The 62,244-nt window shown below is 43.5% G+C and overlaps 1 protein-coding gene across 2 annotated transcripts; it reads left to right on the plus strand.

The window, feature by feature from the left end:
- Window positions 1–21,616: 21,616 nt before the first annotated feature.
- sdc4 (syndecan 4) lies at window positions 21,617–36,473 on the plus strand. Of its 2 annotated transcripts, none has more exons than XM_085457813.1 (5): window positions 21,617–21,947; window positions 32,882–33,074; window positions 33,166–33,203; window positions 33,296–33,488; window positions 33,814–36,473. In XM_085457813.1, the coding sequence occupies exons 1-5, from the start codon at window positions 21,891–21,893 to the stop codon at window positions 33,963–33,965; spliced, it is 633 nt and encodes a 210-aa protein (XP_085313939.1). In that variant the 5' UTR covers window positions 21,617–21,890; the 3' UTR covers window positions 33,966–36,473. The 2 variants fall into 2 exon arrangements, with proteins under 2 accessions (XP_085313939.1, XP_085313940.1); XM_085457814.1 differs by having other exon boundaries at window positions 21,619–21,947; window positions 32,885–33,074.
- Window positions 36,474–62,244: the final 25,771 nt, after the last annotated feature.

Genomic DNA, 62,244 nt, shown 5'->3' on the forward strand with positions numbered 1-62,244 from the left:
TCATAAACAGGAAACAGCAGGAAAAGGTTAAACTTATCTGCATGTTATGAATGAAGCAGATCAAAGTACTGCTGAGGCTTCACTTTAAGTCCATTTACTGACAGCGGCTTACATTCGGTGTTGTAAAGATCACTCAAAAGCTGCAGTACCCAAACACATTTTGAGGTACTCTGAGTACTTCCATATGATGCTACTTGATGCTGCGTTTTGCTACATGTGAGGGAGAACGCCTTTGAAATGAAGTCTTTACTTTTTTCTGTTTTCTTCCTGTTCTTCTTTCAGGGTACTTCCTGTTTTATTTTGAAGGTTACGTCCTTGGTTTTCCTTATTTTTACTTCCTGCCTTTGTTGTTTTCCTGCCCTTATTACCATCAGGATGAGTTCACCTGTGCCCTTCAGTCCCAGGTGTGTACTTGGCCTCAGACTTGCTCTGGTTGGCTGCTGAGTCTTTGTAGTTTTTTTCCTCTTATTGTACTGCATGATAGGCTTTGTGTATTTGTTTGTTAAAACTAGGGATTGCAGCACTGGGCAGCAGAAGCACTGCCCAGTACACCCCAGTTAGATGGAGGTAGAGAGGGCCAGAGATGGGCAGTAATCCGATTACTTTTTTCAAGTAACGAGTAAAGTAAGGGATTACTATTGCAAAAACGGTAATTAGATTACCGTTACTTTCCCGTAGGAACTCTGCGTTACTGCGTTACTAAAACCGTGATTTTTTGCGAGAATGTCTCATGACAGTGACGTAAGCAAGTGCGACGTTGGTGACAGCAGCTGTGTGCAGATCAACAATGGATAATATATCGAGTGCAGAGAGAGTATGAGCGTGCAGCGTTTAAAGCGTGGAAGTACTGACCTTACTTTGAGTTTGATTCCATAAAAAGTGACAAAAACATTAGTGTCCGCTGTGCGTGGGAAGAAAACTTCTTTTTACAGCGAAAAAACCCCTAAACTTCCATCAAGCACCGAGTAGCTACGACGTAATGGGAAACTCACAGAGAAACTCGTGGATTCTTCCACTGACCGCGGCACACCTGCACCAGGGTAAACCTCCGCCTGCCCCACTCCTGCTTTACAGGTGAAAATAGAGCAACAGCACCGCTGAGTCTTTGACTTTATTTATTTTCTGCTGTGTTTTACTTGCATCTATTTGAAAGACTGAGTGTAAACACACAAAATATTTTATTTTATGTGCTGGAATGTGCAGAAAATAGCTTTAAATGTTAAACTAATTTCTTCCAGTCAGAGAATGTTGCAGATAATTTAATGTTTGCTTGATGCATAAAGTTAAAAGATTAAAACTAATAAAACAAGTTTTAAAAAGAGACTTTTCCATCTGATTACATTTTGTATGATGATTATGTAGAAAAAGTAGAATTGGGCTGAAAGATCTATCGCTTTATCACCTCTTCAGGTTGTAAATCGTGTTTTTAAAAAGTAACTAAGTAATTAATTACTTTTGAAAATAAGTAATCAGTAAAGTAACGGGATTACTTTTTGGGGGAAGTAATCAGTAATTAGTTACTGATTACTTTTTTCAAGTAACTTGACCAACACTGGAGAGGGCAAGGACCTTAAAAGTTCTCAGGACACGCATCAGCCCTCACCTGGTCTCGACGTTCACAGGGACGGCTGAGGAAACGTGGACCTCCTACAGATGTACAGCTGAGAGCGTCTCTCATCCAGTCTGAGCGTAGCCTGAAAGCTGGTGTGTTCAGGAAGCATCCACTGAAAAACTGCATGGTTCACCCCAGCAGCAGCCTTCCTGTCACTACAGGACATTTACACCACCCGGGTCATCGGCAGGGCCCACAGCATCACCATTGGCAGCACACACTGCTAGCTCAGCCTGCTCAAAGGAGGCTAACACATAGCACATCAGACTGAGCAGGACAGCTAGCACTGCCCTCCTCCCCCTCCATCACTCCTGTGCATCAGTACTTCAGCATTAGTATAATGTTCTGCTGCTCTGCCTCATCTGTGCAGGTCTGCTTACAGTATTTGTAAGAGGCAGAAGTACTCCAGCTTTAAGACACTTTTATTTTGTATGTTAGTTTTTTTTACTTTGCATGTGACAATAAACTGCATCTTCATTTCATTTAACAAAATCAACCAAAACGACGACACGGAGAACTCGAGCACTTTAAAAGCCTTCCTGGCTCCCTGACACACGCTCTGCTCCCACTCCAGAGGTTTCTGGGACTTAAACCCGAACAGGCCACTCTGCTTTCATGTGTGCTGCTCGTCTGCTTTCACGTCGGCAGCTCTTCCAGTGGCCCCTTCAGGGCTCGTCCAGGTTTCTGCGAGGAGCAAATTGAGAACATCCTCTCTGTGGCGAGCGAGCAAGTAGTTTACAGGTTGCAGGTGGGCCAAACAATGTGATACGGATCACTGCGAGAGTCTGTTTATTCCTTTCTTCATCGCTCACAGGAAAAGGGAGGCGGAGGCCCGGCTGAGTCAGTGAAGTCCTCGGATAAAGAAGAAGAAAGAGAGAGCGGTAACATGGAAAGTGTGACAGGTCTGGATATGGTGGGTGAACGGTAAAGCTTTCGTGGTGACCCTCGCAGAGAGCACTGAGCTTTCCTGTGGGAAACAAAAGTCAGAGGTAAAAACAAAACGTACAATCAGACGACCACATTTACGTCAGCCTGCGTTGTTGTTCGGGGGGAACATCTTAGTTATTCAGCGGACATTATGACTGACTTGTTTCCTGGAAAATGTCTGAGGTGGCTGTTGTGTGTCAAAAGGAGTTTGTTTGGTCGTTGCCATCGTCGAGCCGTTCAGCCGTCACATTCAGAAAGGCGCTCTGCAAATTTTACTCGGTCATTTAAAAAGCTATGACGGGCTGAGAGGTCGACTCACGGCAAAGAGACAACGTAGTCCAAGACATCGTCTACAGCAAAGCCGACCACATCTGAGATCGTTTTATCTGTCAAAAAAAGAAGAAGAAGCTGCAACGCAGACTTTTTACAGCAGCACTGACTTTCAACGTGCTTTAGACTGAAAGGTGAAGAACCTGCACCAACAAGAATGGAAAAACAACTCCAACAATAACACGATTTATGACCTGTGAGCATGATTTGGCGATGGCGGGGTGGAAGAAACCTCCAACCGAATCAAGTGCCGGAGCTTTCGAACAGTAGAAGTCACGTCAGCGGTGGTCAGAACGTGGGCTGGTCACATGATTAAGAGCAAGTGGTCGATTGAAATGTGCGACAGAGAGACAGAAGCCGGTTTCTTCATAGTTGGCTGCCAATAAATGCACTGATCAATATTAGTGTTTATATCATAGTAAAGTATGTGCAGTTAAATCTTTGTGTATGTGTGAGTGAAATATTCAAAGATCATTATTAACAGTGACACTTACCTACTACTTTGTCTTAATTGTGATTTCAGTAATCCCACCATAACTCACACTGAAAGTCATCTTTGTTTTAAGACTTTCGGAGGCCTGAAGGAGACACACAGGTGAGTGTCAGTGATGTCACCTGAATGGCAGATTGACTCAGAGCAGCATAACTAAGGGAGGATTCAGGGTCACCTGGTCCAGCCCTAACTATATGCTTTAGCAAAAAGGAAAGTTTGAAGCCTAATCTTGAAAGTAGAGATAGTGTCTGTCTCCTGAATCCAAACTGGAAGCTGGTTCCACAGAAGAGGGGCCTGAAAACTGAAGGCTCTGCCTCCCATTCTACTTTTAAATACTCTAGGAACAACAAGTAGGCCTGCAGAGCGAGAGCCAAGTGCTCTAATAGGGTGATATGGTACTACAAGGTCATTAAGATAAGATGGGGCCTGATTATTTAAGACCTTCGTAGTTTAAACATGAAATATTCAAACAAATGAATGGTCCACTGTACAGATTCAGTAATTTCCTGCATGTTGAATTAGAACATGAACAGGTTTCAAGTTGGATTACTGTGTATGTTCATTATTATAATACACACCTGTGCAGGTAATGCACTAGGAGATGATTAATGGGGGTTCTTTTACCCAAAATAAATTATGGAATTTAATCAGCTGCTGATGTTACAGTGTGACTTCAGTTACTATGGATTTGTATTAATAAAACACACTAATTCTGTAATACAGGATCAGTTTGATAACATACATGATAACATTGTGTTTAGTGTAACTCCCCATTTATCCTTATTTATGCTGCCAAATTTAAGATTTTCTGTTATGAGTCTCATTTCATGTCCTCGCTGTCGCTCTGCTGCTGCCATCAGCTGAGCTGTGACATCACGCAAAATATTATTAATGAGTCTTTGATTCTTTATTTTTAACCAAACGCCACAAATATGGCTGTTCCCTTATTGCTGTGCCATGTTCACCACAGTGGACGTTATGTTAAATTTAACTCGCATTGCAAAAAGTCACGTAGTAAACATCTGAAGCTTTTCTGTTTGCATCAAATGATTTATAATCACTTACTGGTTATTGGTTAATATCGTGTGTATTTGGCATCAGTTAATATATGCTTATGAGCTAATTTATTGGTGGATGATCCACTAACATCTGTAATACACAGCTCAATCTGATTAATGTTTGCTGGAAACACTTTAGACGTCTTACCTTAAAATGTTTGTGATGTATCTGAAATGTCTCAGTGCAGAGAAACACCTGTGCTGGCAAATGCAGGTAGATCCATACTGTGAGAATATGGACAGTGACACACTTTTTGTAGTTTTTCCTCTTTGCACAAACACAGTGAACATTAAATCGATCAGACTGAAGTGCAGACTTTCATCTTTAAGTCAAAGGGTTAAAAACATCCCATTAATTTTAGGTGCAGTCCCCCAAAAGATTAGTAATGGAACACGTGACAAAAAGAGCCACTTGATAAAATGGGGTGGGGCTAAACAAAAAAACAAAAAAAAAGATTAAAACTAGCAATGCACACCTAAAAACACGTCAACATACCCACAGGTAAAATGCTGCCCTCTGCTGGTGAAAGCTGCTAAGTGAAATTACAAAAAAGCAGCTTCACTGAGTTTTCTTTGCCCAAAGCACACAGCAAGGTTTCAGCTCACACCTGTGTCCATCTCACCTGTGTCCATGTCACCTGTGTCCATCTCACCTGTGTCCATGTCACCTGTGTCCATCTCACCTGTGTCCATCTCACCTGTCTCCATCTCACTTGTGACCATCTCACCTGTGTCCATGTCACCTGTGTTCATCTCACCTGTCTCCATCTCACCCGTGTCCATCTCACCCGTGTCCATCTCACCTGTGTCCACTGTGTCCATCTCACCTGTGTTCATCTCACCTGTGTTCATCTCACCTGTGTCCATCTCACTTGTCTCCATCTCACCTGTGTTCATCTCACCTGTCTCCATCTCACCCGTGTCCATCTCACCCGTGTGCATCTCACCCGTGTTCATCTCACCCGTGTGCATCTCACCTGTGTGCATCTCACTTGTGTCCATCTCACCTGTGTGCATCTCACTTGTGTTCATCTCACCTGTGTCCATCTCACCTGTGTCCACTGTGTCCATCTCACCTGTGTGCATCTCACCTGTGTGCATCTCACCTGTGTCCATCTCACCTGTGTCCACTGTGTCCATCTCACCTGTATCCATCTCACCTGTGTGCATCTCACCTGTGTTCATCTCACCTGTGTCCATCTCACTTGTCTCCATCTCACCTGTGTTCATCTCACCTGTCTCCATCTCACCCGTGTCCATCTCACCCGTGTGCATCTCACCCGTGTTCATCTCACCCGTGTGCATCTCACCTGTGTGCATCTCACTTGTGTCCATCTCACCTGTGTGCATCTCACTTGTGTTCATCTCACCTGTGTCCATCTCACCTGTGTCCACTGTGTCCATCTCACCTGTGTGCATCTCACCTGTGTGCATCTCACCTGTGTGCATCTCACCTGTGTCCACTGTGTCCATCTCACCTGTGTGCATCTCACCTGTGTGCATCTCACTTGTGTCCATCTCACCTGTGTCCATCTCACCTGTGTCCACTGTGTCCATCTCACCTGTGTCCATCTCACCTGTGTTCATCTCACCTGTGTGCATCTCACCTGTGTCCACTGTGTCCATCTCACCTGTTTCCATCTCACCTGTGTCCACTGTGTCCATCTCACCTGTGTCCATCTCACCTGTGTCCACTGTGTTCATCTCACCTGTGTCCATCTCACCTGTATCCATCTCACCTGTGTGCATCTCACCTGTGTCCACTGTGTCCATCTCACCTGTGTCCATCTCACCTGTGTCCATCTCACCTGTGTTCATCTCACCTGTGTCCATCTCACCTGTGTTCATCTCACCTGTGTGCATCTCACTTGTGTGCATCTCACCTGTGTCCACTGTGTCCATCTCACCTGTGTGCATCTCACCTGTGTCCATCTCACCTGTGTCCATCTCACCTGTGTCCATCTCACCTGTGTTCATCTCACCTGTGTCCATCTCACCTGTGTCCATCTCACCTGTGTTCATCTCATCTGTGTCCATCTCACCTGTGTCCATGTGTTCATCTCACGTTACTGAGCTCTGATTAGGGCCTATCCTTGTGTGTGATGCACAGACACGGGTACCTGCATACATACAGCCTAAGTCTAGCTAGCATTAGATGATAACAGAACCAATGGGTGATGCTTCAGTCACTGCAACCAGTTTCTCTGGGCCGAAACACCTGACCTCACTATGGACACATCAGCTCGTTCATCCAGTCGCTGCCAGATGTTGATGCTCACTCCATCTGTCCCCTAAAGCTAGCCCTCTCCTGTCAGAAGCCACCTCTGTTGATCCTCCAGTTTCACTCCGTGTCTTCCTGTTTGCATCTGAGTCCACTTAAACAGTGGAGCAAAGCAAAAATCGACCCAAAGAACACAAAGAGAAACAAAAGGGACCAGAAAGGCGTCTCTGTGACTCAGTCTAAGAAAGGTCAGAGTGGTATCACAGTAGTGTCCAAAGGTCCACTGTATTGTTAATAATTCTCCTCCCTCATCTGCTGCAGTTTGTTTTCAGAGACCGTCCTGGTATTCGTTAAAAGCAGTAATAAACCTTTAAGATTCTGTGTGGTGAGAGGGTCGATCCTCACAGAAAGAGCTCCTTCTCTGAGGCAGAGGCCTTTTTGCTTTTCCACCTGAACCACAGGTGCTTTTCTACAGCGCCGTCATTCACCTTCACTCAGGAAATGTTTGCTCACACCTCTCCTCTTCCCTGAAACCTGCCTGCTCCGGGAAAAAGAAATCCCACTCTACATCCCGATAAACTGTATGTAAACACGTCTCTGGTGACGACGGTGGCAATCGCAGTCCCCTTTTCCTTTAAACGCAGCCACGGTAACATAATGATGCTGCATCACAGCGTGCAGGTGTTTCTGTGTTTCCACAGACGGTGACTGTCTTCTAACCCCACGAGGACTAAACATATTTCTTCCAAGAGTCATATTACAGGAATGAACTGACTGAACAGCAGAACTCAAGACCAATGCACATTTGAATTCTCAGGCTAAGAAACAGGTAAGTCTCGTCTCTGGGAGTCACCAGGAACCTGCCAGAGAGGAGAGAGCAGTAACGTCTTGATGCAGCAGAGAATTATGGCCCAGATTGTTTACAAACTTGACTTGAATTCGTACTTGAGTTATCCTTGTGATTTATGGGCGGGGCAGCACCACGGGGGGGGGGGGAGACAGCACAGGTTTCAGCCGGAAACAGAGGAAGCAAAAGCAGCATCCCTGCCCAGAGCGCCATAATCAGGACAAAAATCATTTTAACAGAAACAAATCAAAGACTGTTTATACTTTTTACTTTTCTGCAGAATCCAACACTCAGGCTCAGGTTAGCACAGTTTGGGTTTTAACCCTGTAAAGTCTGAGTCATGATATAACTGACAGATTTTTTTATTGAGTCTTCTGAAAATTTTTAAAAGACGTTGAACATCATTTTGCACATAAAATCTTTCATGTTTTATTGTTTTTGCTACATTTGGCTTTTTTTTGAGCGATTTATTGTCACAGTTTGTTTCTGACTCGAGCAAAAACAAATAAGCGGGTTTAAAAATCAAACTGATGATGCAGAGGTCAAAAACTGTGTATGTGTCAGATACGATGCACTGTGGGCTGTGTGTAAGTCATCTGTTGTGTTAGTGATAGTTAATGATAATTTCTGTGAATCAGCAGGTAACGTCCATTAAAATAAAACAAAAGAAGAAGAATTTGTTTTAGTGGTGGAGACCCAGAGTCCATCAGAGACACGAGGTTAGATTTCCAGCCCAAACTCCGTGTGTGACCCTCTCTCCTCCTCTGCTGTCTGTAGAAACATAAAACATTTATGGATGGATTTGTGGAACTATTTGATGGCTCAACATGTCAGTGAGTTATTAAATGTTTCATGTTAGTTTTGTAGATGTTATTTTTATTATTTACTTTATTTATTTAGAGAGCACCAAATCACAACAACAGTCACCTCAAGGCACTTTATATTGTAAGGTCGACCCTACAATAACACATACAGAGAAAAACCCAACAATCTCATGACCCCCTATGAGCAAGCACTTTGGCGACAGTGGGAAGGAAAAACTCCCTTTTAACAGGAAGAAACCTCCAGCAGAACCAGGCTCAGGGAGGGGCGGGGCCATCTGCTGTGATTGGTTGGAGTGAGAGAAGGAAGACAGGATAAAGACATGCTGTGGAAGAGAGACAGAGGTTAATAACAGATATGATTCAATGCAGAGAGGTCTGTTAACACAGTGCATGAAGAAGAAACACCCAGTGCATCATGGGAATCACCCGGCGGCCTATTGCAGCATAACTAAGGGAGGATTCAGGGTCACCTGGTCCAGCCTTAACTATACAGTGGGGCAAAAAAGTATTTAGTCAGCCACCGATTGTGCAAGTTCCCCCACTTAAAATGATGACAGAGGTCAGTAATTTGCACCAGAGGTACACTTCAACTGTGAGAGACAGAATGTGAAAAAAAAATCCATGAATCCACATGGTAGGATTTGTAAAGAATTTATTCGTAAATCAGGGTGGAAAATAAGTATTTGGTCGCCTCAAACAAGGAAAATCTCTGGCTCTCACAGACCTGTAACGTCTTCTGTAAGAACCTTTTCTGTCCCCCACTCGTTACCTGTATGAATGGCACCTGTTTGAACTCATCATCTGTATAAAAGACACCTGTCCACAGCCTCAAACAGTCAGACTCCAAACTCCGCCATGGCCAAGACCAAAGAGCTTTCGAAGGACACCAGGAAAAGTATTGTAGACCTGCACCAGACTGGGAAGAGTGAATCTACAATAGGCAAGCAGCTTGGTGTGAAAAAATCAACTGTGGGAGCAATCATCAGAAAATGGAAGACATACAAGACCACTGATAATCTCCCTCGATCTGGGGCTCCACGCAAGATCTCATCCCGTGGGGTCAAAATGATCATGAGAACGGTGAGCAAAGATCCCAGAACCACACGGGGGGACCTGGTGAATGACCTGCAGAGAGCTGGCACAAAGTAACAAAGGTCACCATCAGTAACACACTACAACGGCAGGGAATCAAATCCCGCAGTGCCAGACGTGTTCCGCTGCTGAAGCCAGTGCATGTCCAGGCCCGTCTGAAGTTTGCCAGAGAGCACATGGATGATACAGCAGAGGATTGGGAGAATGTCATGTGGTCAGATGAAACCAAAGTAGAACTTTTTGGTATAAACTCAACTCGTCGTGTTTGGAGGAAGAAGAATACTGAGTTGCATCCCAAGAACACCATACCTACTGTGAAGCATGGGGGTGGAAACATCATGCTATGGGGCTGTTTTTCTGCCAAGGGGACAGGACGACTGATCCGTGTTAAGGACAGAATGAATGGGGCCATGTATCGTGAGATTTTGAGCCAAAACCTCCTTCCATCAGTGAGAACTTTGAAGATGAAACGAGGCTGGGTCTTCCAACATGACAATGATCCAAAACACACCGCCCGGGCAACAAAGGAGTGGCTCCGTAAGAAGCATTTGAAAGTCCTGGAGTGGCCTAGCCAGTCTCCAGACCTCAACCCCATAGAAAATCTGTGGCGGGAGTTGAAAGTCCGTGTTGCTCGGCGACAGCCCCAAAACATCACTGCTCTCGAGAAGATCTGCATGGAGGAATAAGATAAGATAAGATAAGATAAGATAGAACTTTATTAATCCCTCGGGTGGGTTCCTCTGGGAAATTCGACTTCCAAAAAGCACAGCAACGACCGAAGTTACAGTTACAGAATTGTTATATATATATATATATATATATATATATATATATATATATATATATATACATACACACACACACACACACACACACACACACACACACACACACACACACACACACACATATATATAAATACAGAAACAAATATAAATAAAATATACAAAGGGGATAAATAGAATAAATAGGAATAAAAAATAAAAATACAAGTGAATTGCACATTTCAAGTATTGAGGTCTATTGCACTGTTGACTATTTACAAAAAGTATTGCACAAGGTATTGTACAGTGAGGTGAAGAGGCACTACAGCTTAGTTGTTCCCCCCTCCTTTGTCCCCCTGTTTCCCCTCCCTCTCCCCTCCAGAGAGGAGTTAAACAGTCTGATGGCGTGTGGGACAAAGGAGTTTTTAAGTCTGTTAGTTCTTGTCTTGGGGAGAAGCAACCTGTCACTGAACAGACTCTTCTGGTTGTTTATGGCCGTGTGCAGAGGATGCCCAGCATTGTCCATAATGTCCATCAGTTTCTTTAATGTCCTTTTCTCTGCCACTGTCACCAGAGTGTCCAGCTTCATGCCGACCACAGAGCTAGCCCTCCTGATCAGTTTCTCCAGCCTGGATGAGTCCCTCTTTGCTGTGCTGCTCCCCCAGCACACCACAGCATAGAAAAGTACTCCAGCAACCACCGACTGGTAAAACATCCTCAGGAGCTTCCTGCAGATGTTAAAAGACCTCAGCCTCCTGAGGAAGTACTCCTGAAGAATGGGCCAAAATACCAGCTACTGTGTGTGCAAACCTGGTAAAGACCTATAGTAAACGTTTGACCTCTGTTATTGCCAACAAAGGTTATGTTACAAAGTATTGAGTTGTATTTTTGTTATTGACCAAATACTTATTTTCCACCCTGATTTACGAATAAATTCTTTACAAATCCTACCATGTGGATTCATGGATTTATTTTTCACATTCTGTCTCTCACAGTTGAAGTGTACCTCTGGTGCAAATTACTGACCTCTGTCATCATTTTAGGTGGGGGAACTTGCACAATCGGTGGCTGACTAAATACTTTTTTGCCCCACTGTATGCTTTAGCAAAAAGGAAAGTTTGAAGCCTAATCTTGAAAGTAGAGATAGTGTCTGTCTCCTGAAACCAAACTGGAAGCTGGTTCCACAGAAGAGGGGCCTGAAAACTGAAGGCTCTGCCTCCCATTCTACTTTTAAATACTCTAGGAACAACAAGTAGGCCTGCAGAGCGAGAGCCAAGTGCTCTAATAGGGTGAGCACTTATAGTTTCTTCTTCTCTTTTTAATATTGTGATTTGGAGCTTGCCTTTCACACTCATGCTGCGTCTTCACTCTGAAGATTTATGAAACCAAACATGTGCAAACAACACCTGTCCTGAACATCCTGCCTGACAGACCTTGAATACAGTTTATGACACCCATTTGCTCTTCACGTCTCTCTGCTCGCTGGCCAGACGATCGACAGTCCAGCTGTTAGTTTCTCAGATATTTCAGTCTGAGTGGGCTGAGTGATTTCAGGGGAGACACGAGAAAACAGGGCCTTCAGTAGCCTTTCCTTCATCCCTGGCTCTTTTCCACCTTTGATTTGGGGACTTTTCACTTTTATTGGACAGTTTAGCGAAGAAGAGAGAGCGGACCCTCAGTTTAGGATTCCTAGGGAGTGTGGATAATTTTGGTTTCTGTTTTTACTTCATATGATAAATTTCTTTTCTGTAAGCTTCGGTTTCCCTGTGTGCTCTTCCTCATCCTCATCTCATTTCTTTGTTAATTACATCTGTTTATCTTCACATCTGTATTGATATCTTGTTACTTTCCTACTTTGAAGGTTAGTTTTCCTTCATGCCGTATGTTAGGTTGGCTGGACTATTTATACACTGGATGCTGATCAGCCAGTTCTGTCTCTTCTCCTCCATCGTACAGTCGTTCCTCTTTTGAAGTTTTTTTCCCCGCTTTTTAAATGAAGTTTGCTCTTTGGTTTGCTCAGAGTTTTCACTCTGAATATGGATCCAGCTTTAAATGGAGCAATCCACGATTGCTTTGGAGATCAGCGATTAACGTCAGACTGTCATCAATAACTCTATTTCCTCAGAAATATTATAACATGAAGCTGATTTTGAAGTTTCTCTCCATAGCTCCTTTCCTTCGACTCACCTGTGTGACCTCCTCCCCTCGGCCCCTCTCCAGCTGCCCCCTCTGTTTTCGGCACATGGCCCTTGTATTACCTGGCATGTGAATGTGGCCGTTTATTTTCACAGGGATATGTTTTCTGGCGATCTCTGCCAGAGACAATATTATGCTGGAAATATACAGGTATTAACTGTTAAGATTTCAGATGGTCAAATAAACCGGGGGCTCTGCGTGGCTCAACAGAGGCCAGATTGTGTGTGAACAGCCTGCTGCTAATGAAACGCACGGGGGAGGGGGGGCTGCTCAATCACTAATAATTACTGCTCCCTCCCTCCTTGCATCCATCCGTCTATCCATCCTTCCATCGCTCAGTCCAGGTGATTTCCACCCGCCCCTCTCATTCATCTTCCCTGCCTTTGATTTCAATGTGACATTCATTTCACGCTCATTTCCTCACAGACACTCACTCGGCTTTTCAAGGCCCGCCTTTCATTCGCGGCTCGGAGCCACTAAACACTCTCTCGTGCGCTGACCTTTGGCGGTCGAGGAGCTGTGGAGACAAACAGCGCTCAGCACGACGTAAATGATGATGGATCTGTTCTGGCAAGCTTCGGGCTCGAGTTACGCGGCAGTTACCGGCAGCGGTTTTCCTCTGAGGGCGCAGATCTGTTATTACACACAGACACTTAATGACTCTCAGGGGGTCGAGCACAAGGCGAGATCAATTGTTGAGCCGTTAGTTAGGAGTTAATTACTGCCTCGGGCAAAGAATTATTCAAAAGCAGATATCACACAAGTATTAACGCAAATAACAAATATGGTGGCAGGAAGTGATTCACAACGCGGGGGGGGGGGGGGGGGGGGGGTTACTTCGTGTTGACCATGCTTGTGCTGTTGGAACACAATTATCTGACCAATAATATGCTGCTGTGTGCGTCAGGCCGGCCAAGGAGTCTGAGCTCCAATGCTGATGAGCGAAATTCTGAGATTCTAATTGGTTGTTCTGAGTGCTAATAAGCAAGTAGCACTAACACGTTTGGTCACTTCTGGTTCCAAGAAACAACTTGTTGGGCTTCAAAGCAGAGCTTCACTAACCACAGTGAGTGGGGCCACAGCAGCTACACCCATCTTTAATGTACAGTCTATGCTTCAGACACATTTTCAGTGTAACTGCTGGAGTGTCCTTGGGCAAGACTCTTTCTCTGAGTGTGGCTGTTAGTAGCTGTGTAAAGCGCTTTGTGTGCTCAAGCAGTCGTGCAGAGCATTAATGAATCTACAACAATATCTGATGACGCACAGGTCTGCCCCAAATTAGATGAAAAAAACCAGTAAAGTGTTTGAACACGTCTTCAAGTTTCCAGCACAGCATGCTTGCACAGCGCTGTCCGACCTCCCAACAACTGATTCACACTCCGTTGTGCTACAAACAAACATCGCTGCCTGCTCCAGTAAGAGAATTAAGAGCTAAGGTCCAGTGACTTCAATTGTTCTCTATTTAACTAAACAGGTTCTTTTGTAAAACTAAGGAGATGGAAACAAGCTGTGGGAGGCCCCTCTGAGGCTGACTGCAGGAGCGCAGCGCCATCTGCAGGCACAGATCTGCAAAATAAAGAGTCAAAGAAGACTGAACCCTCTGTAAACATTTAACTCATTTTAAGTGAGATCTTGTTTGGATTGGAGAACTTAACTGTAAATACAATAATGTCAGAAATATGAACACAAATGCAAAAATATCAAATATTCTAAATGTTAATAAAATATAATTAGGCCCAAAAAAGAATGAGAAATGCAAATAAAACATTTTTAAAGTTCAAAGACTGAAAGGAAAAACTGCAATAAAGGAAAAAAAAACTGATCAAACAACCATGCATGTACACAACAACACAGAGGATCCCAGGCATGAACCCAGCGCCCTGTGAGGGTTAAACCTCTGAAAATAAAGAAGGGTTTTTCTTTTTAGTCTTATCAGTATGCAGAACTTCAGGTTTACCCTTTGTTCAGGTGCTAAGAAGCTGATTTTCTCCAGCTGCTTTCACGTGGCAGGTACGTCGTAGAAGACTCAGGTCTGTGGTGCATGATGAGCTGAAAGCTAAACCGCAGCCACAGCTGAAGCATATCAGGGAGGAGTACATCAGAATTTTGTGTACGACCAGGACTGCTGAGAGACTTGATGATGAAGATGCTGCAGGGCTGCATGACGCTTCAGAAATCATGATGACTGTTCTCTTCTGCATGAAGCTGTCTTCTCCCCTCCACACCTGACACTGAGAGCTGACTGGTGCTTTGAACTTCTTTTTTTAAATCATGTTAATGTGAAACTAAGTTGGTGCCTCATCCTGAGCACATTGCTCCAGGTACACTGAGGACATCAGTGCACTTTCACCGGCTGTGGAAGTTACATCATGCAACAGTTGGCGGCCATCAGAGATTTTATTGGTACTTCGGTTTGGTTTTAACTTCGACAGCATGATGCTGCCTATGACATCACGTAAAGACACAAGCTGTTAGCAGCTAAAAACACCACCTTAACTGTTGATGGTGTTTCTTTTATTCGTTGCTTTTCTTCTTTCTTTCTTTTATTTTTGGTTGTAAATCCAGTGTGCGCTCTTTCTGTGTGGAGTTTGGCTCCAAACACATCCATGTTAGGTTAATTGGTCATTTTAAATGGATCGAGGTGTGAAAGTTGGTCTGCCTCATTGTGTTACCTCTGATCCAACCTGTCGACCTGTCCAGGTTGCACCCCGCTTCTCGTCCTATGACAGCTGGGATAGGCTCGATGGTCGAGCAGATCATGGCTCCATCTCCCCTCCAGCCTCCAGGAACCTGAGAAGGCTCGGATATGTTCCATCTGAGGAACTACCTCAGTCCTGAACGTGAAATGTTTTTTCATGCAACTCATGAACTGTTGTATTCAATTGTGACCAGCAGGTGGCGCCAAAGCCTCAGTAAAACATCCGCCCTGCGGCCTTTAACTTTCTCATTACACAATACTGAAAAATCTCCACTGAAGACTCCAGAGTGCACAGCTGCTGAACAGCTGCTCATCATTTGTGGTTTTCACAAGAAGTGAAAGCGCAGATTCTTGAGTTTTCCAAGTCTGAATATACATTTTATGGCCCATAAATTATGTAAAATGACAGAAGTTCCTTTAAAATCTGAGCCACCGCTCAGACTCTTCCCTTCGCCTTTGTGCGGATTTTATCCGCAGTTGACTTTTATGAGAAGTCTTTTTTCAGAGAATTTACCCAACCTGCTTTTTTCACTGATGTTTTAAAGCTGTTGACTTGATGAGTCGTATCATCAGCTTTTAGTGTCTTTTAAACATTTTTCTTCCAGTCTGTCAAGCAGACAGACGTCATTTATACCGTGTATATATATTTTGTTTTAGTAAGTTACTAAAAAGTCTGCTGATTATTCAATATTGATTTCTGCCCAGCGGTGTAAAGTTCTCCATCACCTTCTAAGATCACACCAGTAATGCACAAGTCAGCACCAGAGTGCTCCAAAATATTTTTAAATCACTTATTAAAGAGATAATTGTGTTTCTGGTAATTTTCACTACAAATATTAATCTCAGTGAAAATCAGGCAGTAAACTGGCCTCCAAAGCCAAAACACGTAACTAAACATTCTGATCGAAATTGTAATTATATAAATTATATCATTAACTCACACTATAAACAAAATCCATAAAATAAAATGGAAGCTAAAAATAGACGTAAAAGTTAAAATCCAATAAGCCTTTTTGTGCTAGTGGTTAGCGTTAGCTAAGGCTAATTTTAGACATGTCCTTTAATAAAAATGAAATACTTTTGATATCTGGTTATCTTAGTGACTGGAGATGTTAAATATATAATATCAGTCATTGTTATATAATTATGTATAATTAAAACACTAATGGTGTTACTGGAAGGAACGTTTAAACAGAATTTAAACATATTTCCTGTTTCACATTAGCCTATTAGCATGTTAGCATGCTACGTTTAGCATTTAAAAGGATAATAATGAGAATCTGATGTTTTAATGATCTTAATGTGACAATTTTATAGGTTGAATCAAAGAGAAGTTGTGACTTTATGGGGCTGCAGTGAAATTGTTGTTATTTTTTGTGACTGAAGTTTTTAAAGGTTAACGTTTGATCATTAACCTGATAAAGTCTTTGGTTGTTATTATGAGGAACCCCTTACGATTAACTAAGTCTCACTTCTTTGTCGCACGTTCTCTTCATGGGCATATAAGTCCACCCCCCTGCTGAATTAATGTGTTTCACTTCCTTTTTTTAATACCAGGCCTGTAGAACTTGCTTGTGACTTAGTGGTTTTCGGCATGTGACCTTTGGGGCTTCCCCTTATCATGGGATAATTACAGCTGGCTTTGTCTTTCACTTCTCATCTCTCTGATATCATGGAAGCTTTCTAAATGTCAGATGTGCGGGCGCGTGAGGGCAGGTTCACTCGGACTTGCCTTCAGTCCTTTGAACAGTTTCCTCTTTCACGTGCTGGACTTCACTGAAGAATTCGGTTTTTCCATTTTTGTCATTTGGATTTTCAGTTTTGCAAATCATGTATGAAAAAACAATCCATACCTTGGTTACAACTGGTTAGGTTCAGGTGATAAAGGCAGGGTTTTGTTTTGAGTTTTGAATTCCTCTTTGGAATTCATTATTATTCATATTAGGTTTCCTTGTCCTTGTGAGGTGGTGTTTTATTTCTTGAACTTGAGCTCTCACACTGCAGGCCTACTTGTTGTTCCTAGAGTATTTAAAAGTAGAATGGGAGGCAGAGCCTTCAGTTTTCAGGCCCCTCTTCTATGGAACCAGCTTCCAGTTTGGATTCAGGAGACAGACACTATCTCTACTTTCAAGATTAGGCTTCAAACTTTCCTTTTTGCTAAAGCATTAAGTGTAGTTTGCTGGGGGATTCCCATGATGCCCTGGTGTTTCTTCTTCGCGCGCCTTTTTCACTCACTATGTGTTTATGCACGATCTGATATCAGATCGTCCATGTGTTTATACACCCGTCCTCCTCCCTTCACCCCAACTGCTCGGGGTGGATGGCCGCCCCTCCCTGAGCCTGGTTCTGCTGGAGGCTTCTTTCCGTTAAAAGGGAGTTTTACAGTATAAATTGCTCTGAGATGACTGTTGTTGTGATTTGGCACTATATAAATAAAACTGAATTGAAGTCCTGAGTTTTGCTTCCTGTTTGGATTCCTTTATTGTAGTGTCAGTGTCAGGCTGTGCTCCTCTGTCTTGCTTGTGGTTTGTCTGCGACTTCTTGTTAATCCTCGATCTGATAATCTTTTGTTCTAATTTTTTTTACGGTTAGTCTCTTTTGATGTCGAGGTCTTGTTTCCTTTTTCTCGTCCTTTGTGTTTGTTCGTTCAGCCCTTATGTGAATGTGTGTGTGAATGGGTGGATGACTGGATGTATAAAGCGCTTTGGGGTCCTTAGGGACTAGTAAAGCGCTATATAAATACAGGCCATTTACCATTTATTGTTGTATTCTTCTGTGGTTCAGCCGAGTTACCGAACTAGACTATGTTCATTGTGCATCTTCTACATGAGCCAACTAAAGGTCTCGCCTTTTCTTTTACGTTTAGGTCGACAGAACTCGGTTAGCTTTAGTGAATAAGATCTGTGCGGTTTGGTTTAGCCTGTATGAGCCAAAAGCCCGGATTTGTGAAGTCATTTCCTGTTTCAGTTTTTTATCTCTATTTCCACTCAGGCTTCGGTTAATTATAATTCCTACTTTTGTTTCCTTTCCTGCCCTGTTGGTGCCACATCTGTGTTCAGTTAGTGCTCGAAAACACTGGCTGAAAGCTTGACATCATCTTCCTCAAAAAGCTGGGCGTGACCAAAGAAAAACTGAAGCGTAGCTGGACAGATGTTTTCCACGTAGATCAGAGGCCTGATCAGATCATCGCCTGTCGGAACGTCTAACACGGACTTCCAGACAGCGTCTTGATGTCGTCTCAACATTACTTTACATTAGAGTTATTTTTCACCAGCTGATGGCGATTCAGCTTCTAAATGTTTGTCTTGTATAGTATACGAGATACATATACATATATAGTATAGATACATCCTGCTCCTTACCCATTTTGGCAACTTGAAACATTCCAGCCATATTTGTGTTTTCGGGGTATTTTTTCTTGCGTTGCTGTTCTTGGTTGTCACATTTTCATGTCTTTTCTAAAGGCGCTAACAACTTATGTGCTGCAGACACAAACTGTACCTCCTATGGTGCATTATCTGTCACAAAACAGCAACAATGTGCATCATTGAAGAAGACTATTTCACAGTTTGCCTTGAGACGAGGCTGATCACACACGCACCTCGGGTTGCCATTAATTTCCCCAAATTGCCTTCTTCTGATGATGTCAGCACAGAACAACCAGAAGTCCAGTTGTAAAACTGACAGATTTTAGGACTGTGCAGTCAGCTAATCTAATATCTGATAACTGATAAAGGAAAAATAATCTCTAGTCTGTGTCCCACATGAGCCCTAACCCAAAAAAGAAATGCTAAAACTCCAAGAAGGATGCTTTGGGGTCTTTTACACGGAGACCTATATCATTGTGTGTGGCTGTGTTAACAGAAGCTTGTTGTGTATTCTCAGCTGCTTGTGGTCCTGCTGAGCAGGACTTTACCTGCTTTATCTTGTTTATGCAGCTGCTGATCTGATCTGACTGTGAGGTGAGTAAAACCCCAAACCGACAGTTTACCCACAGTCTTAGATAGTTGGATAAAGATATGACTCACACTTTGTAAATGGTTCAATTTTCAAAGACTTATGGGGGATTCATTCACCCATCCATCAATCCTGAGCTGACCCAACGTCACCAACAGGAAAATCCCACTTCCTGTTTTAGTTAACCCAAACAATGCATCTTTAACAGCGTCTATATTAAAAATTTTCCTCCGTGTCTGCACCTAATATATCCTGATCAAATTTGCATAAATATGAGCAAACAAAGGCAGACAGCTTTCACACATGGCCGGGTTTTCCCAGTTCAGCCTGTCTGTAAATATGTGTGTGTGTGTGTGTGTGTGTGTGTGTGTGTGTGTGTGTGTGTGTGTGTGTGTGTGTGTGTGTGTTTGTTATCTTTTCTAATCTGGAAATGTGTCTTTCTTTTGTTTCGTCTTTAATTTTGTTCAGTGGGTTAGAACATTTCAAAAACACAGGGAAATCCCCACAACTGATTTCAAACATAAACAACATCAGGGTAATTTCCAAGAATGAGACTCACACACTCTGATAATCTTGATGTTTTTATTAATATGAAACCTGTTTTATGTCTCATTAACATTCACATCATTTTTTTTTTAGCATTTTTAGCTCTATGTGTGCTTCACTTATTGACATGTGGCAAGTTTTTCCATTTCACTGCAGTCTGCAACAGAGAAGCCTTTAAAACAGTTACGCAAGATATAAAATAAAAATAAAATAGAAAATAAATGTTTTTTTTACATTTTAATTTTATCCGGGTTAAAATAATCTAACTAACCATGTGTGCGAAACACAACAAAAACATTTTCAGTTTCTCAGTAGTGTGAAGTACATGAGGCCTGAAGTTTACTTTCACACTCTGACGAGGAATTTTAGATTTAAATTCATAAAGTATCATAAAAAAATCACTTCACGACACGCAAACACACATGAAGCTCAGGCTCTGTTACACACAAAGCTCGTCCCCGACACTGCAAACCGGAAGAAAAGTGAAAACGTGTAACGCAACAGGTCATAAAACAACCTCGACACGAAAGGACAACAAGAAAACGGTTAGAAATCCCGGAACCGGTTTCCAAGGATGAAATAGTGAACTCATCTATGCTTTAAGCCTCGAGAGACCCGTGGAAAGAAAGTGAAAGGGGAGGGAGGAAGTTTAGCGGAAGATGTCGTCACTCAGAGATTTCCATGAAGCAGCAGAAAGCCCCTGCTGGGAGCGACGCCCCCTTACTGGAAACAAGCAAAGCTCAACGCTGAATGAATGCGTCTGAATTTCTTTCAAATATGGTTTTGAAAAAGTTTGGAGCACCGGGAAGTGTAAAACACAAATCAGACCTATTGAGTCCCTCAGACCTCAGCACACTGTGTCAGATAAGATGACTCCCTGTGGGTCTCTGTGGTTATACAATGGCTCATTATCAGCTTCTTATCTTGGAATTAATGACGATGAACGACAGCAGCTGTTGATTGAAACCCTCTTTTTGATTGATTCGGCGCACAAGGATTAATCTAGATTGTCTAAATCTCTCGGTGATACCACAGAGATGATAATTACCCCAAATGTTTTGCAGATTTACATTAGGAAGCCATTTTAAATCTCTCAGGGCGGCAACCCTCCGCATCTTTCTTGCAGAGACACTTAGCAGATGTAGCAGATAAATGGAACAAAAGTGGATAAAAACAACAGGATGTGTGTATTTGTCCCCGCGGAGAAACTAAAAACCCCATTTGCTTCTTGAATTTTGAAAATGGACACCATTCAGCTGTGTCCTCTTCAGCGTCTTTGCTCCAGTTTCAACCATTTGGTCACTTTTGTGATTTCTGTCTTTGTGACTTTGGGGACGTCAACTTGTGTCATTGTTAACCACAACATAAAACATAAAACACTATAACTGCAATGACGCCGTTATACACTAGTTATCACTAGCTCCATGATTTATAGATGCCCAGCTGATAAATATGAGCCTTTGTCAGCATTCATTGTACCACATGCAGACAGAGTAATCAAACCACCGATTTATCTACGACCCACTTTAGCCACAGACACCCTTTACACAGCTATCTTCAGTAAGGAAAGATCAAACACGAATATGAATACACTTTTTCAGTATTTAAACATGAAAGACAAAAGCTGCGCTTACAAATCCTTTAGAATTATTCATTAAAAAAAATAAGTAATATTCATTCATTCAGCGCTTATTTTATTTTCCAGTCCCTGTTGTGTTTCTTTAAAAAATGAATATTTATAAATATGTGTAAAAGTAATACACAAAAAAGAACTAAAAGAAAGAAAACAAAGTGAATATTATGTTTTTTACTTATTTATAATTATTTGATTCATTACGTTTTATTATCACTGTTAATATATTTTTGTTTTTCTCGTTTTAAATATATTTGTACTGAGTTTTACATTCATGCATTCACTTAAAAATGGCGTTTTAAAAAAAATAACTGAGGTAAACAATAAAAGAAAAGGTGAAATGGGCGGAGCCAGCGGACAAGCCTAGCCTGTGGAATGTGCTGATTTCCACACGTCATACGTACGCTGGCCGATGATTGGTTTACAGACTCAAGTAAAAAAGACCAGACAAGCCGGCGGCTATTCAGTAAGCGCAGCAGCAGCGAACGAAAGAAACTTTACGGGAGAAACGGTGACGGTACCGAGAGGCGGACGGCTGTACTGTGTGTTATTTGCTGGACTATACTGGAACACAGCGGCGGGACACTGAAGACGCTCAGCTCGCTGTTTTTTTTAAAGCTACAAATCCCCGTTAAGCTAACGTTTAGGGCGACATTCCCGCTTGTTTTTGTGAACTACCTGGAAGAACAGCCATGCTCACCCTGTGCCTCGTGTTGATGTTATCCACTGCCTCCGTCTTCTCAGAGTCGGTAAGTAGTTTCTCCAGCGAGCAGCTCAAATTCAAACACTCGTGTATCTCTGTTTCGGGAGCGCTACCTTGCTGAGCTTAGCCCTGTGTTTGTGTGCTGTTAGCGGGAGCCGGAAGGCTGTGATTTACCTGTCCTATCCCTCTGTTTAAGTACGGAAATGAGAGTTGTTAGCCACTTAGCTTCTCCTGGGATATGGCAGCTATTATCCCGAATGGGGGGGGGGGGTCGTCACTTTTCCAGGATGAATCCCAGAGACACTTCCCAAAGAGGATCAATCCTGTTTGATCAAAGAGACAGTTTCCCGCCCCCGATAATAATACAGATGCACGCCAGACTCTCTTGTGTCTTTGAACACTTCTCCAGGTTGTTGCCAGTGTGAGCTAATGGGGAAATCTGAGTGCAGACTCCTTTTGGAGCCACTGAGACTTAAATGGTGAATCCATGTGTTGTTGTTAGAACAGAATTTGACTTTAATTAGTAGGACTTGTGTGTTATGAGGAGGCTCGCTGAGCTGGAAGGCACCAAATCCCAGTTTGAGTGAGATCCATGTTACGCCCCTTCCATTCTGATGCTTTCCCATTAACTGTCTATGAATTAGCTGACCAGGGGAGCTGGATGTGTTGCAAGCATGATTAGGTAAGCCCTGCAGCGTAGGTAGATCCATATTTGCTGATGATTCATGTCTACACGTGTTGCAAACGGGATGTATTTGGATTTAGTTGGGCGATAAAATAAAGTTCCAGAGACACTGTATTGAAAGTTTTCCTTTCTTGATAGTTAGATTGTTCTAGGCATAAATGTGAGGAGACATTATGCAAAAAAGACAAGTCTTTAATTGTTTTGCCCAAACATGCGTTACATTGCTTCTGTTTTGTTGCTCTGATTAATCATTTTTAGTGTGATTAACATCAACATTGAATGCTTGATGCCACCCACATACAAAAACATGCACCCTGCCCCCCTCCACTCAGGCCAGTTGGTCCATACGAATGGTGAGAATGAGCAAAAAGCAGTAAGAGCTGGTTTAACTGCATGTCTGACATACGGCAGGATTTGTTAAAGGATGCTAATCTCAGAGCAGATTGTTGTCTGTACAATCACGCTTTAGTTTGTGCAACACGTCACAACCATTTGTAGACACATTTGTAGGCTGGAGCGGTTCTCTGTTTAAGCAGCATAACGGTTATATTCGGGGTTCTGGCTATTCCACCGTTCCACATTTTGGTGTGAGAAGGGGTTGGAACAAAACATGGCGGCCTGATTGGGCCTTACAGTCTGTTACATTCCTCAAAGTATCTCCTCCTCCTCCTCTTCTTTCTTTTGGTCCCCCCTCTGGTATGTGACCTTTGGTGACCTTGACCGGCCCTCTCTGGGATTTTGCACACTTGATGGGGTCTCAATGGGACCTCGGGGTGACACTCCACTTCTTTAACACAGCTAGCCTAGTGTGGTTACACCTACAGCTTTCCCACCAAAACATTCCCCCTTTCCTTCCTTAAACGAGCTCCAGATATTGACCCCTTTCTCTCCCGCGTGTCCTTTCCTTTAATGCATACTTGGCCTCTGAGCTATCACAATACTTGCCTCCTTGTGGCCTTTCCTCTCTGCCCACGAGGTCATTATTGGTATGTGGGTTTGGCATTCCCTGCTAATCGATAACAATGTTCTTTTACCTGACAATAGAACATGCTCTGAATGCAGAAAAAGGGTTTTTTGAGAGCCACAGGCACGATCGGAATGTTTTTATCACGGGATTGAGTCGGATTTCATATCAACTTGGATGCCAGCAGGAACTTGGTGCCATTTCGCTTTGGTCAGCTTGTCTGTTTTTATCAGTTTGTTCAAGATAGCGTGGCATGCCAAACAAACCCTGTTCTCTGTTCTTTTTATTTTCCATTGACCTCAGCGTTTTCTGCCCATGTATGGTCCTTCGCTGCCCAGCCAAGGGTGAAGGTGAAAAAGATAGGAAAGACCAGCCCAGTGTAATGTTTGTGCTAATGTGCAGGGCGTTTTTCTGAAATGTCAAAAATGTTGAGAGAACTCCAAACACATGCCTTCAATTATGATATAAGACAGAATAAAACAACATCTTGTTTAACAGGCTGAAAGATGAGCTTGTTTGGCCTTTAATAAGGGTATCGTTCATCTTTATGGAAATAGAAGTCCAGTTTTTATGATTTAATTTAACACATGTCCTTGAAGTTGAAATTGTGGTGGTTAATCGGGGTAAGAAAAGTCTTCTTTGCCCCAGAGTTAATCCATGTTGCCCCATCAGACCCTTAGCTTGTTGCCTCTGGAGCCCATTTGTTAGAACTTGTTGGAATGTGACTGGTTTTGCAGGCGCCCCCCCCCCCCCCGATCATTTGCACCAGAATGAAGCAGGTTTTTAAGGCTAGTTTTTTGTCTCCTTTGCATGATGGGGTGCAGGGTGGTGCTTGATAAATACTATGACTAGGATGTAATAATGGTTCCTGCTTTGCTGCCCGCTGGTCTATAAAATCCCTTTGGGCCCAGGAATGTTGGCACACAGAGAGAGGAGGTTTTTGTCCTTCCTGCCCACGACGGAGTGCAGTCGAATCCAATCCCCCGGACTCCCTCCACCCTTTTCCAACCACTGCATACTCTGGCAGCTGTAACGGGAACTATATGAATGCATTCAGGGCAGAAGTCGACCATAAAAACCCTCCAATTCTGGTTATATCACTTTCAGCTGACTTTTTTTTTTTTTTTTTTTAAGACAGAGACAGGCAGTTTAAAGATGCTGAGCAGTCTCTGATTATAAGCCTCTGCTGTGTGCTGTTGCTCTCAACAGGGGCTCTTGCAGATTTTAAGCACAAAAAAAAGTTATATTTTATATACATAGTTAAGTAAAGCGAAAAGCTGGTTATGCTCCAGAAACACTTGTTGCACATATAAAATCTGCTTGACCAAGCTATTTCAGCTTATGGCTTTCACCAGTGTCATCATAAAACATGTTGCAGACAACATTTTAACTGCTCCAGACTTTATGCAACCTCCAAAGTATTTAAAGTTGTGCAGGAAAACAGTTTATCTGCCTTTAAACTCATGCATCTGGTCAGCGTTACAGTAAAATCCATTAATTTGTGTTTAATACTTCAAAAATCTTACATTGTAACTTGTAACGACTGGAGAAGTTTAGACATTGCTTTCGGGCCTGGAAGTTGTGTTTTTATTATTTTTAATTAAATGACAGCAAACCCCTGCTGCTCCTTCATCGTCTATGACTACAATTGGCAGGGCTTGTTTTATTCTGGGGATTTTCTTGCAAACTGGATGGGGAAGGACTCTTATTACCAGCTGTAGTCCGTGATGGTGGAGCTGGGAGACCTTTAGCGCTACATGAGCACCAGCAAACGAAACGTCACTCGCGAGGTCCTACTGGAACGAGAGCGGGGAAAGGCTGGAGCTAGCTGGTTGTATGCTGATCATGTTGTTGTCCTGAGGGAGTTTATGCGGTGCATGCGTGGACAGCGCTCCAGTTTGGGGTTTTTTGTTATTTTTATATATATTTTTTTTTTATGTCAGGGGAATGTGAGCCTCGCTGTGATTCCTCTGGGAACGGCGAGCCTCGGAGGGAGGCCTTTTAATGTCAGCCTGTGCCGTCTCAGTCTCCTCGTTCTTTTGCACGTTTGTTTCAGGATTGAAGCCAGACTCTTTCCAGCTATCAGCTCCCGTCCACAGCACATGTATTGGGCATGAGAAATGATAATCAAAGCACACCATCCGCAGGCAGGCAGGCAGACATCCAAATGATATCGACCCAATATTTCTAATGTATCTGCAATGGGTTTTTTTGTTTTTTTTTGGTGATTATTAATGTGCGGCTGCTTCTGCCCGTTGTTTTCACTATTGATCAGCCTGTTAGTTGATAGAAGATGGTCAGATGGCTGAAGTCTGAGGTGACGCCATCAAAATCAAACATAGTGGGCTAGAAATGGCGTGCGATGATAATGTCAAACAACAAAGATTTCTTGAACTGTGTGCATAACCATTACCCTGAAGTGTAGCAACCATCATCCTTTCACCAAACTTTGAATTGGCCCTTTATTCACAGACGTGAGGATTATGGGGATTTTTGCTGATTCTCTTTTGATAAATAATTTCCCCCAGGGATCAATAAAGTATTCTGATTCTGATAACGGCTCATTGTGTTTGTCGGCTTCTGGAAATTTACTTCTTACAAACGAAACCCAGTTGATACTCCACAAACGGCACCCACCCACTGAGCAGAGCTCGCAGGCTGCTTTTGGGTGGCGTGAGGGTTTTCCCTTATTCGAATGCATTTCAGCAGTACAGCACCTTTTTGATGTGGTGTGTGTGAGGTCTACCTCGCGACTGTAGACCGCAACCGTCACATTAACCTTTAACTACCTGCACAGGATGCTACATTCATTTCTAATCCACTGAGTTAATCAATGATTAACTTTGGAAGTTTTGGATGTTTGAATGAGTCTCTGGACTTCTAGTGAACCCACAGACCACAAAAGACCTTTGACTGTGGGTTTTAGGAAAGAAACTCAACTTCACATGCTGTGAACTGAAAACACTACAACTCTCTTGTAGAAATGAAGAGTAAAATTAAACTCCCACTGTGTACGCTTCCTCTTTCAGTCACCCTCAAGCATTATAACCAACTGCCTTCATACACACCTGCATGTTTCTGCTTTGATTAAACTGTGCTTCTGACATCTGCTCGATTTAATGTTTGGAAATGGACGAGTTGGCACGATCTCTGTAAAAGAAAAGGTGTTACCCTCCGCATAATTAAAAACGTCTTTGTGAAACCTAAAATGTTGCCTCTTTTGTCAAGAAGCAAGCGTAAAGTAAACTCCTGAAATCACCAGAGCACTAAGCTTCACTTTGACTCAGTTACTATTGTCCTTCAATGAATAAAGACAAATATTAGTGAAATGAGTCAAATCTTAAAATCCAGTGTGATAAAGAGCCTGTTTTCTGTGAGACTTCTTAGATAAGACGGTGGCTGTACAATCAGCCAGCTGTGCAGCAGACTGGGGCGATTTATTCTCTGCTGACGGGGCTAATTGAGCTTTAATGAGCCCCTCCTGAGAGTTTGATCTTATCTGTGCAGCTTTTGTTGGTCCCTTCCTGCTGCTGCCGAGCTCACCCTGTCGCATCTCTGACCGAATCCTCGACTAATGGTGAAAAAGGCCGGATGCCTGCATCGTCTCGAGCTCTTACTGAAGCTTGCGTCCTCCATCTTCCAGCGCTTTAATGCCACTCCCCCAGGCAGCATATCGCCGCCTTGAATCAAACATTGCAGGCCGATAGACTACAGGGAAGACACCAAGGGGTCTTATCTGCTTAAAGATCAGCCTGCGAGCAGGAAAACAGGAAATGTCCATCAGAAACAAATCAGCATATTTGTTCTTTGTGCATTTAAGTAAACATCTGAGATATTTTTACTTGAATTTGTAGGAAACTTTTGGCTATATTTGGACATAAGCAGATCTGAGGTCAGCTTTATCAGACCGCTCAGTCAAATTAAACCTCCGTCCCTCACTGATTAGCACACTGTCAACATACAGTCACAGCTGATTAACAGATCAGTCTCAATGCCCAGCTTCATCCGGCTCTGAGTCGCAGCATGAATAACTAACTCGCACCGAGAACACGATCTGTAATCAAAGAGTGAGTTTCACTCTGGAAACCATGCTGCTTATGTGAGACGAGAAATGAGCCCAAGTAAGTATTTTGAGAGCCCATAACTTTGCAAATATTTGAAGTATGAAGGTAAAATTTTACTCCAGTTATTTTCAGGGTCAGCTGTTTCTGAGGAGAGTCAGGAGGGAGGCACTGATTGTTTTTGAACATCAGGGAAACGAGGTAAATGGTGACGGACTCTTACACACCTCCGAGCCGTGTGTGTGTTGCGTTGTGTCGGACTGAGGAATGTGTTCCTCCACATAGGTCAGCTCGGCAAAAAGCCAAAACCTCGTCGATGCAGCCGCCACATTCCTGCCTCATCCGCAGCGAAGCCAAAGCACTCTAAGCACACGCAGACGCTCGACTCGGAGCTCGGGCCAAACCAGCGAGGCTGCTGTCAGGTCTCTTCTGGCCTCACAGGCTGAAGGGGCCTGATACGGATGATAACGGGTGTCTTTGTTTTTAGGAGCTTCACCCATGACATGCAGACAGGGTTAGAGGTGCTGATGAAAAGTCTGAAATACTTGCACAAAAGGCTTCTTCCAGTTCCTTGGAATAGATGGAGACCCACTTCCAGGGAGTTTAGTGTGGCTGGTCTGGTGCTGGGAACTCCGCTATAGATAGATCCGGCGTAGGTAGGAGGAATCTGGAGCTCTGCTGTCAGTACGGAGAGGAAAATGTAGGTTAGTGTTTGAGGATGACCACATTCAGGCCTCCTGAAGGAACAGCTGAGCTGATATGGGTCAGCTTTATGATTTTAACGAAGCAATGATTTTCACTCCTCCCGTGGCCTTTGGATTTCTTTGGCGGTTACGTCAGAGGTCAGGAGTACATCTTACCAGCAGATGAAGTGACACAATGCTGGTGCAAATCCTGCTGGCTCAAGTATCAACGGGGGGGGCTGAAGAAATGGGAGACACTGAGGAAGACGAGCACTGCTTTGGCCTCTGAAAACTGACTTTTCTGGACAAAGCTCGTGAGATGCCGGACACGGCAAAGAATAAGGAAGCACATTCCTGTCTTTTCACGTGTTGAACCTCCTCCAGTCGGCCGTGTGAAAGGACCAGATGCCCCTCTCCGTGCTGGCAGATGGAGGGATTGTTTCCAGAGTTTAATGAAGGGAGGCTGCTGGAGGCTTAGCCCAGTTACCTTGGTCATTGATATGCTCTCGGGGCGTCCACTGGCATTGTTTGGTGTCAGTAGAAGGGACGGGCCCTAAAGCTGGTTGGTAGGACTCCTGGCAGACTGCTTTTTTTTTTTTTTTTTTTTTAGCGAAGCTGAGCAGTTGGAGGGTTTTGGGTTTTAGGACCTCCGTGCTGTAATGGGCAGGATAAAGAAGGGTGTGATGGGATGGAGGTGTGACGTGTCTGATGGGGCAGGAATGGAGTCTACAGGGAGGGGGCGATGGCGTCTCTTTTCAAAGGCTAATCAAAGAAAGCCGATGGCTTTTGTTGTGCTTACAGTAACAGAAAAGGTCACATGACAACAAAGCACAGCAGTTAATCAGCTGGCTGATGGACGTGGTCGTTTCACAGATGTCAGCATCACTAATGTGACTTTTCTGTCACGCGTGATGATTTTGTTGCATGCGAGGACTGTCTGGGTCACATGGTTGGTAACCTCAGACTGTAACCACGTGGCACAAGGAGCTCTGCAGTTTGGGCCTTTTTATAAGACAAAGGGCAGCTGTGTTCAGCTGCTGGATTGACTCTGACCTTTGACCTCTGTGTTGGCTTTATCTGAGTGAGTGCTGTGATGAGTCAGGCTTTTATAGAACGAGTTATAAAACGTTAAAGCGGAGAGAGGAGGCTTTTTGTTGTTTTCTTCTTAAACGAGTCCATGTTTGGTTCTGTGGGAATGAGAAGCGGAGCCTTGAACAGAAATCTTATCCCATATTTCTTTCCACTGAATCCATTTGGTTGGTTGGTTTGGCTGCCATCCATATCCGGCTGCTTATCAGCTGTTGCACATTAGGCCCAAAACATACCAGGCTGTGAATCACTGATGGAGGACAAAATGGGGATCTGTTAACAGGCTGTAAAATGGCTGGTTGTGATTCTTCTGTCTGTAAACTCTCGGGACTTCCACTCTTCAGCTTTCACCGAGTTTTCCAGGCCGTTTGCAGGCGTTTGCGGCCTCCCCCCGAACCGCAGCGAGCTCTGCTGTAAAGCACGTAGCCGGACTTTGTGTCGCTGAAGCTCATTCAGGCTGTTTGTAATGAACACATTCGGCTTGATGTGAAGGAACAATGATAATCTGTCCACTCAGGCTGTTTGTGGCAGTGTTTCCAAGCAGATAAAGGCTGCTTTCAATTAAGTTTTAACGCGAGCTGAAGTGGAGAAACGGAAAGTTTGTTTGAAGAGAAAAAAATCACAAAGGTATCGCAGGACCTTTAAAACTGTAAATCCTTGAAACAGACACTGGCAGAGTAATGCAGTTCAAATGAAAATAACAAGCAAAAAGGAAAAAGTTCAAATAAATAAAACAAACCTTAAAATGGCTACAATAACCGAAAATTAGTAAGAACAGGAAATAAACTTTGTTCTGATATAGATTCAAATATAACTAATAGACTGTGACTATTCTTATAGACTAAGTTACAGGTATATAAAGTGCTTCAGGTGTGTTATGTACCCTCTGGAGGACAGACGGGGTCTTTCTTATTACTCACACAGTAAATGAGTGCGTGCCTGCTAACAGTGTAACATGTGCTGTGTGGCTGTGACTGAGTGGACCGCTCAGTAAAATGAGTGAGCGCTGATTTTCATGTCGATTTGTTACGTAACCTCAGCTCGGGCGCTCCTCTGTCCTCTGTTTGCCGGTCCGTGCTGGTTTAGAAGATGTTTACACACACACACACACACACACACACACACACACACACACACACACACACACACACACACACACACGCTGTGTTCCCTACCGATCTGTTTTCAGGCTGACGTTGGACAGTTTTTACAGAAACTGAGGCTTCCGGCGCTCATCCTTGGCTCTGTTTGTTTTTCCTGGATTTGGAACACCGTTGTTGTTTTTGTTGGGACTTGGCCTGAACCCCGTCCCAGCTCCGGGAAATTATAGTAAAAGTAGAATATGTCGCACATGTGACGGTAACATCGGAGGCCTTATGTAACGCAAGCCTCGAGCTTTTGATCTTTTCTGTTCTCCCGAATACGCCGGGCCTGCCGGGACAGGCCTCAGTCAGCCTGAGAGGCGTACGCTTCTTTTCTTTTAGCCCTCCGGGACGCAAGCGTCCAAGTTACACCACGCAGGGGTTAAAGGTCAGAGGAACCGGGAAGGGGAGCGTTTTCAACACCCCAGGACACAGAAGGACAAAACGTACTCTTACTTTTTTGTTTGTGTGGAACTTGAAAAATGCAAAGTGTTCCTGTTTTTAGAAAAAGGCCCACACCCACTCCACAGACTAAGGTTCGGGTCATTAACGTTCCTTAAGTTTGACAGGAGACGGTGACTAAACGCATAAAACCCGCCAATAAATCACTGAAATCCCTCGAGTGAGGCAAGAAAACGTGTTTTTGTAGCAAGAAGCAGAGAAATCAGGTTTTCTGGGCTTTTAAAACCATCTGTAACCGCAAATCGAAGTAAAACGAGCCTCGGGGGGGGGGGGATGATGTCAAATATAACAAAATGAAGGGCTGTGAGTCCTGCTGGTTTACCTGATTGAATCAGCCTGACTCATACGGGTCCACACGGAGGCTTGAATGAGTGTAATTCCTCTAATGTGACTCAGAGGACGTGTTGCAGCAGGACTGTGAATGGTTGCGAGGAAATGAAGAGCCAGCAGTCACCACTTTTCGGCTCGGGATTACTGACAAAGACAGGCAGGCAGGCATGAATGCACACATACAGGATCACGGCTCCCTGCTGCACATGTAAGGGCTTTAAATGAGGACATAATAGAGCAGCGATCCTCAGCCGGGCTACTACCGCCACAGCTTTCAGGACGGACATGAAAAGACATGAAGAGAGAAGAAAAGATCAAATTTGTGTGGAAATGGATGCAGTACAAACCTTTAGCTGCAGCTGTTTCCAGCTGTTATCGGTTTGGATGTTTCTGCTTCAAGGACACAGACTGTGAATGTTTTCAAGCACTTTTAAATGATTTAAGTGTCCTGTTTAGTTCAGCTGCCCTCAAACCCAAAGATTGTTGTCACGAAGCATAAAAACATAAACAACAACAAGTTGTTCACCTTTAAGGAGCCGCAAACTCTTTCAAATTGCTGTAATTTCAAATGTTTGCTCCTGGATTTTTAAATACAGCTCTGTAAGGAAAGCCAGGAAAGAGCGACTCAGACGGGAAGAAATGGAGTAAAGTGCAAGGGAACGCACACAAAGGAGGCCTGAAAGTGTAGGAAACCAAACAAATTGGAGCAGGAGCGGCGAGTCCTCGCGAGGCCACCTTGTTGCTAAGGAGTCGCGGTAAAATGGCCGCCTTTGTTTGAAAGCTCTGTGCAGGCACAATGGGGCATCCCCTCCCCTCTTTCTTCTCTGCTTTTTAAAGGCAGCGGCTGAGAGGATTACCTTCAAACACGTCGTTACCACGCCGAGCGGCCGAGAACACACAAACACGGAGGCCCCGGACGGGCTGGGTTAACCCTTAAATGAAGACTGGGATGGAAGTAATTAAGAGCCTCGTGACGTACACGACTCGATCTGTGAGAGAGTGGACGAGGATGTTTGTGGGACATCCGGGAAGCTTTCCAGTCTGATTTGTGGTCTGCTTTTGTTCTCGCTAAATGGAAAGCTCAGAAAAATAAAAGCTTGTTCCAGTTTTCCCGACAACATAATCACCACTCTTCTTTTCCTGGAAACTCGATTGGCTGCTTCCTGTCGGACACAAACATCACATGGGCTCCTCCTCGTCTGCATCGCGTTCGGTGCTGTAAAACACATCAGGCTCATGTCCCGTCTCACTTTGATTGTGTGTGTGTGTTAATGTTAATGATTAGGTGATGGATTTGGGGAGGGGGTGTTAATCCCATTCCTGCAGCTTAGCGGGCAAATGGTCACTGAAATAAACTCTTGTAATGTGATTAAATGTGGCTGATGTGCCCTCACCATGTTAAGCTTTGATAGGGATGGTAACCATGGCGACTGGGCTGATTGAAGGGGCCTGATTGGGCAGGCTTGACCAAAAAGTTACAGAGAAACTGGAAGCATGTCGGCCTATCAGACCGAAGGAGTGTTAGTGAGATAAAGTCCCTCTGAGCCTCCGTCTGATGTCCCAGCAGGTGAGGGAGACGGAGACATGGATGCCCATGAAGAGCTCGCAGACGGCCAGCGTGTCGACACGTGGCGGCGATCTGGAGGCGTCTGGAGACGCCCCGATTGGCTCAGACTTCGGCTTCACAGACGACGACGCTGACAATTACACGTACGACGATGAAGACTACAACGACTTCTCTGGATCTGGTGACGCAGGTCGGTCCTGACGAGAAACACTCAGCGCAGCGATTTCTGACGTTTACGTAGAATCTGTAAGATTAAATGAAGAATCTGCTTCTTTCCACAGACACGCCCATGTCACCTGACGAGACGACAACAGTGAAGGTGAGAAGCGTCTGCACGTGGAGTCTCCTTAAATACTTAAACCCTCAACCATGCAGCAGAGGCTTCACCAACTCTTTTCTCTTCATTTACAGCTCGACATTATTGACAATAAGATCCCCGAGCCAGAGCGCCCGGTGCGACCAACCGTCAACGAGAGAGATATCGTTGAGAAGAACGAGATCCCTGTGCTGGGCAACGACGATCGCAGAGAAGACAACCTGTCCAATGTCCTCATGTCCCACACCGGCAACGAGAGCATCACGAGCAAGACGGAGTTCCTTGCAGGTCAGTCGTGCTCTTACAAACATCTTTGAAGCAGCCAAAACGTAACTTTGAGTTTTTAAATGTCCAAAGATGGAAATGCTGCCCGAGTTTTAACATCAGACGCAGGAAAATTTCCCTAAGCTGTGATAAACTTAAACTAAGAACAAGAGCACGGTAGCGCTCGTACACGATGTCAGATGACGTGATTTCTAAAGTGTAGGGCTGACGAGGAGCTTCAGAGCTCCCTCCCCAGAGGAGCAGGAGGAGGCTCCTGTCTGGGTGGAAGGAGTAGGAATCACTGTCACAGCTTAAAAAGTCTCATCTGTCGCTTTACTTTCTCTTCCAGCTCTGACCGCGACCCTCGCCGTCAGCCTGGTGCTCGCCGTCCTCCTCATCCTCTTCCTCATCTATCGCATGAAGAAAAAGGACGAGGGCAGCTACGATCTGTCGAAGAAGCCCATCTACAAGAAGGCCCCCACCACAGAGATCTACGCATAGACCCCGACCTCCTCCTGCTCCTCCTCCTTTCACAACCACACACAATCACACACCTCACTCCCTTAAAAACCCAATCAGGGCCGGCGTCTGGCCTTGCCATGCCTCATCATCATCATCATACCTCCTCCTCCTCACTTTCCTCCAGCGGAGCGATGCTGGGTAAATCAGAAGAGAAGCCCCGACAACACAATCGACAGACTGGCTCCTCCCTGATGTGCGCTTTATTACTGACGCTCTCTGAACCAATCAGAGGCTTCGCTTTCTCAGCAAAGGAAAATGAGCGACAGGAGTGGACTGTCTCAGCTGCCATGACCTCACTTCCTCTCAAACAGGACAAGACTCCTCCCTTCTTTCCTTTAAAAACACTAAAACGGTACTTTTATCGGTCCAGTTATTTATTCTCTCCTCTGAACCTGCAACTTCTAAAGACTAACGAGGTTTTCATGAGATTTTTTTTTTTTTAATGCCATAATGAGAAAAACAAAGTTGGTTTTAATCTGAAAGTTGTGCAGCGGTTTCATGCTCCGTTAGAAGTGACCCTGTATAGAAGTGTTGTTTCTGCACTGTAAAACGATCACTTCCTGTTCTGTAAACCTTCAGATGCAGCAGAGTTCATTAAAATGACCTTAAAAGGCTTTTTATTTCCCTTCAAAGCTCCTGGTATGTTTGGTTTCTCCTCAGCACATAGCACCAGACGAGTCGTACCAATCCCTGAAAGGAATTTGCAAACGTTGGAGGACCCCGGGTTATTCACCAGCACGTCATAGCGGCGAGGCGTTGCTGCACTCCTCAGCATCGCGCCAGGCGTCGACACTTTCGGATGTAGACTCGCTCACTTTCCTGCAGAGAGTTCGAGGATACGAAGCTATATCCGAATAGCTGGTTAGCTTAGCTTACAAAGTGAAAAGCATTAGCCAAAGCTAATACAGCTAAAGGCTATTATGTGTGAAGTAGCTGTAAACTCATCAAATTAATGTTCTCGACATATAATGTGCAGATTTGGGTTTAACCACCTTTTTAAGCATAAAGTCAGTCTGATGGCAGCATTTAAAGTCGGGTTTCCTCAGCTAATGCTATGCTACAGTAGCGTAGCAACGCTAATGTAACATTTGGGGCTTTTTTTTCCCCAGTTTTTCATAAATTAAGATGAAAGAAATGAAGCGTAAATGTGGTCTTCGGTAATTCCGTTAGCTGCTTTTCTTTTTTTCTTTTTTTTAATTAATCTAGCTAGCTGATTTATTTGTGCTAAGCTAACTCTAATGTAATTTTGACCAAACGTGAGTGGCTTATATCTTTTCTAAAACTTGCCAAATTAAAATTGTAATTCCTTCAGTTCTTTCAGCACTGAGGTGCTAATCCGTGTAAAAGTTGAGCTCTGTGATTGCAGAAACAGTACTTTTTTCTTTCTTTGATATATATATATATATTTTTTCTCAATCATGGGGTTGATGCTTCTCTCGATAAGCTACACGACTGTTTGCTGTTTAGTTTTTATATTTTCAGTCACAGTTCTCGGAGCAATCGCCGATGCCGTCGTAAGCCGGTCCAATGCATCCAGACTGCTCTACCAAGGATTTGTACATAGTCATTAAATATCAATTTTTAAAAAAAGCTTAAATATATTAACTTGGTACTCAGCCGTGTTCTGGCAACAGAAATATCTACCAAATATTTAAATGCCAAATTGTTTTGTTTTTGCTCTTTGGTGTCCTGCAGTAACCTTCATGTGATTTACTGTAAATGTAAGTTTTGATACTACCGATGCTAATACTAACGCCTCTAATGTCCTCCAGTGTTTTATTTTCCCTCCTGTAGATCAACTAGTTCCCCTCCGTTATTATTTTTAATTAATTTAACTGTCAAATTATTTTATTGCCTTCCTTCAGGTTCGGGTGTTCACCCTTAAGCTGTTGTATATGTGATTTTTAAAAGTTTTATATACACTAGTTTCAGATTTCCAGCAAATAGTTTTGAAACTTTTTATTTGGTAAGAGTGTCTATTATCTTTTAGACTTTTTGCTTTTGTATTTATGGTTTTGTTTTTTGTAGAAGGATTGATTATGTGGTTGCTGTACGTCTCTTCGTTCGAGGGATGTTGTGTCGATGAGCCACGTTGCCGTCAGCAGACCTCGGGTCGATTTTTGGCTACTCACTTTTGTAAATCTGAACACGACCGGCGACGCGAGCAGCCGCACAGTTACGAAAACACTCGAGGCCTGATAACTGACACAATGCTGCTGCCCGTGTCCTCTGGTGTGCCGGGAGGAACGAGCTGACCTCTGACTCGGGCAGAGGAGTAAATCTGATCAGATTACACGAGTTTAAAAAAGAATATTTCAAAAAGCAGTCTGTCGTCGGCCCCAGGTCTGAGTCGGTAAACATGGGAGGGTATGTTCTGCTGCTTAATGTCACAAATACCACACGTGAATCATTGGAGTGGAGCCAATGAATCATTGGTTTCTCAATGCTGGTTCCGATTTATTGAAAATAAAGTTATTTTTATGCACATTAACATTTTAAATGTGTGTTTTGTTTCATTTCCTGAGGGAAAGATGACTTAAAGAGACACTTGTCACTTCACCTGATCACAGGGGGTAAATTCCCCCTCAGCGGTTTTCTTTCTAGTTGTTACTCTGACAGCGTAGGACTCCTGCTAGCTTTGCTTTCTTAGTATTTTGTGTTGCACAAACAGTGCAGGCGTTGTTGCCAAGGAGACGAGCACAGTTTAAATGCACAAAACCTTTTTAGCACGATTTATTTTGTGTTCGGCATGAAGGAAAGGCAGATGATAACAAATGTACTTCGAGTAACTGAGGAGCTGCTTTCACTGTCAAAGAGAGTCCAGGTGTGTGTGTGTGTGTGTGTGTGTCGGATCGAACTGACAAGCCGTTGCCTGCCAGCTTCAGCGCAGCCGGGAAAAACACACTCCACTAAACGCCAAAACACTGACGAATGCGGCTCTGCTGGGAGGGGCGCACACATTCCAGCACACACATATTCAAACATTATCCTTCACACACGCTTTCATAACCAAGCACACGGCCGCGCAGGTGGGGGTGCTGGCGGGGGCACTTTGCACTGGACCTATTTGTTCAAAAACAAGAACAGGCGAAGGTTAAAGTGCCACTTTTTTTTAAATCCTCTTTGATCCAGCTCCACCTGTCTGCTCCTGCTGGATGCTGAGCAGGTGAAGTGTGCGTGCTTTGCATCAGGTCTGAATGGGGACTTTCCTTTCACAAATTTGGTCCTGATAAAGTTCCCCCGGTTATTTTTATTTGGTTTAAATACAGATGTGCCTGCATAAAAACAGAAGGGGGCAACTGCCAACATGCTCCAACGTACAGCTCCAGAAGCACGGCCGTTTCTACGACTTTTTTCTTACTGGGTGGGAGAGTGAGATGTGACTACATGGAGGCACAGACAGCCTGCCTGGAGTTTGCCAAAAGGCACATGAAAGACTCTCAGACCACGAGAAATAAAACTCTCTGGTCTGATTGAACAAATATCCCCTACGGGGAAGCATGGTGGTGCTAACATCTTGCTGTGGGAATGTTGTGCAGCTGCAGGAACTGGAAGACTAGTCGAGGTCAAAGGGAAGGGAGAGGTCACGGGAATGCCGATATGTGCGCAGACATCACTGGTGATGCTCTGGAGCGATCGGGATTCATCTGCCAACCGGACAGCAGCCCTCATTAATTAGCACAATTTTGATGTAACATTATATGTGATCAGTTTTGGAATAAGGCTGTAACAGGACAAAATGTAGAACAAGTGAAGCTCTGTGAAAAGTTTCTGGATGCTCTGTATATAAAGCATGTAGAAGCATCACAATACCTTTGCTAAACTGAATCATACTTGCAAGATTAGGAGGCAGCTTCTCGCAGTTAATTGTCACACTGCCACTAAAAAGGGCTGCAGGAATAAATGCTCATAGTAATAATAATCATCTAAGGAGCTCGGGAAGAAATGCAACCTTCAAGAAACTTAAACAAGTCTTTTCTTTAGATTACTATGACCTGGATATCATAGGAGTGATCGTTCCTCTGTTTGAATGCAAACAGTCAGTAGACATTCATAACTAAAGATCTACAGGTCACAGGATGAGGTTTTGCTAACGAGAACTGCAAAGGCAGAAAATGATCAAGCACAGGATGTCAGATGGAGTCAGATAAAACCAGAAACCAGACTGTGTAACGTCACTGTGAGGTTTCTAAGTTTCAGCTGGTAATCTGTAACAACGGCTGGTTTTCACAGGCAGTAGTTTCAGTGCAAAGACCAAGTTTCCAGATTTTAAGCTGTAATTTAAAGGGGGCTGGTCACTCAGTTCCTTTTTTTAATGCTCAAAAATGTTAAAAATAACTCAAAATAGCAATATCTTCAAGGACCTGGTGGTCCATCATATTACAGCAAGCGTGTTTGGGAATCCAGAGATCAGGGACTCCAGCCACCTGATAATTCAAACTTAATACAGTTTAAACAGGTCATTTATTATTCAAATAAAAATGTTGTGAGGGTAAACTGGCCCCTGATAGGGTCCCCCGTAACAAACTGGTCCTCGGTGTGGGGCCACACAGAGCAAATCTAAAAATAAAATAAATCAAGGTTCCAGTTTACCTGGAACAGGGTCCATCCTGCCCGGAACAGGATCTCAGACCAGACCCAGGATAAGGGCAAGCGTCAGGTGGCCGTGCCTATGGAGCCCAGCCGGGCGCCGCGGTCCTGGTGCTCTGATCCCCAGCTTCCTTAGGCCCCGGGGCAGACCCAGGACTCCCTGGGGAAATTATATCTCTTGGCTGGGATGGGAACAACTTGGTGCTCTCCCTGGATGAGCTAGAAAAGGAGGCTGGGCTGAGGGAAGTCTGGGCTTATAAACCAGATAAACGGCTGAAAATGGATGAAAGGATGAGATGTTGTTTTTGTTGTTGTTTTTGTTGTTGTTTGTTTGTGCCCGATGCCCTCCTGATGTGTGTCTCCTCCACGACGAAACTTGAATATGTGAAACACAAATGAAGCCAAAAACATGTAAACGTGTTTATTTCTACTGTAAAGTTTTAACCTGGGAGTCTACGGGGACCGACTCATGCTGGAGCCTCATGTGGACACTGCAGGAACTACAGCCTTTCGCGCTTCTGGGTTAGCTTAATTTTTCTGTTGCAGAGGACGACGTGATGTGTTCAGGTTATTTTAGGAGAGTGTGATTTAAACACAGATATGGCACTAACATGACTGTTGAGTTTTAGTAGCTTTGTGGGGACCCACAAAGTTGAGGAAGTCATTTTAGTATCATTAAAATATCAGTAGGTCTAACTGGTTAATGAGTGATTACAGTGTAGGGGCCTGGGTTTATAGTGTCATTCAGGTTTTCTGTGTTATTTTAGGAAATGTTTTCCGTGGAACTGAATGAAGTAAACATGGTTTTTCCTCGGTACTGAGTCATTAACCTAATCAGGTAAGCACAGATATAAACTTCCTTGAGCCCAAATATAGAGCACAGAGTCTGCAGATGTATCCTGAACTGCTTTGTGCTGCACAGAAAACACATTCTTTTCTTATCTGTTGTTCTGGCAGTCCTTTTCATGTCCACACACCTTCACACACAACCTTCGCTGTGTCTTTAGGAACATTTACGGGAACTTCCAAGACGTGTTGCACCAGGCAGGGTGTTACTGGCTCTTTTGTCTTTTATCCTCTGAGACTCAAATCAATGAACCAACGGTTGCAAAAGAAGATTTCAACATCTCTCTGCACACTTATCGCTCTGCATCTCTGCTATGGTTTCTTTGCTTATATAAAGAAAGAGATAACATCTGACACTGAGTTGTGGATTCAAATGAAACAAAATGAAAAATTATCATCCGCAAGATCTTGATTTCTGTTTTTTGGAGCAGTTCAGAGCCTGTTAGCGGTGTGGTCAAACATTTAAAGCTATTAAAATGTTAAAGTTCCCTTTAGAGGAATCAGAGGGATTAATTATTGGATCAGCTCTGAAACCTTTTGTGTCAGATGCAGTTTGAGCTTTAATCTGCACCTCTCAATGGCAGCTCATTAAGCCATTGAGAAGTTACTGTCACAAGCATCAAAGATGAGCTCTTTGTAGTCCATCTTTGGACATTGCAGACAGACGTCAACAACATCCGCTACATACGGAGCCTGCTGTAGGTGCTGTCAGTGTTTGCACCTCCACCTTTTGCTTTTTAGCCTCTTGGATGAGAGTAGTGGAGTAGTTGTTCCCAACTACTCTACACAAATTCCTATGCTTTAGGAATTTGTGACAGCTATACAATACAGCCATGCAGAAAAGGTTATTCCATTATTGCATCAGAGCTCTTTAAAGGAAAACAGGGGAACCACATGACCTCTGGTCTGGTTCTGGAGTTTTTGAACCAGAGGAAGTTAAAGGTCAACAACAGCGTTATTCAGCCAGGCCTGACTGGTTTGGCATAAAATGGAAACTCTGCTGATGTTCCAGTGTAGCTGTTATCACATTCCACTAATGTGTGGTCATATTTGCATCTGCCTGTTTGCTGCATTGATGGAATTAAAGCATCAACACTTCCTCCTCCTCACGTCGGTGCCAAAGTGACGTCATTGCGTCTGATATTGAGGGTTCTTGTTTATCATCAGATATGCACTGATTGTCATTCTTTTAAAAGTGAGTCCTGCCAATAACGATTTTTATCAATTTCAGATTTCTTTCAATGAATTATAACAGACAGCATATCAAAAAATAAATCAATTAAAAATGGAATTATAATCATAAAAAGCATTTAAACTTTACATTACCCCCCAAACTGCAGTAAGTTACAGGATATTTTTCCCACTAAAACAACATGAAACAGTAAGACTCTGCTACTGGAATGAAATGATACAAATACACCTTACAATATAAAGCACCTCAATGCGCTTTATATTGTAAGGTACAGAGAAAAACCCAACAATCATGTGACCCCCTATGAGCAACCACTCTGGCGACAGTGGGAAGGAAAAACTCCCTTTTAACAGGAAGAAACCTCCAGCAGAACCAGGCTCAGGGACAAAACATGTTCCAGTATGTTTGTAACTTCACCAGATAAAAGGACGTCGACTCTTTTTCATTTGTCTCTGTAATTTCCCTCATAACTGTTTTGATCCTTTGCTCATACTGAGGCTGCTAGCTTTAGCTTTAGCCGTTTTGCCTGTGTTAGCTTCTTTGAAATGGATGATTTAAGTCTGATTAGGTTTGTTGAACGTTTTTGTGACAGTTCTTTGCACTTTACAATAAACTTTGCTTCTTTAGCTTCACTTTCACGCTAATGACATGTTAGCATGTGACTGCACCACTGTGCACAGATCATACATGGATGTCAGTTTTAATATAGGCACATTTCAAACCAGCAATCTTGTCTTTAAATTACTGAATGCTGTTTGGTGTTAATAAGACAAAACAATTAAAATTGTTTAAATAATGTAAATTTAGTCGGATTCATATATGTGTAATATGTGTTATTGTTTTTTTGAGGTTGTATTTAAACAGATATAGAACCTGCTGAGGACCAGATGATTTTTGCATTTAAACTCACTTATCTGTTGTATTCATGTTCTATTTTGCATATGAAACTGTGGGCAAGTTCGTTCATGCCAGATGTTCAACTTGAAAACCTTGACCTGGACGTCATCTGAAAGCAGCCGACATGTTTCCACTGTTTCCTTCTCCCGACCTCATCTGCATAAACGTCTTCCTTCTTCCGTTTACTTCATTTGAATGTTGGGAGGAAGTTAAACTGACAGCATTGTTCAGCCAGCTCTGACCTGACGCCAACGTTGTTCCAGTTGCAATCGATCGATTCATTGCATCGATGGGATTAAGCATTAACACTTCCTGATCCTCTGCCTGTGCTCTTTATGCTTTTTGTTGTTTTTATTTCCTTTATCTTATGAATATGTTAAAAGTTTTTGTCGTCACAGGGACTTTTTGTTCCATAAGTGGGTCAGAGTAAGCTTTAGAAAAGCAGCAGCATGTGAGGGCTGCTTTAGGTTCAACGATAACATTATATATATATAGCTGGGTTATATATGAGGTTCAGCCTCATCACGCAGGTGAGTCCTTCATCTCTCAATGTGTTGTAGCTCAGGACGCTCTCAAGCTATCAGCTATTTTCTTCTGGATGAGCACAAATCACAGTAATATGTCTGAATAAGTCAAAATAATATGGACACCCACGTGTGTGTGTGTGTGTGTGTGTGTGTGTGTGTGTGTGGTCTCTATCTTTTATTCTCTTCTTTTGTTTTGCAGACACACACAGGTGTTTGAAATCTGACATTTTTACAGTTTATAGATCGGCATGTCTGGATTGTTTTACCTTTATCTGGCACACACACTCTCAACACTTTGTAGAAGCTTTCAGGTAAATAAAATGATCCAGTGTAAGCAGCCTGTGTCACTTGTCTGCAGTGCACATACCAAGCAGCCATGCAGGTGAAGCAGGTCAGGTTACACTTTAATTTTAAAACAGGAAGTAGCCGAGTTAACGCAGGTAAATAAGTAACTTTAAAAAACCCAAATATCTGGGCTAAAATCCACCTTTAAATGTTGGAGAATGATCACACAAACTCGTTTAACATTGGAAGATTCACAAACCATCCACCTCCTCAGGCTCTGTGGGAGGCTGTGAAACTCACTTTAGGGTCTTTTCACTCCATAAAGTTGATGTCTTGTGCGTTTTGTGCTGTTAAAATCTGTCTGGATGTTCTAAGTTTTGTCTTTTTGGCCACAGAACGACCTCCCCTAGAAATCTGTGACATTTTTACTTTTGATGTAATCGTTTAAAATCTCCTGCTAGGCTCTCGAGTGGGCGAGACCCCCTCCACAAAGCAGATCACACAAACTGAGAGGAAGCCGGGGCTCTTAAATCTGTCAGCACACTCACAAAGGGTCAGAGGTCAGGTGACGACAGATTACAGGAACCAAGGTCCTCAGAAAGTGTGTGCGTGCGGCCTGATGGATCAGTGTGTGTGTTTTGTGACTTGATTACAGCCCCTTAACATAAAGTCGCTCAGTTTCCATGTTTATATAAATTTTCTGCCCGTTATTCCCCCTCAGGTCAAGGTCTAAACTGTTTTTTCCCCACAAAATGAATAAAATACTAAAATAAAGAGTTAAATGTTTGAAAATCTGTTTGGATGCAAGAAAAAATGGTCTTGTAATTCACAGAGAAATGAAAATGTCCAGTGTGTTACTCAGAAGTGCAGAATTAGTCTCCGTGCTCAGCCTCTTGTGTATAACAATTAATGGCTTGACTGGGATTTGTTTGCATATAAAGTGCTGTTAACACCCTTCGCAGATGCTCGGCAAACTCTGTATTTAAACGGCTTTAGCAGCTGCAGTCATTTTTTGCAGGAAGTCTCATAAACATGTCTACTTAAAAAATGGTGCCGTGATTTATTGAAACATGTGCAAACATATGCAGATACAGGATATAAGGCAAAGAGGAGTTTGTACAATTGCAAAGTTTGTTAACAGTCAATATTTGGTACGAGCGCCTTTATTCTTCAGCAGAGTGGATCATCTCTCAGGTCCTGTGTCACATCTTATTTCTGAAGCACATGACGTTCAGATACTGTTTATCTGCACTGACCTGCCTTCTTTTGTCCTCTCGTCTAGTTTCCAGCAATGAGCCAAGTTTCATTTAATCACAAGGAAATCACCTTATTGCTGCAAAAATATAGTTTTATGTCTTTTAAATTGTGTTATTTTGACATTTTTCAAATAAAGATACTGCAGGACACGACAGGCTGCTGGTAACAAAGAGCCTAAACATACAGCTTAAAGTTGGTTAAATTCACGTCAGTGTTATTTATGCCAACAGTCACCTCAAGGCACCTAAATAAGTCTGTGTAAACACGACAACTGGGACACCCATTGAGCTTTACATGGTTTAGCAAACAAACAAACAAACACGCCTCTGACAGTCGTCAGGTACGAGGACGGGACTGATAAAGAGGGAAAAACAGCCAATGGGCAAAGAAAACATTTGAAGCACTTCCAGAAGCCTGGAAACTATCGAACAAGACCAGTTTCAGATTTAACAGCTCTATATTTTATATATGTTGTGGCATTAAATATAAAAATAAACAAACAAATAAATAGTTTTCAAAAATCTGCTTTTCTGTTTTCTTTTGTTTGATCTAAAACGTAATTAAGAACATGTTTGCAGAAATGTCCAAATTCAAAAATAGAAGAAGAACTAAAGTCGAAAGAATAAAGCTGCTGACAGTCAGCTTCTCCCAGTGATTAGCCTGCAGCTAATGTCACCACCGGGGTAGACGGGGTGAAGGAAGAGGAGGAGGTGAAGGAGCAACAAGATGGAGACTCCCTGCATGACTCTGACACGGAGCTGAAGGAGGAGGTGAGCCCAGCCGTAGAGTTTGTGTCCCACTGTGGTCTCTGAAATGGGAAAATTATTATTATTAGTCAGCAACACTGTCATTGCTGTCATCCGTCTGCTGTCCTGGTGCTTTTCCATTCTCTCTGAGTCTAGGCCACGTTGGGGAGGTCAAGATATGCCCGTGGGTGGAGCCCCAGAGTCCCGCTCGTCAGCCGCCACACCTGTTCCTCATCAAACTCATCATCTGTCAGTATTTTTTTTTTTTTCGCCTGTCCCATTTGGTTCTTTAGCCATCAGAATTGTTGTCTGAAGACCAACAAGGATACTCAATGGATTTACTTTGCCAAATGGATCATCGTGGCATTGCCGTATTGGTCCATTTGGTCGATCTTTGTTTTTATTATTTATTATATTTTATTTTCAGATGTTACAGACGGGACAGACATGAGTGAGAGATAGGAAAGGGAGAAAGAAAGAGGAAGGAAAGGAAAAACAGAAGGGGAGAGGGACAGTGAGAAAGGGGGGGAGAAAAAAAATAAAAATCTCCTGGATCACCTGTTGAGAGAAGAATAGAAAACAAGCAAAAAAAAAAACAAAGCAACATACTAAACACAACACCATCGCATTAATCTAGCTAAGTGTAAACAGCAGTAAATACTAAATATTCAATGTTGTTGTGCAGCACACAGGACAGATGTGCTTCGAAGTAGCAGCCAAGAAAGGTGTAATTTGGGTCTACGAGCAGTGAACACCTGTGTGCACACCTGTGTGGATCAGCGCGCTTGTATTCCAAAGGTTTCTCCATGTAACGATCTGCTAGGGAGTGTGGGGGGGCCACAGCCCCGTCCTCCAGGGCATGAAGCAGGTATGGAGGAGATCAAAACTCCAGACATCCAGAGGCCCCCAGAACACAAGAGACCAAGGAAGACCAACAGAGGGGCAGCCGCGCCACTGTCCCAGAAAGAGCTGAGGAGAGTCCCAGATGAGGGCTCACTCAGCAGCCGCGGAGCAGAAGCCAGGGGGAGTTGCAGTGACGCGCCCGTGAGCTCCGCCGGCAGCCAGCCGTGCCTGAGTGACCGAGCCCCAGGCCGAGAGGCCGGGGGCACCCCACCCCCGAAGGGGCCCGAGCGAGCCCCAGGCTCCAGGCCCCGATAAGCGGCCGCCAAGGAGTGAGCCGGTGTGTACCTGGACGCCCACCCCCGGACACAAAGAACCACCAACGCACCGACACCTGAGGGAGTCCGCCACTGGCAGGGGAAGTGGTGGTGGGTGGAGATAGGCCTCCAAACCTTGGAGGGCCTGAGGTGTCCCCAGAGAGGTGGCGTCTGATACCCAACCTGACATATAGACACAGACATACAGGCACACACAGACACAAACATCCATTCCCACCCTCATGCTCTCATATGCACTTACTCCACACTCAACCAACGTGGAGACAGACATAAAGAGACGCTGTACACACGATCACACTCCCCAAGCGTACTCTACAAACCGGGTCTAGGTACCCTTGCCCCTGGAGGGGGGAACTGCACCCAGACCCAGGTGGTGTTACCCTTTTCCCTGCGGTGGGGAGAGGCAGACTGCCCCGACTCCGCAGCAGCAGGGAGGCCCCACACTCCAGACCGCAGTCGGACGGCCAACTCCTCCTACTAGCCCTCCCGCTCCAGCAGGCCGCAGAGAATGGGGGTGAGAGAAGACTCCAAACCTCCCTCCACCCGCTCATTGTAGTGTTGATGCATGTGTGTTCTAAGGTGCATTTAAAACCCAGGAGGGCATGGAGCTACCTGCCAAGGAGCAGCAGGTAAGCGCATGGTCCCTCCTGCTAACCCTCAATGACTAAGTGTATTTAAAATTGAGAGGTGGGCAACGACGTCAGGGGTGAGGTATACACCCTGATGGTAATTTGGACTCCGTGATTGTGCCCACCCCCAAGATCCTATATGTATGTGTAATGAGAGTGTGAGTAATGTGAATGTCTAAGTTGTGGGATAAAATTGAGGCAGAGGCAGCCAGAAGGGGACGGGGGGGGGGGGGGGGTAGCCTCCTCTGCACCCTGGTGACATACCCCTACTCCAAGGCCCTGCATGTGTGGGTGGTTGTGGTGGAGCGGGAAGAGAGAGGCAGCTGGAGATGGGGAGGGAAGGAAGGGAGGGGCAGGTAACCCCTCCCTGGGGCCAGCTCCCCCGCTGACCCCAGTAGGCACCCCCATACTCCGCGACCCGCCAGGGAAAGGGGGCCCAGGCCCATCCAGACCGGGGCCCAGTGCAGCAGCGCCCCCCGGCCCCACAGAGCCCGGGACAGTCCACCCAACCCCACCACAGAGAAAACTGCACCCACCCCACCATCCACTCATCTTCCAGACTACATAAGACAGTAAACGCCCAGGCTGAGATCTTCCTCCACCTCTCCTGTATCTCCCCCTCCTGCAGAGGGAGTTCCTGAAGAGAAGAAAGCTCCTGCAAGATGTGACCATCTCCCCCACCAGTTGAAGAGCCCCCCAGGCGGTTCGACGCACCGGCGGCACCCTGCTCCAGGGCCGGGCCCCCATGCACCCACCCGCCCACAACCCCGGCAACACACCAACCAGGACCCAAGCCCCCGAGGCCCGGCCCGGGCCCCAGCCCAGAGACGGAGCGCCCCCAGAACCTCACGCCCATCCCGGACCCACCCAGGGGCAGCCAGGTTGCCAGGTCAGTAACCCACGTCCGTCAGCACAGACCCTCCCCTAGCCCCGCTGCACGCAGCCGCGAGGAAACAGTCACCTGAGAGCCAACAGAGCCCCTAACCGGACGTGACCGCTACCCCGGGTTGAGCCCCCCAAGGAAGATGCCTCCGGGGAACCCCCCGACGCCCTAAGCCTGTCCCTACCCCCACACCAATCCCAACAGTGAAGGCGGGACCAAACTATGACCCCCCACCCCCACTAGGTGATGGAGCTGATCAAAGGGGCCCAGAGCAATTGATCTGATGTGGTGGCAGAGGCTGTATCAAGACTAATGTAATCTAATAGATAATTTCTATATTGGTTAGAATTAAGATTATTTTTATTTTTCCAGTTCATGAGGACTGTTTTCTTGGCTATGCATAGGGCAGTGAAAACCATATGGGCTATATTCTTTTCTGAAGTGACATTATCTAAGCTGCCCAACAAACACACTAAGGGGGAAGTTGGAATGTTACATTTCAGACTCTTTGATAAGTCTTCACATATCTCGCGCCAAAACTTCTGCACTGGTGGACAGAACCAAAGAGCGTGGATGTAATTGTCTGGTGTATTGCCTTGACAGTGTGAGCAGTTGTTGGAAGATGTAAAGCCCATCTTGAACATCCGATGACCTGTATAGTGCACTCTATGTAGTATTTTGTATTGTATTAATTGCAGACTGGGATTTTTAATCAATTTAAAAGTTTTTAAGCAAATCTGAGACCAGAAGTTTTGGTCTAAGTTAACTGATAAATCTGCTTCCCACTTTGCAATAGGAAGGGATATTGATTCATCTAATTTAGAAAGTGTTCTGTATATTTTAGATAATAATTTGGGGGATTTAAGAGTAAGAAAATGTGCCGCACTTAGTGGTGTTTGTAATTCAACTTGACTGAGGTTAAATTTCTTTTTTACTATGGATTTAATTTGTTGATATTCTAAAAATCTTGTCTTGTTGATCCCATATTGTGTAACTAGTCTGTCAAATGGAATAAATTCTGTTCCCTCTATGTTCTAAGTATTTAATTCCTTTACAACTCCATTCTGGGAAATTAATCATATTATTGTTTTGTAATATGTCAGGGTTATTCCAGATAGGTGTACGTTTGCATGGGATTAATGAAGACTCCGTTATTTTTAGAAACTCCCACCATGCTGTTAGAGAAAAGCTGATGTTGATACTTTTAAAGCATTCATGTCTTTTGATGTTTGAGCTAATAAATGGTAGGTCTGAAATCTCTAGATCCTTGCATAGTGCCTGTTCAACATCTAGCCAGGGCTCAACTAAGAAGGTATGTTTTGACCATTCTGAGATGAACTGAAGCCTGTTGGCTAAGAAGTATTGGTGAAAATTAGGCAGATCTAATCCTCCTCTATCCTTGGTTCTTTGTAGCGTTTTTAAGCTGATACGCGGGGGTTTATCTTTCCAAAGGAATTTGGAAATATATGAATCCAGAGATCTGAACCAATCTTGTGATGGTTTGTTAGGGATCATCAAAAAAAAGTAATTTATTTTTGGCGAGATCATCATTTTTATAGTGGCGACCCTTCTGTCAGTATTTAAGGACCAGCTTCAGCTCTCAGTTGTCATCAGGCCGTCTGCATCGTGATTGGGAACCTCGTTGCTCTGTGTTTCTGCAAGTTCCTGAGTTTAAAGCCATCGTTTGCTTGTTGCCACGTACCTGTCCTCCATCAAACAAGCAGTTTCATTCTGGATTGTGTCATTTTTGGCTCTTTTTAGGGGCTTGTTCAGATTAAATAGAACAAGATCCAAAGCTTTAAAACATGTTAAAAACACAACAGCCTTAATAAACACAGAAGCAGGTTTCATACTTCATCACTTACAGAGGAGCAATCTTTATTAACATTAGTAAAAAAATATTAAACATGTAGCTCATTCTAAGCAAAGCAAAACACAACTTTGAGATTAACTCGTCGCCTTTCTTTGCAAACGCTAACACAAGTGTAAGCTAACGTATTAGCATAGAAATGAGAGCAGCTCCTGCCTTCTGTCTGTTTCTTCCTCTGTTTCCCTCTCTGTGCCTCTTCCTCGCTGCCTCTCTCCCAGTCATAGGCCACCTTTTGTCTCCATGCAAAAACTCACATTCCTCATGGCCTCTGCCCACAGACACACACACACACACACACACACACACACACACACACACACACACACACACACACTTGTAGGCATTCCTTTGCGCAGCAACAATGAGGTCTTTGTGTTGCACACCGCCCGTGTTTTCATTTCATTTTTTATTGCTTTTGAACTCCTTGCATGGAGAATTTAATCATCTCTCCGTCGGTTCCTGAGGCTGGTTTTGAAAAGATTTTTTTTGTTTGACGGCTGGTAGTCAAGGAGGCCGGCAGCTGCACTGTGTGTGTGTGTGTGATCTCCCACAATGCACACGCATGCAGAAACACACCACCACATGATCCAAGGACAAAGGGCTGCATGTCTTCAGAGGAACCTGACTTGAGTTTTGTTTTTGTTTCAGCTGCTTAAAGCCAAAAGGTTGAAGGCTGTGAAAACTGAAGAGGCAGAGAAGAGCAGGAAGTGAGCGGAGATAAAAGATTTGATGAATTACAGCAGATTTTCTGCAGATTTACACCAGATTAACGTTAAGACATTTAAGATCTCTTTAATAGCGCACACTGTTCAAATAAAAAAGAAAAAAAAAACCCGTAATGGCCTTACCAGAAAACACACAATGAGCCAATCATGATGTCATATTTTTTTGCTCCTCCCAGTTTTATATTTAGTTACATCATCAGTCTGTTAGGGTGACCTGGACCAAAATGAGGCCTTGGATCATCTGTGTAAAGTGCTACACAAAAGGCACACAAAAGAACGATAAATCCTAAAGAATAAAAAAATACAGAGACAAAAGAAAAGAAGCACGTTAGCGTGCAGTAACATAACATCGAGCTTTAAATTCAGTGCAATTTAAGTTCTTCTAGAAGGAAGTCCATGAAAACGTTTGTAGATTTTACCCAAAATAAAGTTTTTCCTCTCCCACCACACACAGCCGGCCAGTTCATACAACCACACAGTGGAGGAAAGCATTTGATCCCCGTCTGAAGTTTACTCACAAAGAAATGAGCTTCTCTATTTCTATAGTAGCTTTATCTTAACGCAGCGAGGCAGAATACCAGCCAGCGCTCCACAGTAACACCACATAAAAGTTACAAACTGATTTGCATTTCACTGACTGAAATAAGTATTTGATCCACTACAACCCGGACAGAACTTTGCACATTAAGACTGTTATTATAAAAGTAACATTGAATTTAAAAAGACCAGCACAAAGAGCCTAAAAGAGCCATTTCCTGTTTTATTTTGTAATCCTTTCTTCCCATGAATCCATTTTTTTCCTTCTACAATCAATTTTCAACACTTATTACTTCCACTAATATAAACACACGTCTCAGCTGGATTCAGTCGAGGTCAGGTCCTCGTGCTTCCTGTTTTCTAACTTTTAATAGTTTATTCAGTAGAATCTTTTGCCAGGATCATCTCAGTTATATTTAACAACAAAGTTTAGCAAAGGTCAAACTACACAAACGCAGTGTCTCACACAGGGCCGTGTGTCTGTGTTTCTGCCTGCTTACATAAGACAGCGGCTGTAAAATTTATATCAGCAGTCAAACATTTAGTTTTTACAGCCGCGCAGAACAATGGCGGGTATTTTGGTGACGGGACACCTGCAAAGCGTTTGAAATTTTAGCGTCGACTCAGGCACAAAGCTCCCTCAGAGACAGCGCACAGTCAGGTAACCCAGTTTCTGCAGAGCTGCATGCCTGTGTGCGTACCTGCTCGGCTTCGCCTCAAGCTGCTTCCCGCTCAGTGACAGGCCTTTATGTTTGCAGAGCCTTTGAACTTTTTGCTGCAGAACTCAATGTGTGAAAGCAGGAACATCCTCTGAGGCCATCACGTCCAACCACAGACAGTTGATAAAATATGGATGTGGCCACGATGACGTCGCCTACTGGTTTTATACTCCAGTGTCACAGGTTTAGTCAGTGTTGTTCTAAGTCTTTACTTTAAACTGCATCCACAGACTGTATGGGAGCATCACAGACACAGAGCCTGGCTAGTTAGTGCTCAGTTACATCCAAATCAATATCACTCCCCAAACTGGAGCTCAGACTTTTTGGACAGTCTGTTAATACAATTATCCACACAGCAGGCATGTTAGTGGTCAAATGTACTGCAAAGTGTGGTTTTTGTTCCTGTAAGTGTATTTCAATGCTAAACTTTTTTACTATTATCAAAGAAGAACTGCAATTTTTACTTGACTTACTTTTAGGGCAGCAATAAGAGCCCAGTGCAGTACTCCAGAGATGGAATATAAACTCAAAGGGTGGATTTATTAATATTTGTTAAATCAAACACAGCTGAGATGGAGCTACACAACTAAAAACTGAGAATCAGAAGAGGAGGGAAGCACACTACCTAGTGGGGAGGACATGGGGAACATATAGACTCCGGGTAATTAGGGAGATGGGAAACACCAGGAAACACATCGGCAACAAATCAGGGTTAATGAGACAGGAGACGTAGAACTCAACACGACGCACACAAGACCGTCATAGGATGGACAAGCGTGGAAAGCAGACCTGTGCAGTCCTCCTGTATACCATTTCATCTTATTTACATCATGAAGCACTTTGTGACTTGTTCTTGAAAAGTGCTGAATTCATTAACTTTAGTTACTTAACATGTTTAATTACCTACCAAAAAAGTTACCACTGAGGACACAGGGATGAAAGTTAATATTGAAATTTTATCTGCAAACATAATTAATCTTGTGAAATACTGAATTTCAGTGACTCACAAACTTGCCGTAACTTCTTTTTAATAGAAAGTGCAGAAAAGTTGAATTAGGTTTAAGGGGCCAGAATGTGTGTGACGTGTGAGCGAGAGTTCTCACACATATACAAACACCAACGTGTGTGTGTGTGTGTGTGTGTGTGTGTGTGTGTGTGTGTACCCAAATCTAATAAACTGACCGTAGCATCGTTACGCATCATTACTTCTCCACTAACAGTGGACGGCTGAGCAAACACGGAACATTTTTCATGCTAAAATCATGTCTTAAACTCTGGGGAGTTATTTTATTCAGTGTGTGTGAGGGTGTGAATGCGATGGTTGTTGCCTCGTTGCACAGCGGGTTTCTTTGCAGTCTAATTTCATGATGGTGGAAAGAGTGACGAGGCGTCTGCAATAACACCATTATCCAGTCTGAAATAACAGGAGCTGCTGTTACACCTGAGTGAGTCACACCTGCTCGCCTTCACAGGCACAGACTTTTCCACCCTGGTTTCTGTCTGTAGGGTCAGTCACTATGAGACATCAGCTTTAATCTAATAATCCTCCTTTTCTTTCTAATGAAGTGTGCTGAGGCCTCGCTCCATCCTGCAGTTTCATCACAGAACTGTTTTTTCTTTCAGTCATCTGTAAACTCTGGATGACGGTGGTTTTTCTGCTCCTGTGCTTCATTTCTGTGGTTGTTTCAAACCTCAGCCTGACTATCTCTTCGCACCAGCAGAGTCTCATGACTTGCCCCTCCTCACTACTCAGCTGGTTCCACTCCACTAAGCATCCTTTCAGTCACCCACCAATCCCAGGCTGATGTGGAGTTTCTGTCATTTCCTGTTTTATTTTGAAATGCTGCCACACACTTCAGCTGGATCTACCTCCAGACTTTATTCTGTTTCACACCTTGTTTCTACCACACCTTTGTTCAATCAGTTAGTCAGGTATTTCAGTACCTACTACACTCTCCCACCTATCATTTTGTCTCCTCTCACTTCACAGTAAACCCTATTATTGATCATTTCCTTCTACTTTTGGCTGCTCTCTTATTTCCCAAGGATTTGTATTTAATTAAAAATGCTACAAAAGGCTCCAACAATACAGTGATGGAGAGGTGAAGTCTACTTTAAGCCTTAATCTGAAGCTGTTATGCAGTCCAAACAGGTGAATGATAAAAATGTACAGTTATCATGAAGAGGAAAATATCCACAGAGGCCTGAACAGTTTTTGTATCAGACTGTAAAAGTGTTTTTTTCTGCTGTAAAATTGGATGTTTTAACATGGGAGTCAATGGGGAATGCCTGACTGCTGGAGCCTCTGGTGGACATTAGAGTAACTGCAGGTTGTGGCACTCTAGCTTCACTTTTTCGGCTTTGATTTTGTCACTTTATTTGGGACCTCTTAAGAGAACAATCACTGTCACTGGCTGGTGCAAAGCTCCGCCCTCTGAAATTCCACCTAAAGATTCAGACGGTTACAGCTCAGCACTAATATCAGGACTGTACACGCTCACATCAATCTGGGAAATAGACACAGCTTCTAATGTGTTCATTTATTACTTAATGTGTCCGGTCGCCCCCCCCCCGCCTGGTTCTGCCGGAGGCTTCTTCCTGTTAAAAGTGGTAATAATAATTAAAATTGCATAAAGCAACTTTAAAAATTCAATTAGGCTGTTATTAAAGTGCTTTTCAAGGCCTGTTGAAGACTTGGATGATGTGAATGATGTTTCTGTTTTCGGCCTCTTTTATTATCTGTATACTGCATCATGTGTAGAGATCTATTTTCTATTTTTCTACTTTCATCTTCTCCAGTGCAGCAGTCAGATTAGCCATCAGAGCAAGCTTCATTTCCTCTGTTTTCATTATTGTACTTTTAGTTTGCTGACATGTTTTCTCTCAAATGCTCAAAGCTACATCTCTGAATATCTGATCAATAAGTTCATATTTGACCCTTTCGTGCACTGTAAGTTGTCTTTCATTGCCTCTTTTTTCTTTTCCCATCCATCATCTCTTTGTTCACTCATACAGCCTTCCTGTAACTGCGCCTCTCTTTCTGCTTTAGCCCTTTGTGTTGTATTTTTGTAGTGGCTCGCTGACTAATGGGAGGTGAAAGGGGGAGGGAAGCGAACATCACACCCACCTGAACTTTGGACTCGCTCGTTCCACTCTGTTTCCCTCTCCGCCCTCCTTCTCTAACCTTTCTAAACACACACAGAACATTGTGTTCTTCAATAATGTGCAACGTTTGCCCCACTTCTTTGCTGATGACATTTTCTTTCTCATCAACCTGAATGTTTTTCTGCACAGCACCCAGATGAGCTGCACATATTTACTCTTCCTGCAGCAAATTCAAAGCAGAACTATTGCGTTTTATGTCACCCGTATTAAATTCATTATTCATTATTTTTGATCTCACATCTTACTTAATTATTACAGACAGTGTCATCACTTTTACTAACAGCATTTGCAGGAGTTACGTAACCTTACGGACCGATTTAATCCTATGTCTCTCATCAGCAGAGATGGGCAGTAACGCGTTACTGTAATCCAATTACTTTTTTCAAGTAATGAGTAAAGTAAGGGATTACTATTGCAAAAACGGTAATTAGATTACCGTTACTTTCCCGTAGGAACGCTGTGTTACTGCGTTACTAAAACCGTGATTTTTTTTGTGAAAATGTCTGATGACAGTGACGTAAGCGAGTGCGACGTTAGTGACAACAGCTGTGTGCAGATCAACAATGAATCATATATCGAGTGCAGAGAGAGTATGAGCGTGCAGCGTTTAAAGCGTGGAAGTACTGACCTTACTTTGAGTTTGATTCCATAAAAAGTGACAAAAACATTAGTGTCCGCTGTGCGTGGGAAGAAAACTTCTTTTTACAGCGAAAAAACCCCTAAACTTCCAACAAGCACCGAGTAGCTACGACGTAATGGGAAACTCACAGAGAAACTCGCGGATTCTTCCACTGACCGCGGCACACCTGCTCCAGGGTAAACCTCCGCCTGCTTTACAGGTGAAAATAGAGCAACAGGACCGCTGAGTCTGTGACTTTATTTATTTTCTGCTGTGTTTTACTTGCATCTATTTGAAAGACTGAGTGTAAACACACAAAATATTTTATTTTATGAGCTGGAATGTGCAGAAAATAGGTTTAAATGTTAAACAAATTTCTTCCAGTCAGAGAATGTTGCATATAATTAAATCTTTGCTTGATACACAAAGTTAAAAGATTAAAACTAATAAAACAAGTTAAAAAAAGAGACTTTTCCATCTGATTACATTTTGTATGATGATTATGTAGAAAAAGTAGAATTGGGCTGAAAGATCTATCACTTTATCACCTCTTCAGGTTGTAAATCGTGTTTTTAAAAAGTAACTAAGTAACTAAGTAATTAATTACTTTTGAAAATAAGTAATCAGTAAAGTAATGGGATTACTTTTTTGGGGGAAGTAATCAGTAATTAGTTACTGATTACTTTTTTCAAGTAACTTGACCAACACTGCTCATCAGTACAAATATGTCCATTAATTTGCTTTAGAAGCTTGCGCCACCTGATGCTGCAGGTTGATGTTCAACCTTTGGTGCTCATTTCAATCTCCAGCTTTTTATTCTTGTACTCCAAGACATGAGTAGCTTTGCATGATTCCCCGTTCAAAATAATCAGCCTTTATCGTATTCTGCTCATCGTCTGAAGGGATATCCCCTCTCTTTGACATCATGCAGATCCAAGAGTAAAAAAAGACTGTTTTGGCTCACAGGAATGACCCATACATACACTGACTTTATTATTTGAAACTTTACTCATGTTTCACATGAATCCACTATTGAAACAGCAGATGTGTCACGGACCGGCTCTGGAGGACTCAGGGGTCCGTGAGCAGTTTTGACTGTTGTTGTTATTATTATCGTTATTATTTGGTGATGTGTGTGTTAATCTGTGTTCCACTCATTATATGTATAGGCAGGGTGTGGGTGTGTACGTGTGCGTGTCTGCGGGTGTGGCTGGAGGATGGAGCACAGCCACCTGCAGGCCTGATGGTTGTGGCCCTGCGGGAGGACTGGCCACACCTGAAGTTCCTGCCACACCTGTTGGTGATCAGGGCTCGTCGGGGGAGCTACTTTGGAGAGTGTTGGAGCTCCCACCGGCGCGGGATCATTGCGTTGTCATCCAAAGTTAGTGTGTGGCAGTGTATAAGAGTGCAGTTCGTGTATGCCCGCGGGGGTCAGTGTTGACGGCTGTTTCTGTGGTTTTCCTGCAGGTGGAGGAGTGGACCAGAAAGGCAGCATGCACGGGGTGTGCGGAAACACGACAGCGGGGAGCACGAGCACAGACGTCGGAGGGGAGCACACACATGGGAGTCAAGGGAGAAACGGGGAGTTATTGTGTTTACAGCTTTCACTGTAAATAAAGTGCAGTTTCCATCGCAGAAACCTGCGTTTTGGCTCCTCATTCCCCATATCCCCACGGTCTGCCAGCCAGACCTTGACAAGATGTTTAATGAGAAAATAAATAAAATATAGTTACCTGCATCATCATTTTCATTTTCAAATAAAAATGATATGATTGTCTGCTAGTAAATCGATCGAATCGTTGCCTTAGATGCACAAAACCAAAATAAGTCACCACATATACCTGGACAGCCCACAAAAAATCAGTACACACGTAAACAAATGTGTTTGGAATAACTGTTGAACAATATTAAAGACCAGTGTCTGCACTGGGATTGTATTAAAGGATATGGCTTTGTTCAATAAAGTGGATTACAGCACATCTGTAAAGTTAATATTACTGTTTGTTTCCTCTACTTGGTGCTTCATGTGTGTTTCAGTCTGACCCTAACTCTGCTTTAACATCCATCAGGTCATATTTAGGGTTCAGCCACACATAAAGCAGAAAATTTTTCAAAAACTTTTGACATTTAAAGTCTCTTATTTTTATGGATCTTCTGTAAAAGGTTTTCCTTTTGGGTGATCCAAACAAGTGAAAATGAAAAAGGCCTGGACATCAAGCCGAACTCTCCTCCTGACCCATGATGCACTGGTGTTGATCTGGTGGATGTTGCGAGGTCAGTGACTTTGCATATAAGGATGCTCACATCACCTGATTGCTCACCTGACAACCTTCAAAACATCCAGCTGATCAGCTCTGCAAGCTGCTTTACAACCCACCTCTACCTCAGACGTTGTTATATCCAGTTAGTCGATGTCATATGTTGTTAGCATGCGATTTTGGTGCTGAAAGAAAATGTTCACATAGGTTTAAATGGCCGTTATTGACCTTTCTCACTGAATTTAAATGGATCATTGGCAGATGTGTCATGCTACAACTACAGTGATACAACTCTGCCACAGACCTCCACCTGCAGCTATGACACAGTGTTTTATAAGAACAGAAGAAATGTCGGATTTCAGATTTATAAGCTCCATTTATCGCTTATGGATAATCAATAATCAGTTAATATTAATTTTGAAAACTGCTGTTTGATACAGAGTGGATATCCAGGAGGAGGTGGCTGTGGTGACAGGCTGCTGCATGCAGTCCATGTGAATCTAATGGTAGTTATATTATATATGAATATAATATAAATTAATACTGTTGCAAACTGAAGTATGCGATGTTTCTATGGAAAGTTTTAAATAAAGTTTTGTTAAATTCTGAAGGAAATGGGATGAAAACACTGACTGCAGAAAGAAAAATCCTCCTCCGAGAGCTTTTTAAGATCCGTATCTTTGGCTGCACTCGCCCCAGTTTTCTTCCTGGCACAGCAGGGACTCGATCACTTCCTGTTATTAAGTCTGGCTGAGTGTCGGAGGTGAAGGGTGAGAGGTGGAGGACAGACGTAGTGTTGACAGGGAGGAGGGGAGGAAGAGCGAGAGAGAGGCTCTGCCTTATGTGTGTGAGACGGAGGCAGTGATAGCAGGAATTACAGAGGAATGACTGGAATTTCCTGAGCTGGTGATGAAGGCTCGCTGATTCAGAATGAGTGTTACAGGATTTCATATCTGGCCTCTCTGATTATCTGATCGTTTTGCACATAATGAGCATCTGAATCACTTACATGAGCAAAACTAAACCTCTGAAAATAGAATCCACGTGTTGTGTGATGAAAGTTTTGTGCACTCTGGAGTCACAGGGGGTTGTGAAATCTGGATTTGGGACCACTACAGCCTTCTTCTGCCAGGACTTCTGCACAGCAGCCATATTATTGGTCAGATAACATATTGTCGCTTATATTGGAGCTTTATATTGTCTACCTTACAACACAGAGAGCCTTGAGGTGACTGTGAATAATTGCAGTAAAAATGCTCCAAAGGCTTCAGCAGCTACAGCCGCCTGTGTCACCATCAGTGTTGGTCAAGTTACTTGAAAAAAGTAATCAGTAACTAATTACTGATTATTTCCCCCCAAAAGTAATCCCATTACTTTACTGATTACTTATTTTCGAAAGTAATTAATTACTTAGTTACTTAGTTACTTTTTAAAAACACGATTTACAACCTGAAGAGGTGATAAAGCGATAGATCTTTCAGCCCAATTCTACTTTTTCTGCATAATCCATCATACAAAATGTAATCAAATGGAAAAGTCTCTTTTTTAAACTTGTTTTATTAGTTTTAATCTTTTAACTTTATGCATCAAGCAAAAATGTAATTATATGCAACATTCTGACTTGAATAAATTAGTTTAACATTGAAACCTGTTTTCTGCACATTCCAGCACATAAAATAAAATATTTTGTGTGTTTACACTCAGTCTTTCAAATAGATGCAAGTAAAACACAGCAGAAAATAAATAAAGTCAAAGACTCAGCGGTCCTTTTGCTCTATTTTCACCTGTAAAGCAGGCGGAGGTTTACCCTGGTGCAGGTGTGCCGCGGTCAGTGGAAGAATCCGTGAGTTTCTCTGTGAGTTTCCCATTACGTCGTAGCTACTCGGTGCTTGTTGGAAGTTTAGGGGTTTTTTCGCTGTAAAAAGAAGTTTTCTTCCCACGCACAGCGGACACTAATGTTTTTGTCACTTTTTATGGAATCAAACTCAAAGTAAGGTCAGTACTTCCACGCTTTAAACCCTGCACGCTCATACTCTCTCTGCACTCGATATATGATCCATTGTTGATCTGCACACAGCTGTTGTCACTAACGGCGCACTCGCTTACGTCACTGTCATGAGACATTCTCGCAAAAAATCACGGTTTTAGTAACGCAGCAACGCAGCGTTACTACGGGAAAGTAACGGTAATCTAATTACCGTTTTTGCAATAGTAATCCCTAACTTTACTCGTTACCTGAAAAAGTAATCGGATTACAATAACGCATTACTACCCATCTCTGGTCACCATCCACCTAACAACGCAAACTTTAAGCCTTAAAACCATTTAAACAGGTGAGTTATAAAAACATTTTCACCCTTAAACTTATGTATAGAGACAATAACAGTGTTGGTATCAGGCTGTGAACATGCTAATCTTTGCTGTAAAGCTTTAACATTTTAACATGGAACTGACTCACTGCTAGAGCCTCTGGTGGACATTGGAGGAACTGCAGCTTTTGGGTGTATTTTTAAGCTGTGGAGGTTCGCCTTTGAGGAGCTTGGCTGCCCTGATGGTTGCAGACATCTCTTTGCTCAGAATATCTGGTGGAATCAAAAGGATTGGCTGGAGAGATCAGGAGGAGTTCCCAGGTGGGACTCGGATGTTACCTGAGCAAACTTCTGATAAGTCACCTGAACGCTGCTTCAGTGGAGGCTGGTCTTTCATAAAAAGCTGCTAACACGGTCGGGAGCACAAAGCTGCTTCCCCTGGATCTGGATGTAAGCAGCATCTGAAATCTTTTTTTTCTGAGTCCTCAAACTTTGCGATTGTTTCCAGATTTATATGAAAACACAGCAGGTTTTTGTTTTTATTCATGTGGACTTTTGTGACATTGAATGTCGTATAAAACAAGCAGCCAAACCATCAGAGTCAATGAACACTGACAGAATGATCACAAACTCATGTTTAGTCTTGGTCCCGCTCTTTTAATGACTCCTCTGTGTTTGGCCTGGACCTGAGTCCATGTGAGCTGTTGGCAGTAATGAGGATCACGTTCTCAGGCTCTCCAGCGGCTCGTTCGAGCCGTCAGAAACAACGCGGACGTGTTCCGCCTCCTGCATTGTTCCCCAAATCAGCCTGAGCTCCGTGAGGATCAGCTTACATGGCGGTGTGACCTGCCAAGCAATGCACAAAGAGCAAGCGCACAGAAACACACAGTCATACGCTCACCTACACTGCTCCCAACACAACAACATTAAAACGACATATTTGTTCTGCTGAAGTCGTTGTGAACCTCTCAAGTGTGTAACAACATGATTGGCTGGTGTGTCTCACGGTCAGTCGCCAGCTTCCCTGTTCCTGTTCGGGATTCTTTGATGGTCCTGCTTCTCATTCACTTCCGACGTGTTGGCGTCACGTGATGCTGAACTGTGAGGCTTGATATTTCGCCTACCATCAAAGACTTAACACATAAGAAGATGCTTGGGGTCAACTAGAAATGGTTTGATCACACATGCTGGCTGGGGTTGCGTCAGCCAGTGAAGTCGCCTTTATTCCAATACTCCTGCTGCTAACCAATCAAATCACAGTGTGGAAAAGTCCTGAGAGGGTGAGGTGTTTGAGCAAACCTGCATCAAAATGAAGAAGAAGGTGATCCCTGTGCTGAAATGCTCGCCTACAGCAGCTGCGACGTGCATACTCACTGCTGATGTTATAGAAAGATCCGGCCTGACAGCGAGCTCTCCTGCAGACGGGAGGCTCTGATGTGTTTGACAGGCCGGAGGAGGAATGAGACGTTTGGGACTTTTCCATGCGGCTCGAGCTAAATCAGCTCCATGTGTGTTTGAAGGTACAGTAAATCCAGCGCGCTGCCCCCGGCTTCATTTTAGGGAGGGGGGGATAAATGTTAAGCTGGCTAAAAGCCCTTCAAGAGTCCCCGCCCTCGGGGGGGGGGGGGGGGGGGGGGGACTTTATGTATGGAGTCAAAGTAATACGATTCCCTTTCTTTCTGTCCCGGCCTCGCTGTTATATATGTGCAATCATGTTTCACAGTGTGGCAGCCCGGCTTCATGTGTCTCACATGTGATGCGTGCATGACCGTGAATATGACTGAATACCAATGCTTAGTTTTGCCACCTGATGCTGATTTAGTTCGAGTGTTTTGTATTTTTCTTCCGTTACGTTCGGCAACATTTTAGTCTCACTTTTGATCTTTTCATCTTTGAGGCTGCAGCCATCGTCATAGGCGTCGGTTTGACCCGAGAGTCGATGATTTAGTTTCATACCTTTTGTTTTTGCTCACACGCAGCTCCTGGTCACATATTTCAAAAGAAAGAACGTCAGAGAGTCGCGTTCAGGAAACCATCTGAGCCATCAGAAGAGGGAGACTGCGGTCATAAAGGGACGGACAGGGTCAGCATCGACAGGCTGACATTCTCTCCTCTGAGATGGTTGTGTGAGAAAGTCCCAGCAGATCAGCAGTTTCTGAAATACTCACCAACAATCATGTCAAAGCCGCCCTAAATCACTTTGCTTCCTCATTCTGATGTTGAGTTTGAGCTTCATCCGTCTTCATCAGCTGTCACACAGAAAATGATGGACTCCACATCTGCAGCTCACTGAGAACTTTCTCTTCTGGTCAGCGCTGAAGCTGCTTCAGTTCCTCCAAAAAATGAAAATGTCAAAGAGAAAATACCAAATGCATCAAGTTAAAAGAACACAGAGTAAAACAAATGAAGGGAAATCCCAGTTTAGCACTTTGACACAAAATATTCTCCGTTAGCATAAATATGCACACCTTTCTGTGTGTTTTCTCACATCTAAAATAACTTTATTCTCAGAGGTTAGTTGGACTCAAAGATCCAACCCTTCATCCCTGGAACTGAAGAACGTCTCACAGTTAGCAGCCATCTCTAAAATCCTCTGGACGCTTGTTTGTGTCGTTATTTTCAGGCATCGTGTTATCCTACGATAAATTAATATCAGTGGTCAGTGAGATGTTTCCACAGGAGCTGCACGTTCAGCACCACACGTCCGAGGATGCTAAAGGGACGCCATCGTGAAAATGGAGACTCTGCTTTTTATTCAGCCTTTAAATGGCGAGTCTGTTATCAGACTGAACAGGCCAGACTTTGATATTTAAACGTAGCGATATTGTAACTTTGTGTTTTATCTTAATTATCTTTGATTTATTCTGTTTAAAAGGAGCTCATTTCCATGCAGTAACACAGTTTGTGGAGCATTATCATGAAACAGAGGAGGTCAGAGAACTCTCTCCCTCTCCTGTACAAATACCCGCCAGCACCAGGAGAAAATCCAGCGGCCGCAGACTTTCAGTCACGTGTTTCAGACTTTT

This window comes from Copadichromis virginalis, linkage group LG5, assembly GCF_057382275.1.
Source record: "Copadichromis virginalis isolate Kocher_CV1m ecotype Utaka linkage group LG5, C_Virginalis_male_GT1.1, whole genome shotgun sequence".
In the NCBI taxonomy this organism is placed as follows: domain Eukaryota; kingdom Metazoa; phylum Chordata; class Actinopteri; order Cichliformes; family Cichlidae; genus Copadichromis; species Copadichromis virginalis.

Bases quoted from the DNA above. Each gene is read 5' to 3' on its own strand.
- sdc4 (XM_085457813.1), top strand. From the start codon at position 21,891: ATGCTCACCCTGTGCCTCGTGTTGATGTTATCCACTGCCTCCGTCTTC. The intron at 33,075-33,165 runs GTCGGTCCTGAC...TTCTTTCCACAG, and splicing joins CTCTGGATCTGGTGACGCAG to ACACGCCCATGTCACCTGAC. The intron at 33,204-33,295 runs GTGAGAAGCGTC...CTTCATTTACAG, and splicing joins ACGAGACGACAACAGTGAAG to CTCGACATTATTGACAATAA.